At 45.1% G+C, this 72089-nt stretch overlaps 2 protein-coding genes across 9 annotated transcripts; both read right to left on the reverse strand.

Moving 5' to 3' along the window:
* Positions 1-36145: 36145 nt before the first annotated feature.
* LOC109742684 (uncharacterized) lies at positions 36146-44023 on the reverse strand. 7 transcript variants are annotated; one of them, XM_073502745.1, is made up of 11 exons: positions 43692-44008; positions 40189-42414; positions 39782-40099; positions 39610-39709; positions 39233-39521; positions 38526-38903; positions 38323-38436; positions 37946-38230; positions 37813-37875; positions 37666-37734; positions 36146-36547 (listed from the first exon to the last, which is right to left on the reverse strand). In XM_073502745.1, the coding sequence occupies exons 6-11, from the start codon at positions 38820-38822 to the stop codon at positions 36335-36337; spliced, it is 1041 nt and encodes a 346-aa protein (XP_073358846.1). In that variant the 5' UTR covers positions 38823-38903; positions 39233-39521; positions 39610-39709; positions 39782-40099; positions 40189-42414; positions 43692-44008; the 3' UTR covers positions 36146-36334. The 7 variants fall into 7 exon arrangements, with proteins under 7 accessions (XP_073358846.1, XP_073358844.1, XP_045085886.1 ...); XM_073502743.1 differs by having other exon boundaries at positions 37666-37715; positions 39786-40099; positions 43692-43999; XM_045229951.2 differs by having other exon boundaries at positions 37666-37715; positions 39786-40099; positions 40189-44010.
* Positions 44024-48987: 4964 nt separating this feature from the next.
* LOC109742667 (paired amphipathic helix protein Sin3-like 3) lies at positions 48988-55098 on the reverse strand. 2 transcript variants are annotated; one of them, XM_040392495.3, is made up of 16 exons: positions 54961-55098; positions 53059-53268; positions 52779-52986; positions 52571-52672; positions 52387-52461; positions 52250-52304; positions 51810-51967; positions 51578-51723; positions 51338-51444; positions 50983-51234; positions 50544-50845; positions 50073-50411; positions 49906-49967; positions 49668-49806; positions 49315-49475; positions 48988-49229 (listed from the first exon to the last, which is right to left on the reverse strand). In XM_040392495.3, the coding sequence occupies exons 2-16, from the start codon at positions 53220-53222 to the stop codon at positions 49157-49159; spliced, it is 2343 nt and encodes a 780-aa protein (XP_040248429.1). In that variant the 5' UTR covers positions 53223-53268; positions 54961-55098; the 3' UTR covers positions 48988-49156. The 2 variants fall into 2 exon arrangements, with proteins under 2 accessions (XP_040248429.1, XP_040248432.1); XM_040392498.3 differs by lacking the exons at positions 48988-49229; positions 49315-49475; positions 49906-49967 and having other exon boundaries at positions 49697-49806.
* Positions 55099-72089: the final 16991 nt, after the last annotated feature.

A 72089-nucleotide genomic window follows, 5' to 3' on the forward strand; every position in this document is an offset into this window, starting at 1 on the left:
CCTCTCTATACGTATATAGTACGTAGCGTCGACCAAGCACGGAGATAAGAGAGGACACTTCTCTCTATTAATTAGCTAGCTAACACAATATATGAAACACCTAAATTAACCCCCCAAAATCCCCAAACCCCCCCCCCCTTCAGAAAAAAAAACAAAAAGCCCAGCCCCTGAAATGCTGACGCGTGGATGTCTATTGGACCCGGTTAGTGCCACCAACCGGGACCAAAGGCCCTCCTGCCTGGGCTTGCCGCACCGGCCACGTGGAGGCCCATCTGTCCCGGTTCGTGTAAGAACCGGGACTAAAGGGCTAGGGCATTAGTTATGACCCTTTAGTTCCGGTTCAAAAACCGGGACAAAAGGCCCTTACCAACCGGAACAGATGACCCTTTTTCTACTAGTGATGCGGGGTCTGTTCTGGCCGCAAAATTGGCCCGAGCCCGCATACTCGCCGGAATTTTTACGGGTCGGGCGTTTTGCGGGGTCTGCTAGAGTTGCTCTAAGGAGCTTCAGCAGCCAACAGGCATGGTGGTTCGACAACCACAACCTTGCAAAGCCATCCCTGTGAGCCGACAACAATCTTTCAGGTTTGCCTCTCGCTCCCTACCCAGCCACTCTGCAGTGGATGTTATATTATTGAGGTTACTCCATGAACTGATAGGTTGCTGTAGTTACTCCCATGGATAATATGACCTTTGCACCGAACCATTTCTTTTACAAACTAGCTAGCTTTGTTCTAGCGTATGAAATTTTGGCAGCACGCTCCAGTGCCTACAAACTGTTCCGTCGGAATGCTATTGTAGTTTGTGCCATCATGAAATGTGTGAAGTTTGTAATGACTGGCGGAATGCTATTGTAGTTTGTGCCATCATGAAATGTGTGAAGTTTGTAATGACTGCAGATCTCACCAACGGTCATGGCTAATTTTTTTACTCTTGTTCAATTCATATTCTTAACTTAATTTCTAGATACTGGAAGATTGCTCCTCTGTCCTCTGCGTCGTTCTAGAATCTATATTGCCAAGAAATGTTTTTTTTCCTGTTGCTTGATATGGGATCCTATTTTCTTATACAACTGTCTGCCGGTTAAGTGCTTGGCTTTGCCATTGTTTCTCTTGGGATCACTCCGCATATCAGAATATTTTTACATGTTGTATTTATGCTCGATCTACATTGTAATTTGACATGTCATCCTTCCAGTCATGGCTGCTACTTCTGCCTGTCTCAAGCTTATATCCTTGAATTGATTTTTTTGGTTAAGTTTAACTGTATAATATTTTTTTTGCTGTTTCAGATAAGATCAGAATATCATTTTTGGATAAGCTGGAAGGGAGGTCCTTATGTAGAACTGCTTAACATCTGCTATTTCATCAGACTAATAAACAAAGGTTGAAATGACTGGTGTTTCTAGGAAAGGGATGTCCTTATCTGGAGCTGCTTAACACATCTGCTATTTCATTAGTCTAAAAATTATGGTAGCCCACTAGGGTTGTACCAATATTAGGTTATTTAGTGTACACTTTTTAATTTGTGGCTAATGACAATTTCATATTATTTGGGGAGTCGTGAATGCTATGAAATATAGATGGAGAGCTTTATTGAATATCATGTATTGTTCTTTCAGTATTAGAAGAGAACAAGTGCCGAAATTCAAAGTTCTGGAACACTTGTCATAGTGTCCTTGTTTTGTATCCTGTTTTTGGTAGTTGGGTATTGCATTTGCCATGTTGGTGTGTAGAATACACTAAACATTTACATGTCAGAGGGAATCACACATAAATATTGACCGGGAGCATCAATTTGTGAGTACCAGACATGGACATTCATCGTTTTATGTCATAAAATAAATTTTTCCTATATGCCACAATACGAGCAAAACAACTCTACCATATGGCGGCGAGTATTTCAAATATAGCCAGCTATCATACGAGTATATTGCTATGTTATTATACAGTTTATTTTATTTAAATAATTGCCTCTTAACTAGGATTAATGGAGAATATCTTTATGCGTTTGTACGTGCGTTGCACGTACATGCTTACTAGTACTACTAAGTTGGTGTTTGCAAAAGCGGTTTCACCATTATGCATTCTAATATTGTTATGGACACCTCAGTAAACTTGTTATATTTCATATGATACCATGGTTTGTTTAGCAATGTTTTTATAAGAACTAAGACTTGCTGCATATATATACTCTCGAAATATGACAATATATTTTACAATACTTGACCTAAAATACAAAAGATTTCTTTCCAAACAATATCATATACAAATACACGAGAAAAATGTGAAACTTTCCCTTAGGTGTGGTAACCTTTCACTTTGAAGCACGAGACTGTAAGATGGTTATAAAATGGTCCACTGATTTGAGTTATGTTGACGTGCACAAAAAGGAATAGGTAAAATAGTCCATGGACTTTTGTTATGTTGACGCGCATGCCAACAAATGAACCATCTACCACACTGCAATGTCTTCCGTAGATGCCACACGACCACCTTAACAACAGAGGAGAGGACATCCATTTCTTGGATGCCCCAAGAGCCATCTACCACACCGTCATGTCTTTCACTCCTAATGAAAACTAAGGGCATCTCCAACATGTACAGACCCTCGGAAAGCTCGCAAATGTTCTGGACGGACTTTGCCTTCCAGTCCAGTACCCCACCGGTCCGTGGACGGGTCCGGATATCAAAAACACAAACCGAACGTAAGGTAGGGGAGCTTTGCAGGCGTCCTGGCCGCACCACGTACGCATCTGACACACTTCTCCCACCTAAAAATCTCTTTGCCTAAAAAATCCTCTCCGCGTAAAGCGGCTGCACCGGGTTCATGCCAGTCAGTGACGCTCCAAAGCGGATGTGACTCTACGACATTGATGCCGGTCAGAGCGATCTAATGGGACGACCGGGCGATGCCACTTCAATGCCGATGTGGCGACCAAGAAGCCTAATTTGGACGGTGCACCGCATTGAAGTCGGCTTCCCGTCCGTTCACCTGGTAGCACCTATTTAAGCACGGCTCCGACGCCATCCACACCACACAACATCACTCCTCTCCACTCACACAGCCTCTCAGATCCTTTCTGCTCCAATGTCGTGCACACTACAACGCCAGCAAGCGACGGCTCCGTATCAGATATTGGCGACGGCGCCGCCGCTCTCTGGGGCCCTCGACCTCCACGGCGGCCGGCCATTACTAACAATTTTTTTCAATTTTTTTTCAAAAAATTTCAAACTCTTTTTTCATTCTTTTCTTAATCTCGGGTCACTATGGCTTAATCTCGGGTCAATATGCTTAACTTCGCAGTTCTATCCAACCCCGGCACCAGCTCACTTCACAGGCACTTGTTGATATATCTATCATATCAATTCTATTAAACCTTGTTGATGTCTAGGACTTTGTTCATGTTCATGAGTGTGATGAAATTTTGAAAAAATATTTCAAACTTCCCGGTCATATTACGTATCATATTTTGAAAAAAAAATCCAAAAAAAATTTGAAAACAATTTTTTTTTCTGTTACTAGTGGCGCACCTAGCAAATGGTGCGCCACTAGTAAGTTTGAATTTTTTTTTTCCATTTTCCTCCTCTAGATCTTAAAAGCCCCGTATCCACACACGGATCTGAAAGGTTCAGACCCGTTGACTAATAACCTCTCTCACAAGCGAGATAAGAACAAACCCCATGGGTGTTGAATTCATTACAATCACATAGTGATGTGAACTAGATTATTGACTCTAGTGCAAGTGGGAGACTGTTGGAAATATGCCCTAGAGGCAATAATAAAATGGTTATTATTGTATTTCCTTGTTCATGATAATTGTCTATTGTTCATGCTATAATTGTATTAACTGGAAACCGTAATACATGTGTGAATACATAGACCACAACATGTCCCTAGTAAGCCTCTAGTTGACTAGCTCGTTGATCAATAGATGGTTATGGTTTCCTGACCATGGACATTGGATGTCATTGATAACGGGATCACATCATTAGGAGAGTGATGTGATGGACAAGACCCAATCCTAAGCATAGCACAAGATCGTGTAGTTCGTTTGCTAAGAGCTTTTCTAATGTCAAGTATCATTTTCTTAGACCATGAGATTGTGCAACTCCCGGATACCGTAGGAATGCTTTGGGTGTACCAAATGTCACAACGTAACTGGGTGGCTATAAAGGTGCACTACAGGTATCTCCGAAAGTGTCTGTTGGGTTGGCACGAATCGAGACTGGGATTTGAGAGGTATCTCTGGGCCCACTCGGTAATGCATCATCATAATGAGCTCAATGTGACTAATGAGTTAGCCACGGGATCATGCGTTACGGAACGAGTAAAGAGACTTGCCGGTAACGAGATTGAACGAGGTATTGAGATACCGACGATCGAATCTCGGGCAAATAACATACCGATAGACAAAGGGAATTGTATACGGGGTTGATTGAATCCCCGACATTGTGGTTCATCCGATGAGATCATCATGGAACATGTGGGAGCCAATATGGGTATCCAGATCCCGCTATTTGTTATTGGCCGGAGAGGTGTCTCGGTCATGTCTGCATGGTTCCCGAACCCGTAGGGTCTACACACTTAAGGTTCGGTGACGCTAGAGTTGTTATGGGAAATAGTATGTGGTTACCGAAGGTTGTTCGGAGTCCCGGATGAGATCCCGGACGAGACGAGGAACTCCGGAATGATCCGGAGGTGAAGATCGATACATTGGACGAAGGGTATTGGAGTCCGTAATTGTTCTGGGAGTACCGGGTGACGACCAGCGTGACCGAAAGGTGTTTCGGAGGCCCCGACAAGCGTTGGGGGGCCTTATGGGCCAAGGGGAGGGGGCACACCAGCTCACTAAGGGGCTGTGCGCCCCTCCCAACCCCTCTCACGTAACCTGAAGAGGTGGGGGCGCCTCCCCTAGGGCAGCCACCCCTCCCGGCTTGGGGGGCAAGTTTCCTAGGGGTGGGGGCGCCCAAACCCATCTAGGGATTCCCCTGTGGCCGCCGCCCCTCCCCTAGGGAACCCTAGGGCGCCTCCTCCACCCCCTTCCCCCTATATATAGTGAGGGAGATAGAGGGCAGCCGCACCCCTTCGCTGGCGCAGCCCCTCCCTCCTCCAACTCTTCCTTCTCCTCTATAGAGCTTGGCGAAGCCCTGCAGGAATACCACAAACTCCACCACCACGCCGTCGTGCTGCCGGAGTCCTCCCTCAACTTCTCCTCACCCCTTGCTGGATCAAGAAGGAGGAGACGTCCCCGGGCTGTACGTGTGTTGAACGCGGAGGCGCCGTCCATTCGGCGCTAGATCGGATCTTCCGCGATTTGAATCGCCGCGAGTACGACTCCATCAACCGCGTTCTTGTAACGCTTCCGCTTAGCGATCTTCAAGGGTATGAAGATGCACTCCCTCTCTCTCGTTGCTAGCATCTCCTAGATTGATTTTGGTGACACGTAGGAAAATTTTGAATTATTGCTACGTTCCCCAACACTTGCCGCATGCGTGCAGAACCTATTTTGCTTTGTTTCACAATTCAGCTCCTGTTCTTGTCTGGTGATGCCATCATGCAAGCAGGCTGCTGTGTAGACCGTGCATGTGTGCTGTGTTCAGTTACAGCAGATAGAAAGTGGTTTAGTTTGGCTAAATTGATATGATGGGATTTGCTTCTATCTGTGTTCCATTGGAGTAGATAAGAAAGTAGTTTAGTTTGGCTAAATTGATTAGTTATAAAAAGTTGACGGGCTTCCCTTCGATCTTTAGGCCGTTTGATCCTTTGCTTTTCTATAATTTGGTTTGGGTGAATTTATTATCAATACAGATTTGATGGTCCTTTGTTTGAATATTTGGGTTTATCCGTTGATCTTTAGGTTCATTATCTATACAAAGGACCATCAAATCATATTATTAGCTGTAAAGTTGGCTAAATTGATTAGTTCTAATTTAGTTTGGGTGGTATTAGCTTTAAAAAATTGATGGCTGGTCCTTTACTTGAATCTTTATGTTTATCCGCTGCATCTCTATTGCAAGCTCACAGGTCTAGCTTCGGCCAAAGAAAGGACAGCAGCTTTGGTTAGCTTTAGGGAAAAAATGATTTCTAAACCATGTGCCTATAGAGAATAATTCCGTGTTTGTTTCATTAATTTTCAGGTTCTGTTATTGCGGCTAATCTGATTTGTTTACTTATCTTTGGAAATATTCAGCTGATGCGTTGTGCATTGGACTGCATTTATATTAGCGGTTGTGTTTTTGTTTGTCTTTTTTGTGATGTTTTAGCCTTTTAGGTGAGACCAGAGTATTTATAGTTGTGGCTAAGGTGCCCATGATACAAGCAAGTGACTCATGGTTCCATTCAAGTAATGGATAGATAGTAGTTGCTAATTATATTTTTACTGATTGCAAGCATAGTTATCCTATCGTTAATGTGGTTTTCTTATTATACACGTTCTTATCATTTGTATTCCCCCCTCTTAAGGCATTTCTTCTATCTACCACAGGTTGCTTTTGCCATTCTCATCGCCTGTTTAATCTTCGTCCCCTGCTCTGATGGTTCGGCCCCATCCCCTTTTGTTTTTCCTCCTTTTGTTTTTCTACATTATTTACTGCTCCTTGCTGTTTGCTGATGACCCACAAGTATAGGGGATCTATCGTAGTCCTTTCGATAAGTAAGAGTGTCGAACCCAACGAGGAGCAGAAGGAAATGATAAGCGGTTTTCAGCAAGGTATTCTCTGCAAGCACTGAAATTATAGGTAACAGATAGTTTTGTGATAAGATAATTGGTAACGAGCAACAAGTAACAAAAGTAAATAAAGTGCAGCAAGGTGGCCCAATCCTTTTTGTAGCAAAGGACGAGCCTGGACAAACTCTTATATAAAGGAAAACGCTCCCGAGGACACATGGGAATTATCGTCAAGCTAGTTTTCATCACATTCATATGATTCGCGTTCGGTACTTTGGTAATTTGATATGTGGGTGGACCGGTGCTTGGGTGTTGCCCTTACTTGGACAAGCATCCCACTTATGATTAACCCCTATTGCAAGCATCCGCAACTACAAAAGAAGTATTAAGGTAAACCTAGCCATAGCATGAAACATGTGGATCCAAATCAGCCCCTTACGAAGCAACGCATAAACTAGGGTTTAACACTAGTAAAAAAGGGCCTTTTGTCCCGGTTTATAAGGGCCTTTAGTCCCGGTTCTGGAACCGAGACTAAAGGGTCGTTACTAAAGCCGCCCCCTTTAGTCCCGGTTCTTACACGAACCGGGACTAAAGGCCGTCCACGTGGCCGCAGCCTGGAGCTCCACCTTTAGTCCCGGTTGCCAACCGGGACTAAAGGAAATTTTATGATTTTTTTTCAATTTTTTTTTGAATTTTTTTTTGATTTTCAAATTTCTGAATTATTTTAACCTCTAATCTCTAATCACCACCCCTCATCACTGCTCAATTTGACCTCTAATCTCTAATCACCCCTCATCATTCCAAATCATCTAACTTCCCGGACGGTCACCCATCCTCTCACTACTCCAGCCTGAGCACGCTTAACTTCCGGGTTCTATTCTCCCTCGTTTCCAAGTCTGCACTTGTTGTTTTCCTAACAATAGTAAAAACTGAAATTTGAGCATAACCTTTTTTCCTTTTAGAATTTGAGTATTCTAAAAATTTGCAAACAGGCTGTAGGCAGTCAAAATCGGATGCGGATTTTCGTGCTGAACATTTTGATATATTATACGTTTTTTTTCTGACATCGTATGCAAAAGTTATAGCCGTCTTACATTTTCCCTACACTTTTTGCAAAACATGTCCAAATTTAAGTTTTTAAATTTTCCTAACTAGTACATGTAGTAACATAACTACATCTGGAAGGATTTTAATTTTTGAAGTTTTTATCATTTTCTTTTGCTTTTTACAAAACTGAAAAGGCGATCCATGGGGGGGTGTAGAGTTTGAAAATGGGACCTTTAGTACCGGTTTGTGCCATGAACCGGTACTAATGCCTCAAACCCCATTAGTACCGGTTGGTGGCTCGAACCGGGACTAAAGGTCTAACCTTTAGTACCAGTTGGTGCCACGAACCGGTACTAATGGGCATCGCACCCTTTAGTCCCGGTTCGTGGCACCAACCGGGACTAAAGGTCCCATTTGAACCGGGACTAATGCCTTAGCCGCATGAACCGGGACCAATGCTCACATTAGTCCCGGTTCGTGACTGAACCGGGACTAATGTGAATATTGCCCTGTGACCAAAGCCCTGTTTTCTACTAGTGTAAGCTTCTGTCACTCTAGCAACCCATCATCTACTTATTACTTCTCAATGCCTTCCTCTAGGCCCAAATAATGGTGAAGTGTCATGTATTCGACGTTCACATAACACCACTAGAGGATAGACAACATACATCTCATCAAAATATCGAACGAATACCAAATTCACATGACTACTAATAGCAAGACTTCTCCCATGTCCTCAGGAACAAACGTAACTACTCACAAAGCATATTCATGTTCATAATCATAGGAGTATTAATATGCATAAAGGATCTGAACATATGATCTTCCACCAAATAAACCAACTAGCATCAACTACAAGGAGTAATCAACACTACTAGCAACCTACAGGTACCAATCCCAGACTTAGGGACAAGAACTGGATACAAGAAATGAACTAGGGTTTCAGAGGAGATGGTGCTGGTGAAGATGTTGATGGAGATTGCCCTCTCCCGATGAGAGGAGTGTTGATGATGACGATGGCGATGATTTCCCCCTCCCGGAGGGAAGTGTCCCCGGCAGAACAGCTTTGCCGGAGCCCTAGATTGGTTCCGCCAAGGTTCCACCTCGTGGCGGCGCAGTCTCGTCCCGAAAGCTTGCTTATGATTTTTCTTCGGACGAAAGACTTCATATACCAGAAGATAGGCATCGGAGAGCCAACAGGGGGCCCATGAGGCGGGGGGCGCGCCCAGGGGGGTAGGGCGCGCCCCCACCCTCGTGGACAGGTGGAGGCCCCCCTGACGTAGATTCTTCTTCCAGTATTTTTTATTATTTCCAAAAATAACTTTCGTGGAGTTTCAGGACTTTTGGATTTGTGCAGAATAGGTCTCTAATATTTGCTCCTTTTCCAGCCCAGAATTCCAGCTGCCGGCATTCTCCCTCCTTATATAAACCTTGTAAAATAAGATAGAATAGACATAAGTATTGTGACATAATATGTAATAACAGCCCATAATGCAATAAATATCGATATAAAAGCATGATGCAAAATGGACGTATCATTTGCTGACATGGTATTGCCTGCGTTCCATTTGTGTGTTCTGGTTGTTTATCCTTGGTATTGTATCTACATTCCTCTTTACTGGTTGGCTTCGCTTCCTTGTGCATGCGCAGATTAGGTTGGGGCCTTGTTCTACTATGTTTTCTGAATCCTTTGAATGCTGTTGTACAATGGGGATTGTCTTGTTCTCCTTCTACTAAGGGTTGTGGTCTGCGTATTAGCAATATGCCTCCGCGTCGTGCTGCGCCTGCGCCTCCCATGGTTCATGTGCCTGCGTTGGGGTTAGGCCTACATGGCGAGCTGCACCTCGCAGGGTTCCAGGGCCTGTATTGCCGGTTAGACCTCAAAGGCTTGCAGACCCTCCCAGGGTTCCTGTGCCTGTATTGCCTGTGTTGTTTGTGAGGCCGTCTCCTTTGGTCATCCGAAAGAGAAAATGTATGTTGCCTTTCCTTATGATCATGTGCTTACTTTAGGATCTTGTCTTCCCTGTGTTAAAGGTGGTTTCATTCGCCTGCTTATAGGGGATGGTTTCTTCCCACTTCTTCCTCCTGATGTTACTGCGCGGAACCGCAAAAGATGTAGGTTCTTATTGGATAGGCTGCGAGCCCATAACAAACGTGGTTAGTGCAAATGGACCTTTGTTTTCGTTACCGTTGGCCCTTTGCTTCTTCATCCTTCGTCGTATGAGCGTTCTGTTTCTCTTTTTAACACAGAGGATTTGCCTGGGTCTCCGCTTGTGTCTGGTTGGGTTGGTTTTCCACCTGAAGAGGTCAAAATATTAAAAGGTATAGTGCTATGTCCTTATCCGACATCGTGTTTACCCTCTGCCGCATCATCTTTCTCCTGATATGGGATGCCCTCCCTGTAGCATTCCATCGAAATAGATCGTACTATGGGGGTCCTGACTACAAGTGTGGTCGCTGCCATGCTGTCTTCTGGTGGCGCGACAGGGTCCAGTCACTGTCAGCTATTACAAAAAGGCGTGTTGTTTACAACCTGTGTTGTAAAGGAGGAAAAGTGTGCATCGCTCCGTTTAAGACACCCCCTCCCTTTTTAAATGACTTGCTTGACTACACCGGCCCTCCACAGAATCTACAGTTCATAAAAAAGATACGTCAATACAATTGTTTGTTTGCTTTCACTTCCATGGGAGCAAAAATTGACCGTTCAATAAATAATGGTGGGGGCCCAAACATTTTTAAGATTAATGGTCAGGTATGTCATCGCATAGGATCACTTCTACCAGAAAAAGGGGATACTCCAAAATATGCTGAATTATATATCTATGATACACAAAATGAGGTGGAAAATAGAATCAAGGCTTTAAACAATGATGATGAACACGAGAGTGGGCTTAGCAGGTCTATAGTTACAGGCCTTATGCATATGTTGGATGACAATAATTCATTCGTCAAGAAGTTCCGTATGGCTCGAGAAATTTTAGAAGAAAATAAGCATGTTGTTGTTTCAGTCCGCATAATAGCGCCCGGTGAAGATGACAGCCCACAGTTTAGTCTTCCTACAACCGATGAGCTTGCGGGTTTGTTGGTCGGTGAGTTAACAGTGGAGGCTCCTTGTCGGGACTTGATAGTGCATTGTCGAGGTCCAGGACTACAACGCATTTCTTCTTTAGAGCCTTCCTATATGCCTTTGCAATACCCCCTGCTTTTTCCATATGGTGAGCGTGGATTCCAGCTAGGTGTGCGTTACATTGGTGTTGATAGCAGTGATACGAGTAAAAGGATTAAGATGACCATGCAGGACTACTATTGCTTTTGCTCACACTATAAAGCTGAGCAACATAACCCATATTTGTGTTGTGGTTTGTTGTCTTCACAAGCTAGAGTTGATGCACGGGCTTGCATAGATGAATGTAGGTTGCGTTATCTTATAAAGGTTCAGGACGACATGCGAGCTGAAAAGCTCCAGCTTGTTGTTGATGCTGTTGGACTTGGTACGCTTGATGGAGCCGATGTTGGTAAGAAAAATATAATGCCATCATCTTATACTGGTGGGCGTCCCTATATGACTGAAAACTTCCACGATGCGGTAGCTGTTTCGCGTGTCCATGGCTCACCTGATATCTTCACAACCTTCACATGTAATCCAAAGTGGCCTGAAATAACTGAGAGCCTTGAACCTAGGCAAAAAACAGTTGATAGGGCTGATATTACCGTTCGAGTGTATCACATGAAGCTCCTTGAGTACCTTCGGAAGATCAGAATCGGGAAGGTGTTTGGGACTGTGGTTGCTGGTACTGTGCCCAGTGCCTTTTCTTCCCGTTTCTTCATTTTTCTTATCCATGTATCTTATTTTTCCTGTTTTTCATTTGCCCTCTTATTTTCCAGTTCTCCACACCGTGGAGTTCCAGAAGAGGGGTCTTCCACATGCACATATCCTTGTTTGGCAGAAGAAGGATGATGACCGGGTGGTCACACCAGCTTTGATAAATTCCTTTATTTCAGCTAAAATCCCTGATCCTGTTGAGGACCCACTGGGATATGCCCTTGTCGCAGAGTTCATGATGCATGGGCCCTGTGGCATTGATGGCCCCAAATGCCCTTGCATGAAAAAAGGAGTTTGTTCAAAAAAAAATCCAAAACCATTTCAGGATGAAACTTCCATTGATGAGAGTGGGTTCCCTTTATACAGGCGTCCTGATAATGGTAGATTTGTGATGAAAAACAACGTAAGGCTTGATAATAGACATGTTGTGCCATACAACATGAAACAACTTAAAAGATTCCAGGCCCATATTAATGTTGAATGGTGTAACAAGGCATATGTCATCAAGTACCTTTACAAATATGTTACCAAGGGTCCTGATAATTCAAAAACTTGGTTCCAAAGTGTAAGACAAAAAGGAGACAATGAGGTTGACGAAATCAAAGAATATAGAGAGTGTCGTTACATATGTGATCATAGTTCTGATTGGAGAGTTTATGGCTTTGAGATACATAGTAAAACACCTTCAGTCGAGAGGCTTCCTATCCATTTGCACAACATGCACATCATACGCTTTCGTACACAGTTTGCCCTCTCTTCGGTGGCTAATAACACTTGGTTGCAAAAAACCATGTTAACACAGTGGTTTGTTGCAAATAGGCAGCATCCTTCAGCTAGGCACTTAACTTACTGTGATTTCCCTACTAGGTGGTCCTGGATGGCTGATACTAAAACATGGGTAACTAGGACGCGGAGCGATAGAATTGGTAGGATTTATTATGTGCACCCTTCCACTGGAGAGTTGTTCTACTTTAGAATGCTATTGATGATTGTGAAGGGTGCGACGTGCTATGCTGATGTTAGGACTTATAATGGTATCGTCTATCCAACCTTTAAAGAGGCTTGTGCAGCTAGGGGTTTGCTTGGGGATGACATGGAATGGTACACTGCCTTTGATGAAGCTTTAAAATGGGGAATGGGAAACCAATTGCATCAGTTATTTGTCACCATGGTCGTTCATTGTGGCATTAATGATGAAAATGCTTTCTCTGAAAAATACTGTGCTTACCTAAGTGATGATATCCAGTATAGAATGCAGTCTGCTCGCCTGGGGTCTAATTATGTGGTTCCTCCTGTTACATTAAGAGATATGTTGCTTGATGAACTGGCTGCTCTGTTTTCTAAAAATGGTTCCTCTATTTTAGACTACAACTTGCCTGCAAAATCTACTTATGACGGTGTGCCGTTGCAAGGTGACATGGTTACTGATGCATTAGATGTTGATGTTGTTTCTCTACTTGCAAAAGCAGAGGCAATGTATCACAAGTTAAACAAAGACCAGTTATATGCTTATGAATCTATTCTTGAGCGAATTAGGTCAGACAAGCATGGTTTCTTCTTTGTGTCAGGTTATGGTGGCACCGGAAAAACTTTTCTTTGGAATGCTCTTGATGCTTACCTTAGAGGTCATGAGAGGGTGGTGCTGGCTGTTGCATCTTCAGGGGTTGCCGCTTTGCTTTTGCCAATGGGTAGAACAGCCCACTCTAGATTCAAAATACCGATTGACCTAGCCGATAATGGGACTTGTGATATTAAAAGGTCCACAATGTTGTCTAATTTGATTGAGTCAGCTTCACTTATTATATGGGATGAGGCTTTGATGTGCACCGGAAGTGCTTTGAGGCATTAGATCGATCCTTTCGCGATGTCCTGTCTGCCACTGATTCTTCCTTGGCTGACATTCCTTTTGGTGGTAAAGTGGTTGTTTTAGGTGGTGATCTTGACAGATTTTGCCGGTCATTGAGGGCGGTACCCGGGGTCAGATTGTAGGCGCTGCAGTCACAAACTCACCTTTGTGGAATTCTATAGAGGTCCTGCAGCTCACTCTTAACATGCGCCTAGCAGTGCAGACATCTGATCCTATCATGCAAGCTGAGGTTGCTGCTTTTGCACAATGGATTCTTAGCATAGGCGATGGTACAGCGCATGCTGTCACACGAGAAGGGGAATCGAGTCCATCTTGGATAACCATTCCTGATGAGCTTCTGATCCATGCAGTTGATAATAAAGTCGATGCTATTGTTCAAGCTGTGTATGTGGATTTGCTTGCTAGGTATTATGATCCTGCCTATGTGCGAGAGAGGGCTATTCTAACACCAACAAATGAGACGGCAGAAACAATAAATGACCACGTCCTTTCTTTACTGCCTTCAGTTTAGAGAGAATATTTAAGCTGCGATTCTCTGGGTAACGGTGCAGACAAGGGAAGTAAAATGGATGCTTTCTTTCCTGTTGAAGTTTTAAACAAAATTAAGATCAATAACTTCCCATACCATAGATTGGTTCTCAAAGTGGGTGTTCCAATTATGCTTCTTAGAAATTTAAGCCAATCAACTGGTCTATGCAATGGCACTCGCCTTATAGTCACAAAGCTAGCTAACAAGGTCATTGAAGCGGTTGTTATTACTGGTTCTAATGAAGGTGATGTCGTCTACATTCCAAGACTATGTTTAACATCCAAGCAGGCAAAATGGCCATTTACTTTGCATGGCCATCAGTTCCCAGTTAGAGTTTCATATGCCATGACCATCAACGAAAGTCAAGGCCAAACCCTTAGCAGTGTTGGTCTATACTTAAATGCACCTGTATTCACGCATGGCCAGCTTTATGTGGCGGTGTCGCGTGTGACCTCAAAAAAGGCTTTGAAAATACTGATTGAAAATGAAGATGGCACTACTGGTTCTCAGACCAGGAACATTGTGTTTCCTGAGATCTTCCAATCCATTTCTTAAAATCCATGCTGCTGGTATCTTTTATAATATGTACATTATTATATTTGTCATGTTCAGTGCATCCTACCAGTTTGTTCTTCCTATCTCAGATACTCATTAGATATGTGTGTGCAAGCTGTCAATAGTCTTTTGGCTCATATATATTATTGTCTCATATATGGATGCTCTTTCTAGGTTCTTAAGTTCCGTTTCTGCCTATGTTTTGCTGACTGCATTGGTTATATGCCTGTTCTATACCGATGCCATTTCTTTACCCTGGTCCTATGTAGCGGATATTGAGATCTACTACCTTTTTATTGCTCGCTGTGGAGATGCTTTTGGTCATTGTAGATGATTGCATGCTGAATAGAATTTGCTTTTAGGCTTCTGCGATTTGTTGTTTCTGTTTTGCCCATGTCTACAACAACATGCTTTCTTGGTCGCCTTTTGTACTTCACGTTTTCTGGGTATGCCACTTCTTTGATGAGTGTGTGCATCTCTCCTTTGTTGGATCATCCTATATTTTCTTGCTGAACATTTTTTTTGTTCTGCTTGCAGATGTCAAACACCAAGATTAGCTTGCTTTCTGAGTTACATGACAAAGAATTCAACTGGAATGTGTGTGTGCTCGTGTCTCGTCTGTGGCACTACCGTGGGGCAACTGATCATGGACCTATCATTCATACTGACCTTGTGGTGATTTATAAAGAGGTTGGTTTCAATACCATTATGTTATTTGGCTTAGTATGCTTCTGTTCTCATGCTTTCTTTGATTCGCCTGTAGTTACCTTGATTACAAATGCTTTGTAGGGAACCCACATGTACGCCCAGATACCTGCTGACGAATCACCCCGCTTGATGCAAGACCTAGAAGAGGGGAAGGTCTTTCTTTTCAGGAAGTTCCTGTGTAACCCATCAAGGCCGGCTTTCAAGGTTGTTGACAACCCTTTCATGATTCAGTGCACTCGATACACCACTGTTGTGGCTCAGGAAGATTTGGAGGATGCATATCCATATTGTACCTACAACCTTGTGCCCTTTCCGGAAATCCCAAAGCCAGGTGGCAAGGCCCCTTATTTCCTTGGTTCGTCCTCGTATCCACATCCTATCTATGCGTTGTGTTACTGTTGTTTTATTATTGTCTCATGCTTCTGGTTTGATTGCTTGCAGATGTGATTGGGCAAATCACAGCAGTGTCTGATGTCATCTCTGTGCAATCTATGTATCAGACGCAACCCTCGGACACAAGGACTATTGTTCTACAAGATCAGCTGTCAGTTTTCTGCCTACCTTTTCTTTCTTTGGAAGTTGGTGTGTTCAACAATCTACTTATGCATTTAGTGATCAATTGCAGTGGCAATGAAATGAAACTCACCCTTTGGGGTGCTCGTGCACGCGAATTCGAGGCTGAACAGGTTTATGCTGCAGGCGAAACAGGCGCTGTCATAGCCATCTTTGTAGGAGTGCTGCCAAAAATGTTACAAGGTTGTTATAACTTAGTGCCATGTAGCATCAGCTTTGATTCCTTTGTTTCCTGTTTCTATATCCTGGCTGATCCTATCTTTATATATTCTATTTTTAAGGTGTTAAATCATTGAGTGGTAGTTCTGCATGCCGTTGGTACATAGACGAAGATTTGCCGGACATTAACTCCTTCCGTACTAGGTCTTTGTTCTTTTCGATAGATTTTATTTGTTTATCTTGGCTCGTCCTGCGTTTTACTGGTCTTCCTTTGTTTTCCTTTGTAGCCTTGGAGAAGATATTGCTCCTATTGTTGTCTATACATCCATGAATCAAGGTCTGGATGCAACCCGTGTTCGTGAGGCTCCGGTTGAGCTAAATGTTCAGCAGCTCCTTCGTCTTGACCCGTTTGAAAACATGGTCTGTTTTTGCTCCTCTAGCTTTTCTGTTTCAGGATTAGTTCTCCATAAATTGTTATTGCTAATCCTATGTGTCCTTATTAATGCAGAACAAACCCTTCATTTGTACTGTCTCTATTGGGCGGTTGGGCTCTGACCAACGTTGGTGGTTTCTCTCATGTGAAGGCTGTCGTAAAACTGCTTATGTTAATGGACGCCAATTCCGTTGCTCAGACCGTACATGTGCTTCTATTGCGGCAGAACCGACGTACGTTTTCCGCCCACATTTATTGTCTAGTTATGCCATAGGAATAATGAATTAGTATACTGGTCACTGAGGTCACTTTGTTAGGTTCGCTACCCAACTGGTCTACTGATATTGGCTTGTGTTAGTTTGCTTGCCAATTAATTTTATCTTTTGTTCTCCCTGTAAAGAAATATAAGCGCGTTGAAATCACTGCTTTGGTGATCTAAACGGCCTTATGTTCCTTTACAAATGGAGTATTAGGCATTAGAAATTGCCCATCACTTTTTGCTGGGCGTGTGGTTGACATGTTTTTATTAGCAGCGTCAGTGGGGTGCCCTATAATGCATGTTCAAACTCATTACATTCTATTTGCTAGGTACTGTATCTGCACCTTTGCAAATGATGGCACGGCTGAAGCTGAGATCATGTTCTTTGAGAAAGTTGCTAGGGCGGCAGTAGGGAAACCGCTCTTGACCTTGCTCAGTCAGAGATACCCTGGGTATTCAGAAGTACATGAATTCGCACAGATGGCAGTATCTGACCAAGGAGCTCCTGTGGAGGTTTCTCGCATGGTAACAAAGAAATATCGCCTGGTGGTTACTATCTTACGCAAGAGCATTGCACCTACAAGCCACCAGCTCTCCTTCCAGGTTAGTAGGATTGAGCATACCTTCAAACCTGAACTTGGTCCATTGGGCTTTGGTCATGGTGCTGGAACTTCCGGACCATCATCGTCTGGTGGGAGCTCAGTTGGAGGTTCCCTTGCCATACAATCTTCATCATCGCTTCCACTGAACACACCTTCATCAAAGGATGTGCATGGTTCTGGAGGCACTGCTTTAACCCAGTCGGCTATGGACGAGGTATGCTCATTGTTGTTGTGTTGGATAACTGCTCCTCTTTTATTTGGCTGACCATTACATGAAAACAGCTCAACACTCCTATTGCTGCGATGAAAGGCAAAAGTGCTTCCCTTTCTCCAACAGGGTCAGTACATTGTTCTTCTTGCCCCAGTTACACGTTTCTTGTGTGCATTGTTAGTAACACAAATTCTGTTTTCCTGTTCCGGTACAGGAAATCACCATGCCCCAAAAGTTCTAGGCGTAAGCTCCCGTTTGTCTCCCCGGTGAAGGGCAATGAAAATGACAAAATTCAAGGCATAGTTGATCCTCCTCTCAACACTACAGATGTGATCATCACTGAGGTTACAACCACTGTTAGTATTTCTATTGGATCTAGCTTCCTCTTTGTTTTTTCTGTTTGTTTCCTCTTGCACAGTTCCTAATGGTCAACTACGCCCTGTCACAGGGATCTAAACTAACAGATGTTGATGCTGATGCTCCTACCACTGCACCTGCTAAGACCATGGAAACTGCGGTTACTGAGCCACATAAGCTTAAGAGGTAAGCCCTCTCTATGCAATCAATCATAAAACACTATTATCTACCTGTACAAGCTGGAAATCATAAAGAATTTAGCACTGGAGAACCCCATACAATAAAGCTTCTGTTACTATAGCAATTGCAGTTTTGATGCTTAGGTTTCTTTATTTTACTTGTTGGATTTCTGCTTCTGTTTATATAGCATATGAATATGTGTTTCTGATGCAATCCTTTTGCTGGAAACTTGCTGATATTAGGGCTGCTGCTACTGCTGCAAAGGCCGTTTCATCAAAAAAGCTAAAGTAGTGCCTGATTCACGCTTTGGGATGAGCGTGCGTGTCTCGTACGTCCATTCCTGCAACCCATGGTCCCTTTGCTGGTTTGTTCGTGCCTTCCTTTTGGTTATTTTGCCACTGCCATGCTTTACATTGTGTTGTCTTTTACATAATAAAAAACCAGAACTGTTGTTATTTTTTTAGAAAATTGGTTAGTGTTTGATACATGTAGTTGCTTCATTGATTTATCATTGCCTTCTGCCTTTCATATGAACTGATACATTTGTTCATGTCCACGCCAATGTTATTAATTTATTTTAGAAAATTAGTTAGTGTTTCCATGATGCATGTAGTACCTTCATTGATTTAGCCTTGCCTTCTGCCTTTCATATCCACTGATATATTTGTTCATGTCTACGCCTTCTATCAATAACTGATGGACTGCGTATATAATGGCCTTTATTATGATGGCAATTTAAACCTTATAAACTTGTCGATGCCTTGTCTTACGGAATGTCATGTCTTTTTCATCAGGTTGTTTTGTATATAGAAGCTCGCCACTTTAGCCCTCGCTGCTTTGGCCCTTGCTACTAAAGCCTCCGCTCGCAAGGAGAAGTGAAGACTGGTTCGCCGTTGCTGTCTTCAGGCACCTGTCTTTGCACCCTTTTGAACACGCTGCTACTACGTTTCTAGCGTGTTTGCAAACCCAGTCTTTGGCGCTCAGAGCCATGTCAAAGTTCTGTTGATACACTTCCCTATTTAAGATCGGAACTAAGCTACTTTCATGTCTGTAAATATCGTTGTTGGCCTTTCCTGCTATCCCCTGCCTCCTCAATGACTATTTCTATCCATTGTAAATATACGTTCGGCCATGCTACCTAATGTATCTATTACTACCAGTGCAATGTTAGTTGTTCTGAAGATTATGTCTGTATGCACCTGCTTGTCCCGAAGATTTGCCCACTTATGGTTGTGCCTTCTTGCCAATGGTTATACCCATAACAGATCACTTGCCTTTTTATCCAGCTTCTCTATTCAGGTTACTGAGAGATGTCTTTTCTACATACAACTTCACTGAAGATAATGATCCTAGGTCTAGCTATTGTCAACCTTTCCATGGCAAATGTTGTGTTGTTTCCTATGCAAATGCACTGTGTTAACTTTTGCCTCTGCTTAGTTTTCATCCCCTTCTTAGGTAACTGGTTTTTGCACTGTTGTATACCTGCTGCAATGTATCATGTAGATGCACGCTAATTAGAACTGGGTTGTTCCTTTTAGCTTTCTTTCAATTCCAATGGGAATTAGGAATTAAGAATTCACCTCAGTATTAAGTACAGAGAAAATAGATTATTTTCCACAAGTTATCATAACAGTTTTCATTTAAGTTTTCGATGCCTTCACATGATTTAAGTTTCAGTAGGACCATCATTTTTCTTCCAGTATAACCATAAAATATTTGTTAAGTGTTCCTTGACCCAAACCTAAGATAAGTATGTAAAACCGAGAACTTCTGGTCCCATTCTGTCATGGTCACGGGTTACTCCCAAAAAACCTTTTCACTTACAACTTATCACAGTATATGTACAACATGCTGCTGCTATAATATTTCTTTGGGCAACCTGTCCACACGAAAGCACATCCTGATATTACAATGAAGAGGCTGGGATGGGGAATATCTTTGCTTAATGCTTGAACAACTATTACACTACTACCTTAAATGAATAGTTTCCTCAGCATGCTTGACAAGTTAGCCTAACAAAATTAATAAATTACATTCTTTCTTACCTATAGTGAACACATGACAGCAACTAATCTAAGTTACTCTTTATTTGTATCGTCAGATTTCCGTGATGGCACCTGTTCGTATACCAGCGAAGGCCCTTTTCGATGATATGCTAGAGTAACTTGAGCTGCCAAAAGCAATCTACTCAACGCATAAGGCAAGAACCATTGGCCTAGAAGCAACAGTTGAGTTCTATCCATCTGCACATCGTTTGACCAATGGGACCAATAAAAAAAACTTTTCCATTTATGTATCTGGAACAATGGAAGAGGCTGAAGATCGCCTTGCGACTGAAGCTCTTAAATACATGGGATATTGTCATAACAAAGTACTGCAGGACTTCAACTATGATAAGTTGCAGTTTGTTCAGCAGAAGAATAAATCACTGATGCATGAACTAAAAGAAAAAAGATGGCATAATAGAATATGTAAGTGATGGCTGGAGCAACAGTTTGGGCAGTGAACACACGACGGTTACCGAGCTTCACAATATACTGGAGACTAATTTCAGCCCTGGGTCAACACATGCAGACAACGGTATAAATCATGCCTTACATCGCGTGAAACATGCTGCCGAGAACCTTGATGATGCAGCCTTACAAGCTGAGGATTCTCTCCAGAAAATAAACAAATATACCTGGAGTTTAGATGATGAGTTCATTGAACCAAAAGACTACATCTCCTACTTACTCACTACTAACATCACTTCTAACTGGTTTCTTGCGCCATCAGCGCAACCGGGTCATCTAGTGGAGAGAAATAGCGAGGCATCAAGAGAGCCAACCAGCAAGTTATACGCTGAGAAAAAAAGAATCCAGGGTCCTAGGCTGGGAAATGACTATTATACATAGTACATGCATCACATCGATCATCGAGCTTATCATCCTGTAAGGCCTCGAGGTTTTCCTCCCTTCCAAGTGTCCGAAGCCCTAGAAGAAGCAGGTGCGGCCATCAGAAACACGCAGTAGCCTCCCACCAACACACCCGGCGCCGTCGAGAAGGATCTTGTTTCTTGTGGGGGGTCAAGTGTAGTATGCCTGGAGTTCGTAGTGCCCACTAGACATCATTGGCAAGTTATAGAAGTCTTTCTCTCTTCTGAGATATCATTGGTCAGTGCAGCGAGGGGCAACCATCATTTCTATTGCTCTGTAAAGAAAAGATAGGTCAAGGGTCTTGCTCCACCCAATGGAGATAAAGCACGGGGATCCGTTAAGGGCGTATTGAATCGATAAGAAGCACTTGAATTCTAGTGGGCCCGGCTACCCAACACTAGCCCCGGATCATTTATGTATTATCAATTGATAGTAGGGGCAGGCAGGGGAAACTCTTTATATCAGTTAAGTAAACTACTGATTGTATTGTGGGTTGGGATCCTACTTCTATAGCAAAGTAAAGAAGTGTGGAATGCGCTATCTCAAAGTAAAGAAGTGTGGCTTGATAGATAAGTTGCACAAACCTTTGAGCTCGATACGATATAGTCTAGCGATTAGTTCATAGACGGGAAGCTCCATTCTCCCATTGTTCGGGACTCTCATTGTTCTGTTCAGAAAGTAGTCGGCATCTTCCTTTATTCAATTAGCAAGGCAGTGCTGGTTGATTTCATCATTTCTAGGTATACCCTCTCCCTTTTCTACGAAGGTTTGCTGCTCCGCCTGCACCAGTGAATTATTCTATTCTTCTCCCTTGGTTCAGTCTGTGGGGAAATCAGAATTCACCATTAAATCATGTGGATCAGCTCCCTTACATAATAATATTTCACTGTATCAGCTACGAGGGGAAAATCTGAAAGACAGAGGATAGAGAGTGAGAGAAAGAGTGTGAGACTTGCGCCGCTCTCCATTTCGAGGGGATTTCGATGATTCTGGGGTGATTGAACTATTTCTTTACCTGTTCAATTTCTAACGAATCAAGATATTCTCTTGTTCCGGTATAAATAGTAGCTATCTGCTCTTCCACTGGGAGAGGATTTGCCTGGGATTATTTAAGCAATTCCCTTAATCGTCGACCCGTTGCCAATTGATTCTAACTTGTTTTATCGAGAGCAGAGGCGAATTGTGCAAAGGCTTGTAACTCTGCGAATTGAGCTAGTTCCAATTTTGATTTGCCAGCTACTTGTTTCATGGCTTTAATTTGAGCCGCGGATCCTACTCTGGAAACAGAAATACCCACATTAATAGCGGGTCGAATTCCGTCATTGGATAGATCCGCAGATAAGAATATTTGTCCATCTGTAATGGAGATTACATTAGTAGAAATATAGGCAGAAACATCTCCAGATTGAGTCTCTGCAGTCTGGTGACTGTCTCAAGCAAGACCCCACCTCACACAAGATGTAGTAATTTCCATGTGTGCAAAGAAAAGGAAAAGGCGTGGACGCTCAAAAACCATAATAATAACAAGGTTAATAATTGTCGACAATATAGTGCGTAGTACATGCACAAATGCAGTCAAATAATTCTCTCTTCCTACCTTCCATCTCCGGAATAATTCTAGAACAAGAAGTCTATCTATGTACTAGTACAAAGCTAGCGTTGTTGGGTAGATGAGATCCGACGTACTCTTCTCTTCTTCTTCTCACCTCCTTTGCGTCATCATCGGCTACTCCGCTCCCAGCCCCCCAGTGGGGCGGAGAGGCCAACATAAACGAGTGCTCCTACCCCGGCTACACCGCCGGCGACGGCAGTAAAAGCAGCATCCACGCACCTCCTCTTCCTGCGTACATCGTAGCACGATCACCACACGTTTGCCATCAGTATCTATATAGACGTGCGCCACTCGATCGATCACGGATGCATGCACTGGAAATTAAATTGAATTTAACAAGAGAGATCATCGACGAGAAGATTGGTTAACGAGCTACTCACCACCTGGCGACGCGTCGCCCAATGGTTGTGGTGGACATGGTCTGCCGTTGCAGGGTGATCAAACCATTGGAGGAGTCGCGGCCGGCGGTGCCCGGGAGGCGACACGACGCCTGCAGTGTCGCCGGGCTTCGCAGCGTCGCGAGGACGACGGTGGACCGGAGCGCCGCTGCCGCCATGAAGCTTCTTCTTCGGTCGGACCGTACGTGTCGGAGAGATCCAACACGTCTGACTCGGGGTTGCTCGCTCGAGAGGACACGGCGGGCACGTTGGGGTAGACGATCTCTCGTGGCTATCTAGGACAGTGGCCTGTTTGGCGCGTGGACACCTTGGATCTAGGAAGAAATTAGAGCATCTCTAGCAGATCCCTTGAAGCAACTCCAACGGGCCGACCCGAACGAACGACGCTTCTGTCTGTTTTTTGTCCGTTTGGGTCGGCCGCCCGCCCGGCGTCCGCCCACTTTTAGATTTGGATCGGCAGTGCGCCCAACGCGCCGACCCATTTCATGACCACGCGCGCTGTAGATCATGCCAGCGGCCATTGTCGTCGTCCTGGTTTTGGCGCTCCAGCGCGCGGGGGAAATCGGCCTAGCGCGCGCTGGTTTTGGCGCTCCAGCGCGCGGGAAAGGTTCGCGTGCGCGCCGCGGCCGGCGCTCGTTATAAGAAGGCGCTTCCTTCAAACTCTGTCCGCCGCCCACTCGTCTCGCCCCCTCTCACTAGCCTCGCCGCCTCTGCGCCACCGTGTCGATTCGCCGCCTGGGCGCTTCGGATTTTCGCGGAGTCCGCGAGCGCCGCTCCGGCGCCTTCTCCTCCGAAATCTAGTTTGGCGAGAAACGCCTCATCCTCGGCACCTTCGACACCGCAGAGGAGACGGCCTGCGCGCATGACGCAGCGGCGTGGCGCCTCCTGAGGCCTCGTCGGGAGATGGATTTTCCCAACGTGTCGAGCCAGCGGGCACAGGATCTCGCGCCTCTCCCGCGGATTTTCACCGACGAGGATCGTCGTGCCCACCGGAGGCGGCAGCGTCTCCTCGCCATCGCCGAGATGGACGTGGAAGCCATGATGGTGTGGCGCGAATGCTTCCCACGGGATATCGTCGACGAGCGCCAGTTCTACAAGTAAAGGAGGACGGAGAGGGAGGCGAGGAGGACGGAGCGAGCTGCCTATCGGGAGGACAAGCGTGCGCAGAAGCAGGCCGCTCAATTGAAACTGGAGCTACGAGAAACGTCGGCGTGGTACTTCGAGGACGAGCAGTATGCTGACGCCTACATTCAGACGTCGGAGGAGGACATTAACGAGTTAGAGTCGGAAAGCGACGAGTAGTTGGTCTTCTCTTTTATATGTGTACGCTAGAACTATCTATGTATCCTTTTTCTATCGGAAAAAATGGCCGGCGGCGTCGGCGACGAAGCAGGCGGGCGAGGGTGTGTTGTTGGTTGTGGAGAGGCCAATGTGCCACCGACCAGCGGGCACGGGGAGGAGAGGGGGCGAGCGCGCGCGTCCGTCTTGTGTCCGCGCCGACGCAAATCCGACTCAAAAATGGGCCGGGAATGGGTCGGCAGGCGGACGAAAGCGGACGCGCGTCCGTTTGGGTCGGCGCGTTGGGCCAACTTTTCTGTCCGCGCCGACCCAAACGGACGGCGGCGGACGAAATGGGTCGCCCCATTGGAGTTGCTCTTGTATCGCGAACCCTTATAGTACAATTAAAGTTTGTGAATGCGGGGTCTGTTCAGCCGCAGCCCGCGTCAAGCCGCAAAACAGATGGTTTTTTCTGAATTTGACACATGTGTCATATATTATACAGAATTATGAATTCAATCCAATGTAAAATATAAATATTATGATACAACAATCATCCCAATTATAATAATTATTCAAATCACCGAATCAAACTAATAATTTGATACAAGAATTGTCCCGAATACAACAATGATACAAATCACACATGAATTAAATGAAATGAATGTAAAAATGCCAGGTTTTACCGCCATGCCTTTGCCAATGATGCTCAATGAGATCCTTCTGAAGCTGATGGTGGGTGTTTGCATCTTCAATCTGTCGGTATGTCTGAAGGAATGCTTGTATGCAGTCAGATTATGTAGCTGGCTTCACATGGCTACCGATATTGTCGTAGAAGAACTTCAAGTTCATGTCCCTCTCATCTTCGATGATCATGTTGTGAAGAATCACCCAACATGCATGTCATGATGTTGTTCAAGGTTCGCTTGACCCAAAAACGAGCAGAACCACAAACAATGACAAACCTAGATTGTAAAACCCCAAAAGGCTCTTTCAATATCTTTTCGGCAACCTTTTGTACCTTTGTAAATTCATATGCTTCCTGGTCTTGAGCTTTTTGATGCTCTTGACAAATGTACACCAAGAAGGGTAAATACCATCTGCAAGATAATACCCCTTTGTGTACTCATGCCCATTCACCGTGTAGAAGCATCACCACTAGCAAGTCTCGCAAACTAATGGGACTGTTGCAACACATAAATATCATTGAGAGTACCCGCCATACCAAAAAAACAATGCCAAATCCATAAATCCTCAGATGTTATGGCCTCTAGCACAATATTGCATAACGAGACTTGCCACAATACTGCCCGTGTCATGCATTCAGACAGTTTTTCCAAGTCGAATGCATGCAATCAACGCTTCCAAGCATGCCGGGCCAACCACGCCTCTCATTTGCTTCCATCAACATTTTCGTGTCTTCCTCGTTGGGTGCATGAAGATAGACAGGACCAAAGACGCGGATTATCACTTTGGCACAACTACACACTGACTCAATCGTAGTATCTTCGCCAATGCGAAGATATTCGTCGGCATAGTCAGCCGGAATGCCATATGCAATCACCTGCATAGCTGCCAAGATTTTTTGGTATTCATTAAAGCCCAACAAGCCCTCGGCATGTCTCTTTGAGTAAAAAACCCAAGAATTGGCCTTGCAAGCTTGCATTGTTTTTACGAAGAGGGATCGGCGCATTCGATACCTTCTCCGGAAGAGGTGCGGCGGATACGTAGGATTGTTTGCGAAGTATTCTTGCATCAACATCATGTTCCCGAGATGGCAGATGCGAGAGATGCAAAGACGGCCGACGTTCGATCCTCGCCGTCTCTTTCGGTTCGGATCCTCGAGCTCCTTCACGGCGAGAACTGCCACTACCATCTGTTGCCTTTTTCTCTCGAGCAGCGACTCTACGACCTCGTCGTCGGACGAGGACGAATCCTCGAGCAAAAATTCCTCGCAAGGGCTCAAATCCATATACAAATCAACTCGAGCTTGCATAAACGGAAATTCATCTAAAAATCATTCGCTAAGTCGAACTAGAACGGGGCAAAAAGGGGGACTCACCGCCCGCGGTCGATCCGGGGTGGCGGCGACCGAGGGGCGGCTCGGCTCGGCGAATCTGGGGCGGGCGGCGACACGGCGGCGATCGATCCAGGTCGTGTGGTGGCCCGGCGGCGTGATTCTGTCGGCAGATATGGCCAGAATCGAAAGCGGCGGGCGGGTGGCGACGGTGCCAAGTGGCTGCGGGGTGGGGTGGGGAATGCGTGCGCTGAAATGTCCCTCCCGTCAACGCTTTCGCGAGATACAGGGCGCCGACATGGCGGGGGTAGGGAGGAGGTGGAACTGTGTTTCCGCGGGTTGGAGGGGGCAATTTACCACACCCCTAAAAAAATTAAGGGTCGGACGCGTTTACCCTTTCTGTTCGGGCCATTTTCTACGCCAAACTGTAAATTGATGATTATTTTGTGGGTCCGCTCGATATAAAGAGTCTGCTAGGCAAGGCTGGTAGGTGAGTGCCCCTGCGCACTTATCCCTTCAGTTTTTGTGCTTTGGTTTCACACAACGACGAATCCAAAGAAAGTGGGGGCTAGGTTGCCATGCGAGTTTCTCAAATCCTTTCGGATTCTAAAGAAAAATATTAAATATCTTTAAATCTACATGAAAAGAATGAATGTACTTAGCCTCTTTCCAACTTGCTCAGAACCATTATAGTTCTGTGAGAAATTTGTATTCGACTGCTAATTTTGAAAATTTGTATATCATTCTAAAAATCATGAATGTCCAACTTGCTCAAAACCATTCTAGTTTGGTGAGAATTTTGTATTCGTCTGTTAATTTTGAAAATTTATATATCATTCTAGAAATCATGAGTGTACAACCACACTACCTTCCTGATGCATTGTCCCGCGAATATAACCATTTTTATAATAATAACTGATAATCAATTCTACTTCGACTACAACTTAACAGAAGTATAAATTTGACCATGCATCACACCACCACAATTTACAGAAGTATTGTCTTTGCTTCCCGACCGCTACTATAAAGATTTGGGCAGCGACCAGTGGTGCTACAGAGGCATGAAGGAGGAAGATCGTGAGCGAATGAAACACGGTTTGAGTGCCCATACTCAGCAGAAACCTGTACGGGTGGTCAGGGAGGTTGGGGAGGCATGGAAGCGAGGCCACAGACCTCGGCGGCGATCGCCGGAGCTAGAGGCCACGGGAGCGTTGCTCATCGATATGTGGCTTGAATACAAGGCAGCGGAAGCTTAGGAAGCGTAGCAGGGAGCTGAGGGGGCGGAAGGAAGAGGAGGAACTTGCCAGAGCAGCAGATCGAGGAGCCATATCGGAGCACTAGAGTTTGGGAAGACAAGAGGGCACTGATGATTGGTTGTTATTCGTGTCGACTCCTCCTATAGGAAGGGTAAATAGCGACGTGGTTGAGCTAACTAACATGGTGGCTGCCCTAGGGTTGTCGTTGTTCGTGAGAACAAGGGATGACGCTGGCAGTGTTGAGCTCTTGTTGTGAGCAAAGAAACTATAGACTGGTAGAGGCTCTAGGTTAGACAAAAAAAATGGCATCAGATGGACGGATTAGCTCGTGCGTGCGTGGGGGCGAGATCTGACTTTTGAATCGTTGTTGCGTCTATTTTCCGTTCTTATTTATTTCTCTATACACCGACAAGTGGGACTCATATGTCATAGGGAGATAGACAAGCAGGGTGTGGCCTACTGGCACATTGCTGGCTCGCCAAGTCAGCACATTTAATGGCTATGGTCGGCGAATGCATTATATTGCACAGTTAGCCAATTGTGTGCACCAGAAATCTGTATTCTACAAGTTCAGACGCTAATTAAAGCGAACATGCAAATCAAGTATTTTTATTTTTTTGAGAAATCTCGTTGGGGGGTCGGTCGTGGACGGCCTGTTTGTTGAGCAGACCTGGCCTTATGGCATACGGGCCCATGGTAGTCCACGTACAATAATTGGCCTCTATCTGTTGAGTATGCTTGACCTCAAAAAATAAAAAAACTGTGGAGTATGCCAATGTTACACCTTTTACCAATCCACCAGTGCTAATTTTGTTACTAATCAGCCATGTTTTTATCATACATTTTTCATAACAAAATTTAAGATCTGTGTGGCTCTATTGGCGGACAGGGAAGTTCATGAATCAACGAGTGAAAAAAAATGTATTCACATTTTCCTGTGACATAGTACTTTTTAGAAGAAAAGAAAACTTCCCCAAACATTCCGCGTCACCTGACCATTTAAATGGAGTGGCAAAAAAGCTACTCTTTTTTGTGGGCCCAAAATCAGTACACTTGCATTGTAGTACATATATCGATATTTCCTTTGTATGGAGTTTTTGGTACATATGTCCAAAAAGAAACAAGAAAAGAACTATACAAATCTATTAACCCTGATCTACAAATGGCCATAAGCTCTTACATGCAGCTCTATGAAGGAGAAGCTCCAGCTCAACTTTGAACTCCCTTATAGGCAGTTACATAAATTGGGTTGTTGATGTCTAAAAATGCATGCACATCTTCTATTCTTAAATAGTTGCAACCCAGTATCTAATTTTTCTCTTCATGCAGCAATGCTACATCATCAAGTCATGCATGTAGTCATGAGTTACTTTTGCATTAATTTATTCATGCAAAGCATGGCACCTCATCAACTCATGCATGCATGTTTTTTTATGAACTTAGTCATGCATAATACTCTTACATTGTTTTAGTTTATTTAGCACTTCATTTTTAACAAGATTCTCGCAGCAATCGTGTGGGGGCATCATCTAGTTCCATATAATGCAGTAACCTATCATGATCAACTCCATAAAAAAAAGGGCCGCCTCAAAGAACGCTTTAAGTTGTGATCCATTTTGTGGCAAAGGATAAAATGTTGAAGCTGAGAGAAGGACATAGGCAAGCCCATTAATCTTGAGCAAATTTATAGCTAAAGAAGAGATGTTCTTAGGTTTCAAAGCATGGTTCCACACATAATGCAAGCATGGTCTCAAGGGAAAAAATATTTTCTCTGCAGCATTACCCTCACGTTCAACCGATCAGAAAGTAACAGCCAGAAAAACAACTTGTGCTTCTTTTGACAACAGGTCTCCAAAATCCATGAGAAGGCCCGATGAAGCTGAGTAGAATCACAAGACTAATGGTATGCCCTAGAGACCGAGAAGGTACCCCACCATGGGTCATTCCGGACATTCGTAGTAGTGGTTAACTGAGGGTCGTCAAGCTTGGTATAAAGAGTGCGTAGATGATTGAATGCTTCCACAAAAAGAGGCGGATTGAAATGCACCGACAAAGGCCTTTGTCTGATGTGACTCATAAATATTTTAGAGTTTCTAACAAAGGAGAAAATATGAGGTAGACCCCATGTAAAGGATATCCATCCCGTTCATCTATCCGAAGTTTAATTGTTGCTCCAGAGTGAAGATTACATGTGTCAAATCATTTGTATTCTGGTAGAAATTTTAGACAATGTTGCCACAAAAATTAGCAATCTGATTGTATGGCAGGGGGTAACTGATGGTGATAATGTTGGGGAACGTAGCAGAAATTCAAAATTTTCTTCCCATCACCAAGATCAATCTATGGAGTTTACTAGCAACGAGAGGGAAGGAGTGCATCTACATACCCTTGTAGATCGCGAGCGGAAGCGTTCAAGAGAACGGGGTTGATGGAGTCGTACTCGTCGTGATCCAAATCACCGATGATCCTAGCGCCGAACGGACGGCACCTCCGCGTTCAACACACGTACGGAGCAGCGACGTCTCCTCCTTCTTGATCCAGCAAGGGGGAAGGAGAGGTTGATGGAGATCCAGCAGCACGACGGCGTGGTAGTGGAAGTAGCGGGATTCCAACAGGGCTTCGCCAAGCGCTGCGGGAGGAGGAAGATGTGTCACGGGAGGGAGAGGGAGGCGCCAGGGCTTGGGTATTGCTGCCCTCCCTCCCCCCACTATATATAGGGCCAAGGGAGAGGGGGGGCGCAGCCTTGGCCCTTCCTCCAAGGAAGGGTGCGGCCAGGGAGGAGTCCATCCTCCCCAAGGCACCTCGGAGGTGCCTTCCCCCTTTAGGACTCTCCCTTTCCCTTATCTCTTGGCGCATGGGCCTCTTGGGGCTGGTGCCCTTGGCCCATATAGGCCAAGGCGCACACCCCTACAGCCCATGTGGCTCCCCCGGGGCTGGTGGACCCCCTTGGTGGACCCCCGGACCCCTTTCGGCACTCCCGGTACAATACCGATAATGCGCGGAACCTTTCCGGCGACCAAAATAAGACTTCCCATATATAAATCTTTACCTCCGGACCATTCCGGAACTCCTCGTGACGTCCGGGATCTCATCCGGGACTCCGAACAACTTTCGGGTTACCGCATACTAATATCTCTATAACCCTAGCGTCACCGAACCTTAAGTGTGTAGACCCTACGGGTTTGGGAGACATGCAGACATGACCGAGACGTTCTCCGGCCAATAACCAACAGCGGGATCTGGATACCCATGTTGGCTCCCACATGTTCCACGATGATCTCATCGGATGAACCACGATGTCGGGGATTCAATCAATCCCGTATACAATTCCCTTTGTCAATCGGTATGTTACTTGCCCGAGATTCGATCGTTGGTATCCCGATACCTTGTTCAATCTCGTTACCGGCAAGTCTCTTTACTCGTTCCGTAACACATCATCCCGTGATCAACTCCTTGGTCACATTGTGCACATTATGATGATGTCCTACCGAGTGGGCCCAGAGATACCTCTCCGTTTACACGGAGTGACAAATCCCAGTCTCGATTCGTGCCAACCCAACAGACACTTTCGGAGATACCTGTAGTGCACCTTTATAGCCACCCAGTTACGTTGTGACGTTTGGTACACCCAAAGCATTCCTACGGTATCCGGGAGTTGCACAATCTCATGGTCTAAGGAAATGATACTTGACATTAGAAAAGCTCTTAGCAAACGAACTACACGATCTTGTGCTAGGCTTAGGATTGGGTCTTGTCCATCACATCATTCTCCTAATGATGTGATCCCGTTATCAACGACATCCAATGTCCATGGTCAGGAAACCGTAACCATCTATTGATCAACGAGCTAGTCAACTAGAGGCTTACTAGGGACATGGTGTTGTCTATGTATCCACACATGTATCTGAGTTTCCTATCAATACAATTCTAGCATGGATAATAAACGATTATCATGAACAAGGAAATATAATAATAACCAATTTATTATTGCCTCTAAGGCATATTTCCAATAGATAATAGGCTTTCAGATTATCTTCACCCATGGAAATTCATCAACATTGAAGAAATTATGAAGGTGTTTTAGCAGAAGCCGTTTGTTTTCCAAAGTTAGTTGGGTAAATCCATGGCCTCCAAATTCTTTAGGTTTACAAGGAGTGGGTTTTTCTTCGTAAGAGCATTGCCTCTTCATGGACAATGTCTTCTATTCTTATCAATTTTCTGAATCACACCTTCGTGAATGAAGACGAAGCTTAGATATATAATCCACCAATTGAAGTTTTCCATCATAGGTAATAAAATCTACACAACTCTACAATTAATCTCTTTTCAGCTGTTTGTACGAAGGGTAAAAGATGATTCATCTTAGGTCTAATGAGACCAGGGCAGACCAAAGTAGGTGAAAGGGAAGCTTCCAGCCAGACATTGGAGTACTTCTGTTAGTGCAACGACATTCTCCTCTCACACATTAATAGGAAAAAGATTTGATCTACTACAATTAATCTTCAGATGCGTACTTACTCATGGTGGATGAAAATTTTCTGAGACCATGACCAATGTACGTTATCCGAGACCATGGTGGAACTTTGTTTGAAGGGTTGTTCCCCCGTCGAGTGCTTGCTCGACAGGACCTGGATGTGAACTACTTGGTTTAGGGTTTAGGCGGAAGGGGGCGTCCGGTGGGGCCCAGTCCAGAGAGTAGAAGGAACCCTATAGAAGGATAAGGGAGAGCCATGGGATGGTAGGCTTGGACTGGACGACGGCTTCAACCTAGGCTTGACATTGGCTAGGATAGGCTAGTTCATCTTCCCTTTCCTCTGTTCTCCATCTTCCTCTTGATTCCCCCATTGTAAACAAATTGTAATCTTAGAATCCATGTCAGTTGAGTGAACTGGTAGAGAGACCCTCACAACATTCCCTTCTTGTGGTGAGCTGCAACTACCATGACGCAACGTTGGGGCCCTTGTTCCATGTTTTGTAGAGAGAAAGGATTGTGCCCCAATGTATCAATATTTGGATTATAAAAGGTGTATGTTTATAGGCACACATATAGTACTAGGTTGCTCCGATTGCCATGCCACTTGGATCCCACCGTCGGTGCTTTAATTCAGGCACCCTCATGCTTCCACACAGATAGTTTCAAGCATGGTGGCGATAGTGGACCTCTCCCAACCGAGTATGGCAATGTTATGCTTTTCACATATCCGCCATCCATGAGCATAATTAAGGAGGATAGCCCCCTCTTCGGTGGAATGGGCTAGTTTGTGAGAATTCAAGTCTAAATTGGAGTTAAGATTAAACTCCTAACAAATGTGTCTTTACAAAACCGAACATGCGCATTGCTCTTTTTTTTGGGAAAAAACTTCTAATCTATTCATCATCTATCAAGGCAGTATAATGAACGCCAAAAGTAACTAAAAATCATATCCAAATTCATAGGCCATGTAGCGACGACTGCAAGCACTGAAGCGAGCCGAAAGGCGCCGCCGCCATCAAGCAGAGTCGAAGAACTGTGGTTAGGCCTCATAGGATCAGCGCACGAAAACATCAACCGTCGCAGCTGAAGATAATTGCTGATCGAAGCGATCCAACCCACAGAGCACGGGTGACGGGCCTACACTATGGTTCTTTTGACCCTTCTTTTTGCAGAAACTTTTAATAACATGCTGCCCCACAAAGATCAGTGAAACATCGAGCGAAAAACTTTCATCTCAAGGTGGAGTGGCTACACTGTGTATTCCCATTTCACATGACCATTATTTTTTGAGAAACAAAGAACTTTTGAGAATTCCGAGGACTTGACTATTTGGATGGTAAAAAAAGATAAAGGGCAGACAAAAAGGCCGGAGGTTGAGTCAAAGATGGAAGAGCGTGCCATGCATGCATGCAAGCCAAAGCCGCTCGCTCCAGCTTTCCTTCACATGAATCAAAGCTACGTACGTATTGGTAGCTGGCGCGGTCAGTCAAACCAAACCCCGAACATCCCGCGCTCGCGCACCCCGATAAGTTCGACCACTCCATCCTCTGCTGCTCACTCGCACTCAACAACCTGGACTGCTTCCTCTCCCCGATCACATCTCCAGACCACCGGATCGCGCGCGCGCCGCCAGGTACCGAGCGCCGGCCATGGCGGTGCATGGCGGGTACACGGAGCACTTCGTGGGCAGGGTGTCCAGCCTGGCCCGCCGCGTCTCCCGCGCCACCCGCCGCCTCCTCCGCCACCGCCTCCGCTACGGCGTCAGCGCCTCCTCCTCCTCCTCCTCCTCATCGCGCAGGAAGACGCGACCCGTCGTCGACCCCGCCGGCAGCGGCGGCGGCGGCGTCGCCGAATCGCGGCGGCAGCCGGCGGGCGGCGTTGTGCCGGCGGCGGACGGCAAGGGAGACGTCGCCGACGCCGACGCCGAGAACGAAGAGGACGACGGCATCTGGCGGCGCGCGATCCTGATGGGGGGCCGGTGCCAGCCGCTGGACTTCGCGGGGGCGATCCACTACGACAGCTTCGGCCGCCGCCTGGCGCGCCCGCCCTCGGCGGCGCCGCGCTGCGCGTCGTCGCTGTCGTGCCGCTCCTCCGACAGCCTCGCCACCTACCTCGAGACCACCGAGGTGTGATCCATGGACGGGGCTGCACGCCGTCGATCTGCTTCTTCTTCTTCTTCTTCCGTCGTTCGATTGCTGCTCCGGCCCGCCCGAATCATAAGAGAGAGATGTGTGGCGATCGCGCGTTGCTAGCTACAATAGATTCATTAGCAGTAATTCGGTCTTTCTCTGGCTAGGTTTTTTGTTGATTAATTTGCACATAATGAGTAGAACGATTCTTTCTCGTTCCAATATTTTTTTGACGCGATTGTTTCCGGGCTTATAATTAATGAGTAACAGAAGCACCCGCGTGCGATTTGTTCCTGTCTTCTTCTTCTATTTGTTTCAGTAGAACACACAGTGAATGGCGCAACTTCGATCTACTCGTGTAAAAATCTTGTTGCGCTCTTCTTTTGTTGATCAGTTGGATCACCCGCTTTTTTCTCGGTGCGATGGGTGATGCTCTTGGCAATGTATAGATTTCACCTGTGTTGTCCATTCAAGTTCAACCAACAATGCATGACGGTGAAGTTCTTATACTCCAACTTCAAGAACACACTGCACGCACGGGGAGGCTAGAAAAAAAAAACTTCAACACTGCCCCTTGGATGATACACCATCGATGAGACTTTGCGCCACGGTTGCGGATGAGCGCGTCGGGTTAGGGCTCGAAGCGTTTGTGTTCATGGAACCAAGAGTGAATGTTGGCCTACAATGTTGTGCCCTTTTGCTCTGTGTCATAGATCGGATCGGTGGTAGTGGCCAACCATGCATCACACAACAACTCGTCCTCCCGTATGTTGAAGCTTTCTACTCTTACCCTCTTCTTCAGATCGATAACAAATTCATCCAGATCATCGTCGCCACCGCTCTCCTCCTGCTCTTGTTGTCTCGTAACCCAATCCTACTGTTGTGTGTCCACACCTGGCTGGCCGGACTGGGTGTAGCCCTGTTGCGTGCCCTGCTGGGTGTATGTACTGGACTGGGTGTACGTGTCGGCCTGGGTGGGACCATAGTCATCCACCTGCATGTCCTTGTAGCAACCTCATCCTCCACCTTCGTCACGAATGATCTCAAACATCTCCCTACCTGTGTCGTCGTACAACCGCCTTTGCGTGCTTTAGGCATACCAGCGAACAACATGCGGGCAACCATCTACTCTATGCCTGGCACCCGCGTCCAAACAAGCTGTTGCAATGAACAGTCTGAGAAAAGCAGCAGTGTCGCGTTGACGTTAATGATGTAAGGCACTTGCCCAGCAGCAGATGTAGGGGACTGCCTACCGAGCATCTTGGCGGCGTATTAGTATGGAGCCTTGTAATACTCCAGCCATGGTGGCGTCTGCAGGTGAGCGACAACTGTGGGGGCTCTACGTCCCAGGCTCCGCCCTCCACCACGTGTTCACCCGCACGTCCACCACCACGACCACCACCTCCGCCAATGTCGACCTTCTGCTTCTTGACACTACTAGATATTTCATTATAACCGAGGGTCCAATCACCGTCGGATATTTTTGATCACCGTCAACTATTACTAAAACCGACGGTACACCGTCGGCCATCTCCCGTCGGCCTTGCTTCATCGGCCATTACAGTAATGGTCGACGGTATAGTCGAGTAATATTATCACCTACGGTAGTAAGCCGACGGTGAGCCGTCGGGCATGTTATTGTGACATGCTGGCTCATTTTAGCCCGACGACATTTATAGCCGACGGTTCCTCGTCGGGCATTTACTCTCCGACGGTTATTGCTTCCCGTCGGTTTTCAAAATAGTCGACGGTACATTTGTCCCGCTGGACTTAGTTATGACCATGAGGAGAACCAAACCGTCAGCTCGTTAGATGGTCGACAATGTATACGGCCTTTCAGGAAACCTGTTAGCCGAGGGTGAGCGAACACCGCCAGGAAACCTGTTAGTCAAGGGTGAGCAAACACCGTCAATTTATAAATTCACCAACAGTCTGAAGTCCCCATCGGCGTTCTGTATAACCGAGACATATTTTCCACCATAGGTCATTACTCACCCCTCATATATTTCTTTCACCAATGGGTGTTTCATTCCATAGCAATAATTCAGAATATTGGCATTCCAACAAATGCATCTCATACACAAGCACAAGGTATTGAGTTGCATCCAAATTGCATTAACCATAATTATCAAATGTCGAATGCAGAACAAAATAGTAACTGAGATTGGCCACATTGTGCATAAGATAAATTGTCAACTAAGACAAATTTGTCCATAAGATAATAAAGTGTTTCAAATATCTAACATAACTACATTTTGGCATGACTTGAATATCATTAGACTTTTATAGCCAATCATCATCATCGCCATCGCCACCGCCATAGCCATAGTCATCCTCATCTCCATAGTCATCATATTCCCCATGGCCATAGTGATCATAGTGCTCATCACCATACAGATCACCCTCGCCATAGTTATCATATCCCCCATTGCCATAGTAGTCATCCTCATCATCATTTCCATGACTCGTACTGCCTCCAGTCCTGCTTCCCATTCCCTAAGTAATGACAAGACTAGTTGTCAATATAATGTAGCTGAAATTTAAGTGACCTACAGGGATCAAACTTAATTGTTCTAATTGACAGGTTATCTGCTAGCTGCTATATAACAGTATGATTATCTAGCATTATGATGCTTATTCACCTTTCGATCCTTCACATGAAATTTTCAGAGGAAACATGAATCAGCAGGAACACATATTCCATACAAATTTTCCAATCACTGTGCATATCTATTTGCGACCCCACTATCAACGGTGTTTACATTTCGCAGTCACATGACAAAGCCGAACGAGTGAACTAACAGACCACTATTGGCTAGTTTGGGCATATAGTAAACTAATTAAGAATGGCATGTACAAAAAGCATAAACTAGCAGCATGTGCCCCAAGGTCAAATAATATTTGCATGTATATGTATTATAATTGAAATGCATATGTACAGAGGCTTTACCGAACATGGTTCAACAATGCTTAGATAAAGGAAGAGTATCCGTAAGAAAAATATTCTGGATGGTTAGCCTAAATTCTTTCATGTCTAATAATTCGTTCCCTGCGACCTGAATAAATTATACATGAAGTACAAATAAATTATTGTTCATACTATCATATTTTTCCTATTAATGATTTTTGAATTAACATGGTTCAGTTTATCTAGTTTTGCACATAAGAAATGATAGCAAATTTAGATATGCAAGCAAACAAGGCATATGTACAGAGAAACAAGCAAACAAGGCATATGTACAGAGAAACAAGCATCACAACTGTAGGCTATCAAGTGTGGTCTTCACTGCATGTTTTCTCATAGATGTGCAGATAAACTTGTTCTATCAACCATCAAGTATTTACATGCAGCATCAGTCATTTCTCTTGGGTGATATAATCGTTTAGAGGAATGCGCCAATGTAGTTAACCATGCATTTCTTTTCTAAATCTGTAATTAAAATATATGAAGGATCTGCATCTGTTGCTACTTTCCATGACCAAAAATCCTGCACCTGACTTGCACACACAAATTCTTTCTTGATGTGCTAATACATATGCAAAGACAAACACATAAATGGTGGAACAAGGAGAGGTCATCCCCAGACTTGCGAGCATGACGACAATGAACTAACCTTTTCGGTTTGGTGTTGAGGCACATCACCTCGTCCCCTTTGAAATCCACCTTCAGAATATGATGGAGACTATGTATCATACACAAAAGAAACATTACTTAATGGTTCAATTGCTGAAAGCCTACCATTGAGATGGGTATAACTTACCAAGTCATCTGCTGCTGATTGCATTATGCCATCAAAGTCGACTCCCCCTTTCTCAGCCAAAGACTACAAACATCAGCATGTCAGCACAAACCTATTCACTCAAACTCCAATTTACAAGAGAAGACAAGATTACCTGAACAACAAGCTCAATGCCTCGAAGACGCTTGATCTCCTGCTTCAAATGTTTGTTTTCTCTTTCTAGACGCTCCTCCTTAGCAGACTGCACCGGCTGTGAGGCCATCGCCCTTTTAGACTTAAACTTCGCCTTCTCTGCTTTGCTAAACAACTCATTAGCAATTCCCAGCCTGCCATGTGGCATTCTGCCTGATGCTTCATAGATGATCTGTCCATCTAAATCCGGGTGCTCCTCTTCCCAATTTTCTCCATGGGCATTTTTCATTGCCTTATCAAAATCCTCCTTTTCAAATTAAAAATTAATGGTAAACTGCTGTGTTATGCACATAGTTCTCATGATGATTATAATGAACTAAGTTGCAATATTTTACTGACCCAATGATCAGCAGTTCTTTGACTGCATATCTGCTCTTCATCAGTCCCTCGATGCAATTTGTGCGTGTGAAGCCAAGCACCAGAAATTCCAGGGTCTTTCCCGGTTTTGAGTTTCTGCATTTCAAGAGCTTGACACATCATCCAATGTAAATGAAACTTCCTTATTAAACAGTAAGCAGAAAGATGTTTGATGAAAATAGTACCAGAAATTGACGCGTGGCGACAACATTTCTAGCACCACTGCAATGGAAGACAGTGTTCCCATTAGCAAGTCTGTTCCTCTTGTTGGTTAAAGATAACCCTCTAAATCCAGTACTAGTCCAGTGCTCACATAGTAGACGCCAACCAACGTCTGTTCCAAAGTCAACTCTCTTTGCAGAAATTAAAGCTTCCTTAGTTGGCCAGCGGTTACCATCCTCATCCTCTTTTGTTAGTTCTGTAGGCAATTGTCCCTTCTTCTTTAATATTTTTATGGCTGCCGCCTTTTCCTCATGTAGCATCTGCTTCACTTTCCTAGTTAAGTTCTCCTCCAAAACACCATCTGCCTTCTCTTGCTCCGATGGGTCGCACTTGAAACGCCACTGCCATAAACCATCCCAAAATATGTTTTGTTAGTTACTAGTGCATTTGTGGAAGTGAGCATATGCACAATCATCAAACCTTCCAACACTTCATAGATAAACCAAGTAGTTTTGTCATGGTTGTGGACAAAATAAAGAATTTTAACTACCACCCATCCACCAGTTTTAGACTTCTTATGTCTAAATATAATATGTTCACCTCTGTTTCAAAATTCTAAGTACTAGAAAAACTGATTCAAAATTCTCAAAGAATTTATATATATATATATATGTGTGTGTGTGTGTGTGTGTGTGTGTGTGTGTGTGTGTGCGTGCGTGCATATACTTACCCAAAATTCTTCCACTATTTTGGAAGCTGCTGTTCTTACTTCTGGACCAGGGGACCACTTGTAGTCCTCCCAACACAATACCGGTTTCTGATCATTTTTTGGACCAATTGGCGGTGGATGACAAACAAACCCCTGTGTTCACCGTTTTCAACCTTCTACGTTTTTTTTCAGATATCTCTGATCTAAAGCGAAAGCCATTCACATCATAGGAGCTATAGGAATAGGCTCTAGAGCTGCATCCATTAGCTAAATTCCACAAGTCCTCATCAGAATTAGGATCTTCTTTGCACTACAATGAAATGAAAAGAAAAACTCGGATTATGAAACATAGTAGTAGTTGAATGGAGAGGATATAATGCTAATTAAGATGTGCTTACAGCAATCTCGAACCATTCCACAAATTCGGATGCCATCATTTCATCAAGGCCCTCCGATGTCAAGTTTGGATGACTTGCATATTTTTCATCTTCAAATGTTCTGCAAATCCGCGTATGATTATAAACATCTTGCACACTTCAATTCTAAAATTACAAATTATTCATCACTTACTCACGAAATCTATCAACAGCAGAGCAGTTAGTCAAAATGTACAGCCTTGCTGCATTCAACTCGTCACGCGATAGTTCTCGGGCAATAGGCCTCCCATGTAGGTTTCCTACATGCTGAAACACATCTAAGGTGCAACCATCATTCTGCACGCGTGTTCCTCCATTATTATATCGAGGATTCTTCTTCCATATAGTGCGAACGCGATCACTAAAGTAAAGAGAAACACAATTCGTGATCTCCTGCACGATACAAGCTTCAACGATTGAACCCTCCACTCTTGCCTTGTTTCGCACTTTTAAACGAAGATAGTGCATTGCCCTATAACAAAATATTAGAAGTTTCAGCAATAAAGGAAATAAATATATCAAAACACAATGTACAAATCAATGTTATATAGTCTAACATACCTCTCAAAAACATACATCCAACGATATGCCACAGGGCCGCCAACCCTTGCCTCATATGGAAGATGCACTATCAGGTGTTGCATTACATTGAAGAAGCCTGGTGGGAACATTTTCTCAAGCTTGCATAATAGAACAGGAACCTCCTCCTCAAGTTCACGCATCCGTTTTGGAGCAATTTCTTTGGCACACAATTGCCGATAAAAAAAACTTAACTCTGCTATGACCTTCCATTCAGGTTCTGGGATGAAGCCTCGTAGGGCAACTGGCAGGAGGCGCTCCATGATGATGTGGTGGTCATGGCTTTTTAGCCCAATGAATTTGTTTTTACTCAAGTTGACAGTTTTACTCAAATTAGCAGCAAACCCATCAGAAAACTTCACTTCTTTAAACCACTTAAGGATGGTCATTCTATCTTCCTTGCTGACACAATATTTCGCTCTAGGTTTCTTCCACACACCCCTTGAATTCTTGTTCAGGTGTAGCTTTGGTCAATCACAATACAAAGCAACATCAAGGCGTGCTTTGTTGTTATCCTTAGTTTTCTCAGGAATATCAAGGCATGTGTTTAGTAAAGCCTCAGATACATTTTTCTCATTGTGCATTACATCAATGTTATGGCGAAGCAGCAACTTCCGAAAATACTCTAGCTGCCACAAACCACTTATAGCTATCCAATTGTGCTCCTTCCCAAACCCCTCAAATTTACTCTTGCCAGTTTCATCATGGACAAGACTTTGGAGTTCTTCATACACCTCTTCTCCGGACAAGGGCTTTGGTGGAGGATCTAAAACTGTTTTTTTCTTGCGAAAACATTTCACACTCCTACGAAATGCATGGTCAGTGGGAAGGAATCTCCTATGGCAATCAAACCAGCATGGCTTTCTCCCATTCTTCAATGAGAATGTCTTTATGTCAGATCCACATATAGGGCAAGCAAGCTTTCCATGAGTGCTCTAGCATGCTACTAATCCATAAGCTGGAAAGTCATGAATAGTCCAAAGCAAACCTGCCTTCAAGGTGAAATTTTGCTTTCGATAACTATCATAAGTTTCTACACCATTTCTCCACAAATCATCAAGTTCGTCAACTAGAGGCTGCATAAAAACGTTTAGGTTCTTTCCTGGATGATCTGGACCGGGAATAACTAGTGCAAGGATCAGGTTACTCTGCTTCATGCACATTTCTGGTGGAAGATTATAAGGTACAACAAATACTGGCCAACATGAGTAGGAGGCTGCTTTAATTTCAAAAGGTGTGAAGCCGTCAGTCGCTAGACATAGCCTTATATTCCTTACTTCCTCAGCAAATTTTTTAAATTCCTTATTAAATTCCTTCCAAGCTTCACCATGAGAAGGGTGAACCATTACTTCATCGCTGTTATGAGGCCTTGCGTGATAGTCCATGTGCTTGGCAGTGCTTTGTGACATGTACAACCGTTGTAGCCTAGGAGTAATTGGGAGATAGCGCAAAACTTTTCTTGGTATCTTCGTAGATTTATTTCCTGCGGTTGTTTCCTCATATCTAGGTTCTTTGCAGATAGTGCATTTTTCTTTATTTTCATTCTCTTTATAATAAATCATACAATTATTGGGGCATGCATAAATTTTGACGTAAGGCATTGCTAGACTATGCACAAGCTTCATGGACCTATGGAAGTTTGCTGGGAGATCTTTTGCAGCATCGTCCCCAACAATGTCATGTATGAGAGTCATCATCTCATTGTAACAAGCTTCTGACAGATTATGTTGTGTTTTAATAGTCATTAGCCTTCCTACAATGGATAGACGTGATTGTGTGGTCTTCTCATGCAAACGTTTGTCGGCTTCCATCAACATTTCATAGAATTATTTGGCAGATTTTGTTGGCTCATCACCTTTAGAAACTCCTTCAGCAACAATTGCATCAACTAGCATGTCATTCATTCTATCTCCATCCCCCACGTTATCATGCTCTACATTTTCAGGTGCATCAGACTCCCCGTGGCTAGTCCATCTCTCATATCCTAACATGAACCCATTGCTGCACAAGTGTGTGGTCATGACATCCCTTGTCCACTTATGACCGCAAAAGCACTTGCTGCAAGGACAATGGGATTTCCCATCTACAGCAGCATCGGGCAATGAGAATGCATGATCTAGGAAATTATCTACTCCATGTTGCCAAGCATCACTGATCAACTTCCCTCGTCTCTCTTTGTACATCCAACTACGGTCGACATCTACATTGCTACAAAAATGTAGAATGGAAGTAGGAGGTATAGTATAAGCATTGGATTTAATCATGAACATAAAGTGTGATATATATTAATTATATAGTAACAATGAGAAAATCAATCAAACAATTCTATATTTGGCCTACATTGGCCATAACTAACAAGATGGTCATTAGGAGCTCTATCCAAACAAGCTAACTAATGTGCAAGTTTATTAATACCTATTTCAACTTTCTGAACCAGAAACTGAGGGAACTCTTCAGGTTATTCATGGCCATCAGAAGCACATACTCGTTGGACATAAGTTGCTATTGTAGTAAACACATAAAACATAACCTTTTTGTGAGCATACCAGCTGAATCCTAGATTTAAGGTTCTACAAATATTCTCTCCGTTTCTTACATAATTAGTTCCCGGCTAACATGGTTTAGAAAGAAAAGAAAGGAAACAAGATCAACTCGTACAACAAGAAAACTTGCCAAACTAAAATTATGAACCGCCAACAAACCAATACTGATGGATCGTGCAGAAAAGAAATTGCAATGTACAAATAATGGACAATCAGCACAATCACGCGAGACAGAAAAGAAGAGAAGTACTCAAGGGGGTGTGACAGAGACGAGGAGAGAGGGGAATGGGGAGGGAGAAGAGAATGATACCGTGGCGCCCCACTGTGATCGCTGCGTGCCGATTGATCGGCCATCGCAGAGGAAGCAGAGGATTTCCTGACCACCCGCCGGAGTGGAAGCAGAGGGACGCCGGGCACCCCTCAAGCTAGATTGGTTTGGAGAACGAGGACGTGTTTGTTTTCAAAGAGGACCAGGAGACTATGGCGGTTAGTTTAGGACCTGATTTGGTGCGTGGTGCGCCGGCGCGCGAGAAATTTTTGGTGGCCGCGCCAAGAAATCAGCGCCAGATCGCCAAATAATTCGGTAACAGGAGTCCACGGCTGCGAGGTGGGCACTAACCACTACGCGAGAAACGTGAAAAAAAAAAAGATAACCACGAGGCCTCCTCAACGGATTGAACGGACTCAATTATATTATCCCACGAAAACCACGATACATATCAGGGTTCGAGTAGCAGTAAAACATGAGCATATCTCATTATCTCTACATCACATAATCGTGTCAATGTTGCGACAAATTGTCTCTGGTGTACGTCCTGATTAACTAATTAACCAAACAACTCAGTCTCCACACTCAATTGTCTCCACACTCAATTGTGTCAAAATTTCCTCAATTTCAGTTTCAAAAAAAATATCCCAAATTGCCTACTGTAGTGTACTGACCTGAAGAGATTGGGCGTGGTTAGCTCGTGGCCCGCCCAGACGGTGTCGAAGAAGTCGCCGTGCTTGCAGGAGGCAGGGTCGGACTGGATGCGGCGGCGAGGTAGTGGAGGTAGCTCCGGGGCCGCCAGCCCTCGTTCGTCTTCTCCGACAGTGCGGGCTCTCCCCACCCAACCCCCGCTTCCCCATCCAGCTCATGGCGACACGGGAACCTGCTGCTGCTGCTTGCCGCTTGACTTTGGGGTCAAATCTGAGACGAGAGTGGAGGACGGTGGCAAGTCAGGTGACACATCTAGGCGGCGACCGGCGTTGAGAGAGAGGTGAATGTGAGCCGCAGGACTGAGGGGATATAAGCGGCGGGGCTGGTCAACGGCGCTTTCAGAAGGTCTAGTATAGATAACATTTGAGGAGGTATATGTCACAACTTGTCTGATGTCCACTTGGTATAGCACGCTAGGCTAGCTTGTTTGGTCTTGGGTTCGAACCATGCGGTGCACTTAATTTTTGCACACGCGTTATTAATTAATTATTAGTACGTATGAAATCATATAGGAGTACAATAACTTTTAACTTTTATTTTTTGAGCCATTTGTTTTTTAAAATCCTATTTTTATTCTTAGATTTCTCACAGTTCGTTTGGCACATACACGATTCCTTTTTTTTTTGACATGGCACATACACGATTCTTGGTATGATCATAATACGTTTTTTTTTTGCGAAAAATGGCCATAATACCTTGGATGATCCATTGGTGTGTTGTATTTGGTTCCGCCGCGCATCGGTTTTTTTTCTTTTGCATGGTAATACGTGTCTCATTCATATCATAAAGATCAAAGTACAAGCCACGTAAAGATCGACATGACAAAACTGAAAAGATAGCAAAACATCTCTGAGCTAGACACCGACGCTCCGTCACCTGCCCCCAGCACGACCACAACAGCTACCGAAAAGAAGAACGACAGATCACCTCCTCACCCAAACTCGACGCGGCTCCATCGCTGATATGCAGCTTTGTGGACCTCCAAGGTGGCTCACCAAAACTGAAGTCATTGTCGTTGAACGAATCAGATCTGGGCAACACCCCCGGGCACTCTATCAAACTCAAGGTCTGGCACCCCACCACGACTAAGACACCGAAGGAGGAAACCACACTTTCCATCCATCAACCACGAACCCAGCACATGTTCCGTCTTCCAGATGTCGTCGATGCAATCCACAATCTACATCCGCTCCTGAACTACGTACCTCCCAAGCTCTGCACCGATGTTCGGGTAGACGCCGGCCCGAGGACACATGCCCACCACGAGGATGCCGCCGCCACACCGTCCTTGCTTGAAAAGGCTGGTTTTCAAAACCACCCCCAACGATAGGGCCGATCGACTTGTTGGGGAAGGATCTGAAGACGATGAGCAACCTAGAAACAAAGCTGCTTTAGCCTAAAACTATCCGCGCGCGCGCGCGCACACACACACACACACATGGATCCAGCAACCCCCCTAGCACCGACGATCGAGGTCGTCGGCGGAGGGGAGCCGCCGAAGGACGGTGACGATCGAAGGAACTCTCCTTGGGAGAGACGCTGGCGAGATCGCCCTTTTTCTTCCCGAGGAAGAAAGAATGACCACCGCTTAATGGTTGATTTGTTGTGTTTGTGGTGTCTGATAAGGATTGTACGTAAAGAATCATATGTATATATATAGTGACTCTTTTTTTAGTTTTGAAATACGGAACACGGGCTTGTATGTCACGATAGTACTAGTACTTCATGACCAGCCATACGTGTTTACTAAGAACCTAAAATGGTGATGAAAAATACGAACGGGTTTATATTGTACGAACATAGCCTCATCGATGCAGGGGACGGCAGCACTTTGAAACGGTAATGCCTCTGTGGCTCCATGTGGCAGACTCTTTGTAGAAAGGGTGATGCCTCCCTTTTACTTTCTTGGTTGGGAGGAAAAAGAATGGTCGCACTGCTTCGGACAAAAAGGATCATATGTACGTATAGGATCGTATGCATAGCATTCCACTTTCTTAATTTTAAAATACAACACTCATCCTCGTTATAATTCAAGATGTTATTAATACTTCACGACACATTTACATTTAATTAATAATATACATGAAGGTCGGGGTCCTTCTAGACAAAGTTGCATTTATTAGAAAAACTAAAGATTCGTTCAAGGCAAGTTACAGAAGTACATGACCAAGAAATTAGCAAACTAGTACTTTTGTAAGTGCAATTTTTGTAAACATCATATTTGTATTATCCTCTACCAATTTTTAAGCATCCTATATATTAATTGTGAAAAAGAACATAATGCACTCGCTTACAATAGCAATGCAAGATGTTAGTTCTTGGAATCTTCTTATACTGAATTATCTCGAATATAATATCGGTCATTCTACATATGTTGTCCATTGAAACATATCATCGAGAGGGAAAGTCAAACGCCGGTTATCACTATACACCGTCGGGTATTTTCTCAAATAACCAAGAGGCACATATCTACCGCCGGCCATGTCCTCTCATAGGTGAGAGTTTCGTTTTCACCTTCGGCTATTAAATTTCACCGTCGGGCATTACATGTAATCCCCGTGGGTGTGGCAAAAACCATCGGGCATTACATGTAATCCCCGAGGGTGTACCAAAAATCGTCGGGCATTACAATTAACCGTCGGGCATTACATGTAATCCCCGTGGGTGTAGGGAAACCCGTCGGGTATTACATGTAACCCCCGTGGGTGTAGGGAAACCCGTCGAGCATTACATGTAATCCCCGTGGGTGTAAGGAAACCCGCCGGGCATTACATGTAATCCCCGTGGGTGTAGGAAAAACCGTCGGGCTTTATGATGAACCGTCGGGCATTAAGTTGGATATCCGATGGGTGAATTTTCACCGTCGGGCATTCTAGTATACCGTCGGGTATTAGTGGTAATACTCGTGAGTTGACAGTAACCGTCGGCCATTATAACTACCGTCGGCTATTACTGTAATACCCGACGGTCCGTCGGCTATTAGATTTCACCGTTGGAAATATGGGGATTTCTAGTAGTGTGAGCGGCACTGCCTTTGCGGCCTTCGCTTTGAGGAGGAGATTTTGCCGTGTCTCTGAGTTGATCTTCCGGGCAAACGTGATCGTCGAATCCTCCACCACTGCCGTCTTTGACAGCTTCTCATGCGGGTCCATGCGTCGGCCTCGGTGAAAAAGCGAGATAATTGGGTGGAGAGAAGCGGGATAGAAGAGAAGAGTGGGGGATTTTGCTGCAGAAAACAGTGCAACCAACTACAAAAGCACGGGCTTTTAGTTTTGGGTGGGAAATCAACTCTGCTTTCTACTGATGCTCATTTAGGTAGATTTCCTTTTCCTTTGTGTCTTCTTAAGGATAGATAAATAAATTTATTATTTATAAGGATATGGATCTATTAGGATGAAAAAGAATAGCTTCATGTATTGGCGAGATGTGTGACTTTTCTGTTTATTCCCCAATAGAGGAGTATTCAAATATCTAAATGCAGCTACAATACTTCTATGATTCGAGGTGCTCCAACATGCTTTTCACTCCTCTAAAGTTACCAAGCAACTAGATGTTCTATGATTGACAACAAACCTTAATTATACTTGTATCAAACTAAACATTAATTCAACAGAAGCTTATTTATCATGAATTGTATGAGTGGGATTGAAAATGCAACTATATTGACCTATGATTACACACAGTTATTTAGACATACATACCAGTATTTCTTGATCTTAGTCGGTCTTGACGAACTCGTTTACACTTCACCTGTGAGTTGTCTCAAAATGTCGCAAAAGGCATTGCTGAGGGTAACGACATCGCAAAGGAAGATGTTTTAAATGTCTCTTAAGGCATTGTTGAGGTTAACGACATCACAAAGGGAGATATTTTGAATGTCACAAATATTTTTTGACGCAATTGCGTATCTACAATGAATGTATGAGATGTTCGTGTGTTATGTGAACATCAAAGTGTGTGTGCAACGTGAATAAAATGGATGTGCAATGAATGTATGAAATGTATATGTGTATGCAATGGCATATGAAGATTTATATGTTCATGTGTATGAGTGTGTTGCAGTGCGTCTGGGGCTACCAAAGCCACTACCACTCATCACTGACTATCCATAGTGACACGGCGGGCCAGTATTGACCCTCCTATGGGCCAACTTTCGATAGTCGTCACTGATGGGTAAGATTACCGTCATAACAATCACTAACGGGTCCTCTCATTTCCTCCCCTAACACTAGGCGGCTACGGCAAACTCTCTCCTCCAGGCTTCATCGGGGAGCCCGTGGATGCGCCTCTCGTCTGGCTGCCGCTCTGGTGGCCGGGAGGGGAATCCCGGTGCTTCTGCTCCTCTTGGTAGTTCAGATTAGGGTTTTTTAGTCCTCGCAGGTGCGGCACTCGAGCGGAGGACGACGCTTCTTTTTCGAGTTTTTCTTCCGGGCTTCGACCCTCCACAAGTTCGTCCATCTGGACGTAGTCGACGGAGTTCCGACATAGATTCCCGCCGTCTCGTTGAGGCGGTGAGGTTAAGGTTTTTCATAATGTGACAAGATTTAATGTTAGGTGCTTCAGATCTATGCAAGGGTTTAAGGGTGACAACTACAGCTCCAGGGAGCTCGTCCTTAGGGCCACGTGCACAAAATCAAGCCGGCTCTGATAGGGGAGCAGTGGCAGCAACGCGTCGGCGGCTCGTTTCGGCGGGAGTAGTGGTTGTTCGGTGGTCATAGAATCTCGATGTAATTTTTATTATGTTTGAGATGCTTTGTACTGCTGGTGTACTTTTATAATAGGTCTGATCCTTTTCACAGAAAAAAAAACACTAATGGGATGTTAGAGCTGTATCAGATGACCGGCTTTTGCTTCTTTCGCACAAGGACTGCTACATGCCTGACGTGATGTTATGGTTGTACAAGAATTGTACAGCTTAAACCTGTCCTTAGCACAACAAACCTGGATAGCCGTCGGATGAAAAACCATAACCTCACCGCCTCAACAGTGGATGGGAGTGTGGGCTAGTATCACCCAATCCCAATAATTACGCGATGCAAAAACACACACACACAATTTAACTGCGCCTACTGATTTTTTTATAGTTCTTTGCGCTTATCAAAGTCAATTATCATTTTTATTTTTCAATTAAATTCAACAGACTAGAGTAGTTTTTGTAGCAAACAGAATCATCAATTGCATACCTTGAATAGTTTTTTGCACAAAAAGAAGGTAAATTATCATTTCTATTTTCTAACTAAATTTATGGTACTAGGGTAATTTCTCATAACAAACAAAATAATGTTTCTCTATTTAATTGTAATGATACTTCGAATAATCACATCTAGCATGTTACATTACACCAAGGTATAACATTCAATAAAACACTTTAACTCTATAATCCTGGAATAAAACAGTTTTATCCCCGCAAAGGAAAAAGGTATAACATTCAGTGATGAGTTTCAGTCACTCCTCCAAGCTGACAGGAACCCGTTGCACTGTTCTCCAACTTGCGTTTTTTCCTAGGAAAACATGCATAGTGTTAGTCTAATGAAAACGAGCTAAAAGCAGTACCGAGTAATATAGTCCATTTTAGGTGATCATTACCGTCTCTCAAAATGGCGTGGGAGTTTTACGGTATCATCAAGAGCTCTCTCCTGCTCCTCTCGATCATGCTTTGGCAATTCATTGGGTAGAATTGGCCTTTGTAAGTTCTCAAGGAATTGAACGATTGAGTTGTCTGGATCCTTGGAAGAAATTATGCACAGCTGCAAGTAAGCAGAAGTAACTGGATTATCAGTTATGCATGCCTAACTATCTCACACGAATAAGCAGTGTTAACTACACGTAATTAACTAATTACAATGATCAAGCGCTAAACGAATTCACAATGATCTAGGTATGAAGAAAAATAGGTAGGTCAGAATTCCCGGTCACTACCCCATACGGATATAGATTACCTGCTTGATAACTTGGTTTATCACTGTATCCAGAGTAAAAAGTTCAAAAGACATTGGCCCAAGATATTTCAGGCAGAAGTCCTCAAAATTGGAATTATCAATAACGCGATAATGCAGCTTGGTGAGTTTCTCCTTAAATCTGCACCATTCAGTGAAGAAGCTATGGTTTTAAAACAAACTCTTACATGGTGAAAAAATGAGCAATTCTGTTGAGATAGATGTGCATCCTAAACATTACTCTGCATATAGGTTGTCACTGGTGCATAAATATCTCGCATTCTGTAGTCTGTTATATAAAATCTGCCATACAAAAAAAAATTTGCAGGAACATATGTAGTTTGCTTAAATGAAACTATATTCCTTTGACTTCCAACCAAAAAATAAAGCAGAGAGTAAGATGAATACCTGGTAGAGCCTGCGAAGCACAACGAGGAAACAACAAGTTCCTCCTTTCACACCACGCGGTTTAGCAGATGTTTGCCTTGATTCATGCTGCTTTTCATGTTTGTCCCCATGGTCACGAGTACTAGGTTCGGAAGAATCGATTATGCGGCAACGAGAGCTCAACCCATCTCTAACAGAAGCAGCAACATCACAACTTACTGGTTCTTTTCCGGCACCACGCATGACATCCGACACAATGGTTTCTCGATCGGGTATGAACTCGCCTTCCTCAATGTCTGCACCAGAACCATCGTGTGAAGAGCTAAAGTCTTTGGAATTTTTGCTTACGAATTCACCTCTCTGAAATAAAAATTGACAGGGTGCAGGTTAGTGTTACTGAACATGGATACTAAACAAATCATGTTATTGCATAATCAAAATTTGGGACACAATTCTGAGGAACAGAATATTATGTCTTATGTGTATGATTACCTTGGACGATAGAGGAAGATTATTGTCAGTGAAAGCATCAGGATTGTTATTTAGAATATCTTTTCTGGTGCCGCAATGTTCACAAGCTTTTTCAGGAGCTACAGTTTCCTCTGATGAAGGCTGTGCACAGTGAGCAGAAAGAAATGGATGTACTATTTTTGTCCAAGTCACCATCTGCTTCTCTTCAGAAGCGCATGCAGAGGAGATTATGCTGCTTATGTCCCTGTGTATGTCAGGATTAGCATATTGATCTTCAGCCTTTGGCTTCATTGCATTGATTTCTTTGGCTTCAGCCAGCAAAGCTGCACGGGAAATATGTATGAAAATAAGACTAACAAGACAAAAAAAGAAGATGGAAAAACTTTCTTGAGTAGATGAAGCAGTGCCTAATGCTGGTTATAAGTGCCATTATATTTGAGGCGGAGAAAGTTGAAACTACCTTTCCGGCTCATTCTCTTTGCATCCAGTTGTTTGAAAGAGGGGCCGCGATGATCAAGTGCTCTGTAGTAATTTTTTGCCATAACTTCTGAGCGAGTCTTACGCAAACGCAATCGTGCCTCCTGTAGTTCTACTATGCTGTGATTCAAACGAGAAAGTATAACAGGGAGAGCAGCACTAGCATTGTCGGTATCCAACAGAGCTTCAAGAAATTCCTCACCATATAGTCTTATGATGCATCTCCTATGTAGAGCTTTGTACAGTTAAAAACAAACAAAAAAGGAATAGTTAGTTAGCTGAACGTACAAAGAGGCCGACTCAAAGTTTTGTTTCCGGTGACGGTGACCCATTCTTACGAGTTAGTTGTTCCTTAATCTTCACATCGCTGCCAGCACGATGTTGGAGATTCGCAATGAAGTCCGCAGTCACACTAAACCACTGCAGGAGCATGTCACTCTCAAACCTGAAGAAAGAACACAGCAGTGAAACATCTTCAAAACAACAGGGCACTATGAAAATAATCGGTTATTCGCTGATATATTTCTGAATAAAACAAACACTGAACGATAATGAACAAATTAGCAACTGGTGCATACATGTCTTCTTCGCAAAGCAACATTTTTGCTTCATATTCATTTGCAGCTTTATGGTTAGGGCTTTCCTCCTCAGATACAGGACAAATCAAAGCATCGTTGAGAATAGACCTTCCCAGTTCGGTCCGGTAACTCAATTGAGGTATACACTGCGATCGAGAACAAGTATGATTTGGATTAGTTCTGCCAGTAGTAATTTACATGAGAAACTCATGGGTTTGTAGGGATTATTTACATTATCTGGCAGCAGGTAATAGCTAGGAGTGCAATGTCTTTTGAGTTCCTTGGGTTCCAATTTTGGGGGCAATTCATCAATTCTTGAGGTAGTCCATGCTGGCAAGGGTTTAACCTTGTCTTCCTCGTCCTCTTCAGTGTGAGGCGACACTCCATTACCTACGAGACATTAGTATATCTCTTAAGTTACCGATCCTGCTGCAGAACTGCAGTTTGCTATTTCATCTTGGAAGATCAGACATGGCAGTGGCGATATTGATGTGTTGGTCAATAGCAAGGATTCAATTAAACAGAATAGGTTGAATCACGGACTGCAAATAGCATTTTGGGGAGTAATTAATAAGAAAAGGGCATAAATAATTGCATCTAGTTATCATAGGTGAATGCTGAAATAAAGAACCTAGGGACTGTTTGCGTTCAGGGCAGGAGGGGCGGAAAAACCTTCTTTCATATGGACACCATCCAAGCTGTGATTATCATTTTCTTTAACTAAGGCCTGCAAAGGAGAATCAATGAGGTGACCATGTCACATGAGTAAATAACAAACTGAATCATGTCACCTTGATGAGAAAGGGTACCTTCAGGTCTGCCGGGAGAAAATTATCTATAAACTCTTCCAACAGCTCAGGGCAGTTACGCATGCATCTCTCCACCTACGCAGACAAGGAATTATGAATCAAAAACGCTGGTCTTTTCCAATCTTCTACAGAGAAATTACTGAATGATTACTTAATGCACAGTTTCTGAAGAAATAATAAGTACATTACTGTAAACTTCTCGAGGGGTCATGGTCCTGTCCCTGCAAAAATCTTGCATGGTTTGTAAAAAAGCAGCATAATCATCGTCGCTGATGTTAGGACATGTCTGCAGTCATAAGTTAGTCGAAGATCATATTAGCAACCAGAGGCGAACAGAAGGAGCAACCATGAGATTTTTTTTTTTTGAAAGAACATGAGATTTTATTCACCACCTTCACTCTGGAAAGAAAATCCATTGGTTTCTGCATCAGGGGGTTGACAGCAACGGCATCGACATTGCCATTGCCGTCGAAGGGGCTACGGCCTTCGGTAAAGTTCAAGAAGCTCTGTTTAACTGTAGGACAGCCCTGGAATAGCTTCAAGGCCGTCTCTATGCAGTTTTCAGGGCAGATATTCCTTATTTCACCATCAGGGTCGGCACTGCAGTTGGGAATTCTGTGAATATGATCAACAAGTTATTTAATACCGACTAATTATTCAGAACATACATACCGTTTTTTCCAAATGCCGGTCATGGTCTTGACAAACTCGTGGTACACGTCACCGGGGAGGTTCTCTCTAGCAAATAGCAAGCATTGCATAGTCTCCAGCATGTACTCTTTTTCCCCCCCTTTGTATCCAAAATTGTCGTCGTCAGCTTCATTGGGAGACGCCATTTTCTTTCACTGCTGCTAGCTCTGACGGTCAGTCCTGCAACAACACCTGCACGTCACAAACGAAAATGTGTCAATTAATGGCATGTCTGAATTCTGAGACTACCAAAATCTATATATTGCCGCATTTCCCCCTTTTTAGGGTGTTTCGCAATTATATTCCTATGCACACAAACATCTTGTGTAGTGGCGTAGACAGTATATAAAAGGGAAATAAAAGAGGAAGTGCTATTTTTTTAAGTTGATTTTTGATATTATCTGATACGATTGTAAAATGTGCAACTATCCAAAACCTCATTTTCCACTAATCAACGCCCACGATCGTCGACTTAGAAGACTCGCGGTCGCCGCAACTGCTAAAATGTGCAACAACTTAATTTCCACTAATGAACGCGCATAATCTTTGGCTTGAAAATAAGGGAAGTGTCTCTAAAACATCTAGAGGTACTCGCATGAGCACCAGCACATCATATATTGGCCAAAGAATCCAGAAAAAGGAATCAACTATGAAAGAGATGGGAATTGCAAACATGAAAGGTAAGAAAACCCATTGCAGCACGTGCCTACGGCAAGGGTTGCTGCGGATTCGAATCAATCAGCCTGCTCGCGTCCACGGGATAAGCTGGCGTAACCTAATACGATGTAATCAGCCCTGCAAACTAATAAGCAAACAACAACACCTGCATGTCACAAACGAAAATGCGTCAATTAATGTCATGTCTGAATTCTGAGACTACCAAAATCCATATATTGCCGCATTCCCCCTTTTTAGGGTGTTTCACAATTATATTCCTATGAACGCAAACATCTCATGTGGTGGCATAGACAGTTTATAAAAAGGGAAATAAAAGAGAAAGTGCTATTTTCAAGTTGACTTTGATATTATCCGACACGATTGTAAAATGGCGACTATCCAAAACCTCAATTTCCACTAATCAATGCGCACGATCGTCGACTTAGAGGACTCGCGGTCGCCGCAAGTGCTAAATGCGCAACTAGCCAAAACCTGAATTTCCACTAATCAATGCGCACGATCGTCGACTTAGAAGACTCGCAGCCGCCGCAAGTGCTAAATGCGCGACTAGCCAAAACCTGAATTTCCACTAATCAATGCCCACGATCATCGACTTAGAAGACTCGCGGCCGCCGCAAGTGTTAAATGCGCGACTAGCCAAAACCTCAATTTTCACTAATCAATGCCCACGATTGTCGACTTAGAAGACTCGCGGTCGCCGCAAGTGCTGAAATGGGCAACAACTTAATTTCCACTAACCAACGCGCATGATCTTTGGCTTGAAAATAGGGATGAATCGCTAAAACATCATGTATTGGCCAAAGAATTCCGGAAAAAGGAATCCACTATGAAAGGGATGGGAATTGCAAACAGGAAATGGAATTAAAGCCGTTGCAGCACGCGCGTGCGTACGGCAAGGGTTGCTGCGGATTCGAATGAATCGGCCTGCTCTCTTCCCGCAGGACAAGCCGGCGTGACCTAACACGATGTAATCAAGCAAGCAATCAACAGGCCGGCGGCGCCCGGAAGAGCGCAAAACCCCACCGCAAGTGCCGCCGGCGGCACTGGTGTCCCGGCCGGCGCCAGATCCCGGTGGGCGAGAGCGTATGGATCGGTCCGGCCGCTGGAAGTCGGCTGATCTCCGTCGTGATTTTCATCCAGCAATTAATACAACAGGTGATTGAGGGTGGGTGGGATCGGGATCGATCGGAGTCGGTGGGCACGTACCGACGGGCGTGGTGGGTCGGGATCGAGCGAGGACGAAGGGAAGCTTCCGAGGGCGAGGACACGACGCGGCGGAGGGAATGGGGCGCCGGGAGAGGGAGGGAGAAAGGGGGTTTGAGCGCGCCGCGGGGTGGGGTTTGGGGTCAGATAGGGTCGGGTCGGGTCGGGTCGGGGTGACCTTGGCGTTAAATTGCACGAAAGTATCACAATTGGGGCATTGGAAGCAGATTGGTATCAAGATTGGTAATTTTTACGTATCAGTACCAAGATTGGGGCTAGCCGTTGCAAAAAAGACTAAAAGCTCGTTTTGTACGTATTGACACTAAAGCTGACCGATTGGGCCCGCCCGTCAGGCGCCACGCTGGCCAGTGCGCGCGTCGCCTGCGCTAGCTGCGCGCTGACTCGGACGAGGCCGGCCCGTTGGTGCGACCGAGCCAGACCCCGACCCCGCTCTGCCCTGTTCCTTTTCCTCGCACCTCGCCGGCGGCTGCCTCCCCGCCCGCCCCGCCGCCGCCGCACCATGCCGCCGTAGCCATGGATCGAACTGCTTAGGCGCTGTCACCTCCCTCCTCTCCCCCGCGGCTGCTGTGCCCTCCTCTCCCCCGCGGCCGCTGTGCCCTCCTCTCCCCCGCGGCTGCTGTGCCCTAGGCGACGATGGCCTCGGCGACTCCGGCAGGCGGCGATGGCCTGGGCGATGCGAGCGGCGGCGACCTCCCCCGCTTCGATGGCAGTGGCGGCTACTCCAGCTCGGAGTACAGTAGCAGAGGCTGCGGATGGCGCGAATTTGGGTGGACAACCCTAGCACCGCCCATCACTGGACTCATGGCTTTGGTGGTGTTCTGTAAGTGCTCCACTGTTCCATTCTTGCTCCATTCTTGCTCACTGAAATTGGGGATTAGGGTTAGAGTTTACTGCCTGCATGTTTAGCACTCTAATTGCTAGGCCTAACTAGAGCAGAGTAGTATAGTGGATTACATGAGTCCTAACTAGAGCAGAGTAGCATTATGTGTTACCTAACTGGAGCAGAGCAGAGCAGCATCAGTGGATTATATTGTTATTTCTTAGTCCAAATTGTCAGAGCAGCATTAGGTGTTACCTAGCTAGGGTAAATAAAAGCTTTGCTTATATGTTAACTTAAACAAAGCTCTGTTTATATGTTAACTTGTGTATATGTTAACTTAAACGAAACTCTGTTTATATGTTAACTTGTTTATATGTTAACTGAAACAAATCTTTGTTTATATGTTAACTTGTTTATATGTTAACTGAAACAAATCTTTGTTTATATGTTAGACAATATGTTAAGTAAAATTGTTTATTAACCAATTTTGTCTGTTATTTCATTTTGCAGTTTGTATGATGACATTTTGGATGTTAGGTTCTTTTTTTATGCTTCAGAAATGTTAGAGCTAAAGCTCTGCAGTTCAGATGTAACATACCTGAATATGATTGCAGTGATGGAAACCCAAGGATTTACTGAATATGATCTGCTGTTTCACATTGAGAATCCAAATTTAGGGGAGAAAGGATTGGAGATGGTAGAGAGTAATGCTGAGTTGCAATTAGTAAAGAGGCAGGTTGAGGAGTGTAAGGTTTTAAATTTGCTAGTGAGGGCATGTCCACCTCCTTGCAGCAAGTTTGAGAGGCAAGAATTATCCACTGTTGTGTATGAAGAGCCTGTGTTATATGATCTCAGTGAGCCACCCATCTATGCTGTTGATGAAGATGGAGTTGCCTTTGAATGTCAGAGTAGCAGCTGCAGTTTAGTAGCTCATGGTACTGGTGTTTGCACACAAGAGAGCAAGAATGTAAAAGGAAAACTGAAAGCTGTTTTGGAAATAGAAGAAGAAGAGGGATATGATGGCAGTGGTGGTTCTGATTGTGAAGGTGAAGATGACAGTGATGTAAACCCTTTTTATATGGGTGATGCTGATGACATAGAGATGGATGAGGGAAAGAAACAGAGAGAGTATGATGAAGTAGAAGAGGAAGAAACAGATCATGAAGAATCTGAGGAGGAAGAAATGGTGCATTACTCTGGTGACACAGAGGTTGAGGAACCTTTTGAAATGGATGAAGATGACAAGGTTGTTTCACAGGATGAAGAAACTGTAATTGTACATGAAGAGAAGAAGAAGAAGAAACAGAAGCTTCCAGTTAGGAAAGGGCCTACAACAAGGACACATTCAAGTGTAGTTCAAGAGGAGGAACCTGATTTCCAACCTTCATCTGATGAAGAAGAGAAAGGATTGTTGAAGGAGGCTGATGATGATGGTTATGAGCCATTGTCATTTGTGCTGCCAAAGAAAAGGAAGAGCAGGGCAAAGCAGAGGCCTCCTAGAAAATGGTACAATGAGAAAATGGAGGCACCACATGAGCAATTATGTCTACAGATGTGTTTCAAGGATCAACATCAATTCAGAGAGGCTTTGTTGAACTTACACATCACTCAAGGCAGAAACTTCAAATATCATAGGAACTCAGATCAAAGAATAATTTTAGAATGCAACCAAAAACATTGCAACTTCTTTATGGTGGCAGCAGTTATCAAAGGTGAAACTACTTTTGTAATTAAGAAGATGAGAATTAAGCACACTTGCCCTATTAGTACAGAGACAACAAGGGTAAGTGCCAAGTGGCTTGCACAGAAGTATGAGTCACTGTTCAGATCTGATCTAACAACTGGCATTCAGACTTTGATTGATGCCTGCATGGAGAAGTATGGTGTGGATGTGCCCAAGTCAATGGCATATAGGGCAAAGAACCTAGCTATTGATGCTGTGCTAGGAGACCACAAGAAGCAATACCCTAGGTTGAAAGACTATGCTCAGACAGTGATGGATACAAACCCTGGGAGTAGAGTAGTAGTCACTACTGTAACTCCAACACCCACTGAAAAAATCCCCCATCCAGGTCCAAGATTCCATGCTATGTTCTATTGCATCAATGGAGCAAGGGAGGGGTTTCTCAAGGGGTGCAGACCATTCATTGGTTAGTTTGTTCACCTTGTGCATTAGTTACATATTGTTTCATCTTGAAATGCATTTGAATGTTTTTAATACTGAATTTGCTTGCTCAGGTGTTGATGGGTGCTTCATTAAGTTAACTACTGGTGCTCAACTACTTGCTGCCACTGGTAGAGATGGCAACAACAATATATACCCACTAGCATTTGGTATTGTTGGGCAAGAGGACACACCTAACTGGTGTTGGTTTCTACACCAACTTAAAATCTGCCTAGGAGGAGAAGTGGGAAGGTTTGGTCCATATACAATAATGTCAGATAGACAAAAGGTATGTGCTTGCATCTTATGTCATTGTTCCTATATGGTTGTTTTGTGCTAGATAGTAGCTTAGCTAGTTTAATTGTGTGTCCTAGGGCCTACTAAATGCAGTGAATGATGTCTTTCCTAAGTGCAACCAAAGGTTCTGCCTTAGGCATATCTATGCAAACTTCCAAAATGCTGGGTTTAGGGGGGAAGATCTGAAAAAGTGTATGGATAATGCTGCCTATGCATATAGTGAACACAAATTTAACATTGCAATGAATGAACTTAGAGCTGAGTGTGAGCAAGCTTGGGAGTGGCTTTGTCAAATACCCAAGAAAACATGGGCAAGGCATGCATTTGACACAAACTGCAAGACTGACCTTGTAGTTAACAATTTATCTGAGGTGTTCAACAAGTATGTCCTAGATGTTAGGAAGAAACCAATTAGGACAATGTGTGATGGAATAAAGGATAAGCAGATGGTGAGGTGGCATAGGAATAGGGAGAGTGGAAAGAAAGCTAGATGGGACATAACACCCCATTATAGTGAGAAGCTAGAGGTTGAGAAGGAGAGGGCCAAATATTGCAAACCAATTCAAGCTGGTGTGGACTTGTGGCAAGTTACAAGTGGGCAGCAAACCCATGCTGTTAACTTGCAAATGCACACATGTGGGTGCAGAAAATGGGACCTAAGTGGCATCCCATGTAACCATGCCATCTCAGCAATAAACAAGGCCAAAAGAAAACCAGAGGATTATGTCAGCAAGTTCTTCAAGAAAGAAATTTATCTGGCAGCTTATGAACCAATGATCTATCCAGTTCCTGGTGAGCATGACTGGACAAGGACCCCTGGTCCAGACATTGACCCACCTGCATTTAAAGTGAAGAGAGGAAGAAAGAAAGAGAAGAGGATCAAGGGGAAATTTGAAGTTCCAAAGCCTAAGGAGACATCAAGAATGGGGACTATAACATGTGGCAATTGTGGACTGCAAGGACATAGGTACACAAGCTGCAACAAGCAGTTGAAGCCTGAGCTGGCTTTGAGGAAGAACAAACATGTGGTAATCCTCTAATAAGTAGTAACAGGTTTTCCTTCTTGTACATTCTATTTTTTTAAGTACTAACTCATTTTCCTTCTTTGTTTATGCAAGCCTCTTGCAAGGAATTCCAATGCTGGTGCTGCTGCTACTACACAAGCATCAAGAACTTCTCATCCAACTCCTACAACAACACCAACAGCTAGAATAGGAGCTGGGAGAGGAGCTGGGAGAGGAGCTGGGAGAGGGGCTGCAGCTGCAGCTGCTGGGAGTGGTGCTGCTAGAGGTGCTGGTAGAGGTGCTGCACCAGGTGCTGGGAGAGGTGCTGGGAGAGGGAGAGGTACATTCTCTGCCCAAGGCAATCTGGTCCCTCCACATCTACTGCTCCCTCTACATCTACTGCTACTCCACCTTCTGGTGGTAGAAACAGAGGATGGAGAGCCTACTTCTATGCAAGTGGTAACCACTAAATGGCACATGTGCCATGTAATGTTCAAAACTAGATACTTCATGTGTGTTCTTGCATCCTATGGTACAATGTAATCTTGCTGGTGCTCTCAGTGTACTTTGCTGGTGCTCTTATTGTACTTTGCTGGTGTACTTTAAGAATCAATGCCATATATGGCTTTTGTTCATGTGGGTGGATGGATTTATTTATTAGTTAATGCCATTTCTGGAGTTGGCTTTTGTTCATGTGGATGGATGTGATCTTGCTATTTATTAGTTAATCAATGCCTGGAATGGACTATGTTCATGTGGATGGTTCTTTTTATATCTTTTTATGATTGATATGTTCATGACAATGGTGCATACTATTGGATAGAGTAACTCTGTTGCTGGATATATTGCTGGATATATTGTTGTATACATTGTTGGATATGTTGTTAAGGTCTAGGCTCTAGGGTGGCTCGGGGTCAACGAAAACACCTAAAGGCATCAACTAGGGTCTAGGGTGGCTCGGGGTCGACAAAAACACCTAAACCTATCAATTAGGGTTTTGGTGGCTCGGGGTCGACGGAACCACCTAAACCTATCATCTAGGGTCTAGGGTGGCTCGGGGTCGACGGAACCACCTAAAGGCATCAACTAGGGTTTTGGTGGCTCGGGGTCGACGGAACCACCTAAAGGCATCATTTAGGGTCTAGGGTGGCTCGGGGTCGACGGAACCACCTAAAGGCATCAACTAGGGTTTTGGTGGCTCGGGGTCGACGGAACCACCTAAAGGCATCAACTAGGGTCTAGGGTGGCTCGGGGTCGACGGAACCACCTAAAGGCATCAACTAGGCTCTAGGGTGGCTCGGGGTCGACGGAACCACCTAAACCTATCAATTAGGGTTTTGGTGGCTCGGGGTCGACGGAACCACCTAAACCTATCAACTAGGCTCTAGGGTGGCTCGGGGTCGACGGAACCACCTAAACCTATCAATTAGGGTTTTGGTGGCTCGGGGTCGACGGAACCACCTAAACCTATCAACTAGGCTCTAGGGTGGCTCGGGGTCGACGGAACCACCTAAAGGCATCATTTAGGGTCTAGGGTGGCTCGGGGTCGACGAAACCACTACTAGGAAAAGGCCTACTAACGGCGCACCTAATTTGGCTATTAATGGCGCATTAGTGGTGCGCCATTAGTAGCACGCCATTAGTATATTTTACTAATGGCGCACCACTGGTGCGCCATTAGTATCTAGTATACTAATGGCGCACCCCAGATGCGCCATTAGTATATACAACACTGCGCCATTAGTATGCCTCCCAGGGGGCCATCTATACCCAGGTGCTTTGGCATACTAATGGCGCACAACAACTGGATGCGCCATTAGTAACTTCGGCATACTAATGGCGCACTGTTTAGTGATGCGCCATTAGTATCCTCTGGCATACTAATGGCGCACTATGATGTGATGCGCCATTAGTATGTATATTAGGTTTTTTTTATTTTTTTATTTTCTGTTTTTTGCACAGGTTACAAAATGTATAATTGGACAAAATATAGACAGCACACATCAACAACAGATTCATCGAATACAATAGAAGATTAGTCTATGAATACAATTCATCATTTTAGTCTCCGAATACAATTCATCATATAAGTCTCCGAATTGAAAAGACCGAACAAAGATAGAACATTATATTACAAGTCTCGAGACCGCGAGTTTGTCTTCACATTACAAGTTGATATCGATCATCTAAACTACCATCACATAGAAGAGAACTGCGGTCATCACGATGAGCATCATCACGATGAAACTCGTCTTCATCCGGTTCCTCCAACGCTCCCTCCCCTCTCCCGCTAGATAGCGGGCGTATCTAGATTCGGCCTCGGCCCTAGTGGCGTACCCTTTGTAACTGTTACCGCTGAATCGGTGAACCTGTCTCCGACACTCCTCCCAGTCGTCGTAGACTCCGGGAACCTTACCCTTGTACACGACATACCACGGCATCGCTATGCAGTAGCCAAACGAAACGTTAGTACCAATTCACAGACAATACATAAGCAATATATAAGTATGCAACAGAACGATCGGAAGAGAAAAGCAAGACATTAATAGCATCGATTGCATCTAAGTTGAAGGACTCTCGAAACCAAAGAGACATACTACAAGTTCATTAAAGTTTAATTACAACATGAGCCAATCGATGTTTCAGAACTAGACACAGCATCACTGCTTTCGACTCGACTCAAGGGACCGGAGCGTGGATGAAGCCGCTGTCTATCATGGGAGTCATGAAACAACGGGCGTTGTCAGCCTGCATTTGTAGGATTGTGTCGATGTCACTGTTGGACGGTTGATATCTGAGGTAGAACTGCCCCGAGGTACGAAAGACATCTTGATGGATGATTTCCGCAAACTCCGACTGGATGCGAAAGAATTCTTGTCTGATGTCCGCGTCCTGGATTGCCGACACGCTCGCGGCCCAATCTTTGAGTCTACTCGGTAGCAGTAGTTGATGATGGTCCCGTACGATCGTCCGCATGTGATGGATGGCATAGTAGGCACCCTTCTGACCGCCAGGCGGCTGCTTGACGCAGCAGAACGTCGTATTGTGGGAGAACACGTGCTTGCCGTACTTACGAATAGGCCTGGTGAAGGTGCCTCCAGATTTGACGTAGCCGGGGAGAACATCATCAAGAACCTTCTTGACATTAGTGTAGTCTACGTTGGACTGACGGTCCGGGTCGAAATACGTGGCCATGGAATATTTGGGGCTTAGGAGGATGAGCGTGCAATGTGTGTCACTGCAGAAAACACGGAATGTTAAAAGAAAAACGATCGAAATCTAAGAATTCATATGTTACGGGGCGGTTGAGGGGAGGACTTACTCGGGAAAGTAAGGCACGAGGAAGTTGTCCTTATCTTGGTTTGCCAGAATGACGCCTTCGAGGTAAGAACTCGCGACTTGCCGGTCCCCAGCGCTGCCCAAGATCTTGGCACGCATGTAGAAGGGGTCGACTATCACGATGTCCAGGGTCTTGTCGCGAATGATCCGCATCTCCATACTCAGCGAAAATAGCCGAACGAAGGTGTAGTGCAGCGGATGAAGGTTCAACATAGCGTGGATGTCATCAAACCGCAGGACGATCGTACCCCCGATGGAGTTATCCACAAAGCCCTTGCCCTCTGGCACCTTGGCCGCGAAAACCGGGTATGCCACATCCTTCTCTCGGAGACGCCGCTTCTCCAAAGAAAGAACACTGTCATGCAGACTCCGCATAGCACCGGTTGCAGCATCGAGCATATTTCTCGGTAGCATCGGCCTACCCGCCACATGCACCCTCCTCGAGATATCCGCAGTTGAAGGTGGCCTGTCCTGAGCACGGATCGTACTCGGTGCCGGCTGGCCCGCACCCTTGTTAGTCTTTCTTTTGCGTGCCTTCTTCTTGATCTCCTGTAATGGGACCGAGTTCTGCTCACAGACCGCCTTCTTGAGTGTGTTGGGGCTGATCATATTTCGCACCTCGCCTATCTAAGGCTCGGTGAAGTCGGCAGCTGGAGGCGTCTCCTGAGAGATGAACTGCAGACGACGCCTGTTGCAACTTGGCTTCTCCGCGGTACCAGCTAGATCGCACACGTCTTTTGTTGGGTTGGGTCTTGAGAAGGAGGCCCCATGAAGTCGCCACCGTCCCCATGATCGGCAAAGTACTGATTGACGTTGGCAAATGTATCGTCGTCGTTCTGATCCTGTGCCATATGCATGTTTGGATCCAGTGGCATAGGGATGTCCGGCACCGTTGTGGCGGTCTTGCCATGGGGCCGACTTGGCGCCGGCACGACTGGCGGTGTTGTCTTTGGGGTGGTGTCCCCCGCCCCCAAACGAATCTGGCTCTTCGGCCAAAGTAGGGGCCAGCTCAGGTAGGCGCTGAGGTTCATCACGTCATCATCGTCGGCCCCGATGGGTCGAATCGGAGGTAACACCTCGTCGCAGCCTGGCAGCACCCGAACCAGTTGAACCCTAAACAAGTTGGGTGGCATCTGGGTACCGTGGAACAAGGGGTAGCCCGGTTGAACGATTTTGCCCTTGGCGACATCGACCAACTCGTTGTTCACGAAGTGCAGGAGAGTGCACGGAACGTCGGCGGCACCCTGCGAAAACATGTAGGGCGTTAGGGATGCCCAGTCAAAGGCAAGGAGATGAAGTCCTCGGCCGAGAGAGGCTTAATTAGTTACCGTGATGATGGCGTCGAGCTCGGCTAATGTCGAGGCACCGCCAACGGCGGGCGTGCAGTTGACGGCGGGGCCGCTTGCTGCAGAGGTGCCGGCCGGCGTACACCCGGGTGCATTAAGCTCCCGTGCCGGCGTCGGAGACACCAATGCCGGCTCCGCCGGAGACACCAATGGCCCCGCCATCGCGTTCTGCGAGTTGCTGGCCGTGAAGCTAGGAATCGGGGGCGGCCCCTGTTGGCCGCCCGCAATCCACGCACTAATCCCCTGGATCAAGGTAGGCACAATGGCGGTGATCGTCGCTCCGAGTTGTTGTTGCACTTGCTCTTGGACAATCTCCGGAATCCGCGCCACCTGTGCCCTGAGTTCTTGAACCTCGCGCGCCTGGCTTTCCGAGCTGGTCTTTTTCTCCTTTCGCCCAGCAGTGTTATAGTATGACGACCATTTTGTCGACAAGCCTTTGCCGGCCACACGACCAGCTGACATCGGCTTACTGAGCTTATCCTTGTTCTTCATTACATTCAACGCCCTATTTAGAGTGGTGTCCCAAGGGTTGCTCTTAGTCGACCCCGCGCTACTGCTTTCAGTCGCCTGCGGAAGGAATGTGAACCATTTAGAAATTTGGCTTCATTAATTAGAATGCAACCATATGGAGCTAATTACGCGGGGGTGTATTCCTTACCAGAACAAGCTCAAGCGCCCTGGTCTTCGGATCCGTGGTAAGCTCCTTTGTTTTCGGGTCCTTCTTGTACCGGGCCCTGACAAAGTTCCTGGTCTGCTTGTCACCGTATTTATCGAAGAGGGGCGGTAGGCCTTGCTCGGCATGGTCCGCCTCCTCCTTGTCCCATATAGGCTCCGCCACTCTGTAACCGCCGGGACCGAGTGTGTGTTCCCCTAATTTCAGCTCCCGCATTTCTTTCCCCCACTTACTTGATTCGGAGTTTGCGGTGCTCGAGCAATTGATCTTGAAGTTGTTGTAGTCATCTTCGGTGATCGAAGGATTTTTCTCCTTGATCTTCTCATAACTCTCACCTTTCTCGATCATTCTCTTCACATTGCTTTTCCAAGTAGACAGGGCCTTGCTCATCTTCGTGAGGGCAGCATTGTTCACTTTATTCCCTTTGAGGCTTGTGTTTTCAAATTCAGTGGGGAACTTGTATCGTTCATGCAGCTTCGTGAAGAGGAGGTTGCGCAAATTCCCTCGGTCAGGATGCCTCAGGTTCTCAGTGTTGATCGAGACGGTGCTCCGGAGAATGCACTCGAGCTGAAGCGAGTACCCCTTGACTATTCGTTCGGGCGCCGTTGGATTCCCGTCGGAGTCCACTTCAGTAACTTCCTCCTTGAGGGTGCGGAGCACGGTCGGGCGCCGGTCCTTCCGTTGCCTCTTCGGTTGGCTGCCATCTGTGCGTGCGCCGCCATCATCAGTGGTGGCATCCTCGGCGGCACCATCAGTGGTGGCATCAGTGGGGTCATCCTCGGCGGTACCATCAGTGGTCTCAGGATCGGTGGGGAAGGCGGCGTCCTCATACAAGTGAGGTTGTTCCTCCATCTCCTGGGACAGCTTCCAGAATGGCTTGTCGACGCCCGAACCCCCGGCCTCATCGTTGTTGGCCATGTTTCTCTCTAAATAGGAACAAAGTTTGGTCAAAAAGTTGGTTATTGTCAAGGAACAAGATCATGGTCTCATCATTTAGGGTTTGTCGACACCGAGGCATCCTAAAAGCTAAGCTTTTATCATTGAGGGTTTTTCGACGCCGAGGCACCCTAAAAGCCTAAGCTTTCATCATTTCGGTTTTTATCGACACCGAGGCACCCTAAAAGCCATGCATTAGTCGCAAGTACGCCGGGGCACTTGATCCTACTTAATTAACTACTAAGATACCCCGGCCCATGCATTAGTCACAAGTACCCCATATGTCCTATTTTTAGCAAAGTCATGCTAAAATTCACGGAAAATTTCAGCATGACCTTTGCTGAAAATAGGACATATGGAGTACCCGAATTTGCCGGAACGGAAGTTAATCGACATTCCGGCAAACTCAAGGGCCTCTCGGGTGGACAAGGCAAAAAAGGCCTCCATCACAACATGGAAAATACATTGGCATGTGAAGAATTGATACATCTTCTTGACCATCTACTACAATTGATACATCCTATCAAGAATGGTACACATCACCATATATTGCAAAGATGTACTAGTCAGCAGCAATTTTAACAAGATGTACTGGACAGCAGCAAATTGAGCAAAAAAATGTACTGGACAGCAGTATATACAGGGGGAGAGGAAGAGGGGTTGGTACCTTGGGAGAGGAGGGTGTGCTTGGCTCTGCCGCCGTGCCTGAGTAGCAAGCACCTACGCCCCTGCCTTGTTCCACTTGTATCCTGCAGATCGAGAGAGGATGAGATGAATCAGATCAGTTGCTCATGCTTTTTACAAATTGTAGCTACTTTTTTTATACCTAAACAAAATTGCCCTAGCTATATTTGCTACTGTTTTTATACCTAATTTTTTGCTACTGTTTTTTTAATTTGCTACTGCTTTTTTTTATTTGCTACTGTTTTTATACCTAAACAAAATTTCCCTAGCTATATTTGCTACTCTTTTTTTATTTGCTACTGTTTTTATACCTAATTTTTTTGCTACTGTTTTTAAAATTGCTACTATTCTTTTAAAATTGCTACTGTTTTTTATACCTAAACAAAATTACCCTAGCTATATTTGCTACTGTTTTTATACCTAATTTTTTTGGTACTGTTTTTTTAAATTGCTACTGTTTTTGCTACTACCTAATTTCCTAAAAGATTTCTAACTTTGCTAACTGTGCTAGATTTGCCCTAAAATTTATGCACAAAAACACAGAGAAGGCATTAGGCATTACACAAAAACACAGAGAACTGCTATAATTTACGACAGGCTTTTGGTTTCTGGAACCATTTCATGCCCAAGTGATCTGATCCTTGTACTTTTGCTACAATGATACAGTGATACAAGTAGAATATGAAGGCATTAGGCATTACAACAAAAGGAACAGAGCTGCTATATTTACAACATGCTTTGTATTATTTTATATGGGAAAATTTTGTTTTTGCCACTAGATTTTGTCAAATTTTCTTATGCCACTCTAGATTTTGACATCTCGCTTTTGCCACTCTTAGTTTGTGACAATTATCACAATTGCCATTCTGTTAGGTTAATGGATGTTTTGACCAAACGGAGTAGGGAAAAGACCATATTGCCCTATGTTATTTGTTTTGCTTTTGACACTCCAGTTTTCGCCAAATATTGCTTTTGCCACTAGAGTAACATCTAATGTTACACAGTATTTTAGCATGACCTATTTGAAAATCTGACATCACACATCTTATGTTAAAAAGTTTGGCATGACCTAATTGGAAATATGTCATAGATAATTACACAATATTTTCACACAAGTCTTGACAGTTAATGGCATCATTACCAGCAACATAGTTCATAATATCAGGAAATTAGTTCATAGGAGTACACATCCATCATCTAAACTTAACAACAAGGTTCACATGTAGTTGCATCAACTAAACTGCAAGGTTCACATATGCATACTGACCACCCAAAAGCAACATGTAGCTGCATCAACTAAACAACAAGGTTCACATATGCATATGGACTACCCAAAAGCAAGGCCTTTACAAGTCTACATAGTACAATGCAATAGCTTAACAAGAGTGCCACTAGGCTGCTATGCTAACTACTACAAGACTTGTGCTTGATGTAGTGCTGCTGCTACAACAAGTGCACCACAAACAAGCAGCAGCAGCAAGAAAATTAAAATTTGGGCTGCTGTTATGTGGTCGTTGGAGGTGCACCACAATGCAGTAGTATGTAGTCTTGATGGCCAGCATCCAGAATTAACAATCGCTTGATGGGTGCAGACACGCATACCATTCCAAAATTGTATGAGCACAAAAGAGGACAGATTATTTTAAGAAGACCAATAGCATCACCATCTACTGATATAACACGTGAAGTTCTACTCATATTGTATCAGCTTAACAATTAGTCATGCAAAGGATCCAAAAAAACTTGCACGTCAGAAACCTAAAGAAGATGATCCAACTCACAGGTACGTATCAATAGGCATGCAGGTTCACTTAGACTTGGTTGACAATATAAATCCAAACTATAAAAAAAACATGCAACGGTCCTATGGATCCAAATATAAACGTAATTATTAGTGAAGGTCACCTAGATGACAGCAGTGGTAACATGAAGTGCAGGTCACCTAGACCTGATTGAGACTTCGAGGAATCTTGACAATGTAAATCCAAACTTAAATTATTAGTCAAGCAAAGTTCCTATGTATCCAAATAAACTTGCACATCAGAGAGCTACAGGAACAATATGATTAAGTCTTGCACATCCAAACTTGATGACAGCAGTGGTAACATGAAGAAACAGAACAAAAATGTAGTTTTGAGTAACAAAACAACCCTAAAATTTACAAAGGGGAAGGAGGAGGCCGGAGGGGGAGGGAGAGGTGGGGGCAGTACCTGAGGAGGCGGAGGAGGCCGGAGGGGACAAGGAGGAGGTCGGAGCGGCGCGGCGGTGGCGCGGACGAGGAGGAGGGCAAGGACGAGGACGACGGGGCGGCGGCGTCGGGAGAGGAGAGGGGAAGGGGATCGAGGGCGACGTCGAGGGGCGAGGAGGAGGTCGGGGCAGCGGCGTCGGGAGAGGAGAGGGGAAGGGGCAGCGGCGTCGGGGCGTCGGGGCGGAGACGAGGACGACGGGGCGGCGTCGAGGCGGCGGGGCAGCGGCATCGGGAGAGGAGAGGGGAAGGGGATCGAGGGCGAGGGCGAGGGAGAGAGAGGGGATAGGTTTGGGCCGGGGATAGGCGAGGGCGAGGGCACAATACTAATGGCGCACCACCCCTCGGTGCGCCATAAGTACATCCATACTAATGGCGCACCTCACCCTGGTGCGCCATTAGTATTTTTTTTTATTTCTGCTCGAGCCAACAGGTTATCTTCCACCTGACCTGGTCCACACCAAGTTCCCTCTACTAGCTCGACTGGTTAGCAACCAGTTCTCACACCAGGAGGTCCTGGGTTCAATTCCCAGGCTCCACAATTTTTTTTATGCATTTAAAATGTTGTTTGATATTTATTTGTGTTTAAATATGTTCAAACTTGTTTAAATCATAACAGTAATATTTTTTTAAGACAGTAATAATTATTTAAAAATATCATCAAACAGTAATGCCGGTGGAGCGGGGGAGGGTGCGGGGGGTGCGGGGGGCCGGTGGACCGGGGGGTGCTCGGCGGCGAGGGGGACCGGATCTGGCGAGGTGGGATAGCGATCGAGATGGAGGGGGATCGAGATCGAGTGTCCATGAAATTTAAAAATATTCATGATAGTTCAAAAAGTGCCCATGAAATACAATCGAGAAATGAAGGCTACGATTTAAATACAATCGATCTTAGCTAGCTATCTGTTCACAATCTTCTTGCCCTTCTTTTTCGCAAATGGAGTTCTTCTGTGGAACGGACGTCCTTTAGGTAGGGTGGTCCTGCTTCTTCTTGTGGTGTATGCTGCTACTTCATCATCGTCGTCATGTTCGATTCTCGGGTCGCCGTAATTGTCGAAGTCTTGCTCATTGGCTACTCCATCCATTCCGATGATCTTCCTTTTGCCTCTCCTCACGACAAAACGACTGGGCTTTGACGGGTCGGTAATGAAGAAGCATTGGTCCACTTGGGAAGCCAGTACCCATGGCTCATTTTTCGCGGTGACGTTTGCGCCTGCGGTCTTGGATTTGGCTTCGGGTATAACCATGGTGGTGAAATACCGGTCTTCTTTTAGGACGCTCTTGGACCATCTGACACGGAACATCGGGACCTTCTCTCCAGCGTAGCTCAGCTCCCAGATCTCCTCGATCCTTCCGTAGTATCTGTCCTTGTCGTTACCGGTGTAGGATTCCATCGTTACCCCGGAGTTCTGATAACCATCGCTCTTCATGTCCTTGGCCTCGGTGTAGAATGTGTAGCCGTTGATATCGTACGCCTCAGGTCATCAGGTTGTGCTCGGCGCCCTGTGACAAGGCGAATATGAGTTGTTCTTCCGCGGAAGAATCCTCATGTAAAGGGTACGACAGAAGCTTCTGCTTGAACCAACGCGTGAAACATGAGTTGTGCTCTTTGAGTATATCTTCGTCCGTCCTCTGTTGGCCTCGGTCATTGTACGTCTTCTTAATAAAGGTTTTGTGCTCTACCACCCAAGGATCGACCACGTCTATGTGTTGTAGCGCGACTAGGTTTGCTCTTTCAAAGTCGGCGAGTCGACCCTCGAAGTCGACATGCATTTCGCGGCGACCCTCACGGTGACCCCATCCAGCGAGCCTGCCGAGGTGCCTGTTGACGGGCAGACCAACGGGGTTCTCGATGCCTAGATAATTCGTGCAGTAGGAGATGCACTCTTCGGTCAGAAAGCCCCTGGCTATGCTTCCCTCTGGACGTGACATGTTGCGAACGTATCCTTTGATGACACCATTCATCCTTTCGAACGGCATCATGCTGTGCAGGAATGTCGACCCGAGTTGGATGATATCGTCCACGATATGGACCAGCAGATGCACCATAACGTCGAAGAATGCGGGTGGGAAGTACATCTCAAGCTCGCATAGTATCACCACGATCTCTTCCTGTAGCCTTCTGAGTTGCCTCACGCCAACAGACTTCCGAGAGATGACGTCAAAAAAGTTGCATAGGCCAAATAGCGTTTCACGGACGTGCGCGTCCATGATCCCACGGATTGCAACTGGAAGTATCTGCGTCATCAGCACGTGACAGTCGTGAGACTTCATCCCGCTGAACTTCAGCTTCGCTAGGTCTAGGTATCTGCTTATCTTCCCCGCGTAACCGTAAGGAAGTTTTACTCCTATGAGGCAGGTGAAAAACTGCTCGATCTCCTCCTGACTTAGAGTGAAGCATGCGGGAGGGTAGTCATTTCCGGTCTTCTTGGCCTTTTTGCCTTTGCGACGACTTTGCGTGTCCTGCTTCGCCTCATCATCATCATCATCATCATCATCATATATAGCGTGAAGCTCCTGCCTGATGCCCATTGATTTCAAGTCTGCCCTTGCTTTCGGCCCATCTTTGGTCCTCTCTGGCATGTTGAGCAGGGTACCAAGCAGACTCTCGCACACGTTCTTCGTGATATGCATGACATCAAGGTTGTGAGGCACACGGTGGATCTTCCAGTACGGCAAGTCCCAGAAAACAGACCTCGTTTTCCATACCTTCAGCAGCGGCTCTGGCGCCTTTCGCTTCTTTCCCGGCTCTGGCGCCTTTTGCTTCTTTCCCGGCAGTGGGCAGTCTTTCCAATTTTTCAACAGCTCGTCTATTTCCTCGCCGCTCCTCGTACGCGGGCGTCCTCGGGGTTCGGTTTCACCATCGAATAGATCCTTGCGTTTTCTCCACGGGTCATCGTCGCGAAGCCACCTTCGATGTCCCATGAACACGGTTTTCGAAGACCCGGGATCTCTATCTAGCTGGCGATACGTTGTGTCATCCATGCACCTGACGCATCCAGAAAATCCGTGGACCACCTGCCCCGCGACATATCCGTAACCGAGATAGTCGTGCACCGTCGTGAGCAGCGCGGCTCTCATAGGGAAATATTCTTTCTCTGCGGCGTCCCACGTATTGGCTGGCATTTTCCACATCGTGTCAAGCTCCTCTTTCAGCAGCCCCAGATACAGATTGATGTCGTTCCCTGGTTGTTTCGGTCCTTCGATTAGCATACTCATGTGAATGTACTTCCTCTTCATGCACAACCAGGGGGGAAGGTTGTACATCCACACAAACACAGGCCAGTGCTATGTGTGATTCTCTGGCTGCCAAACGGATTGACTCCATTGGTGCTCGCGCCCAGCACGATGCTCCTTGGATCGTTCCCAAATTCTAGGTCTTCGAAGTTCAACGCTTTCCACTGGCTCGCATCCTTAGGGTGACTCAGCATCTTGTCTTTTTATCTATCTCCGGATCATTTGCGTCATCTTCTCGCTTCTTCTCCTCCCTATCCGTGTGCCAACGCAGGAGCTTTGCTACCTTAGGGTCCGCGAAATACCGCTGCAGACGAGGAGTGATCGGAAAGTACCACACCACTTTTCGAGGAGCTTTCTTCCTCTTCT

The sequence above is a fragment of the Aegilops tauschii genome, chromosome 1 (assembly GCF_002575655.3).
Source record: "Aegilops tauschii subsp. strangulata cultivar AL8/78 chromosome 1, Aet v6.0, whole genome shotgun sequence".
Classification (NCBI taxonomy): Eukaryota; Viridiplantae; Streptophyta; class Magnoliopsida; order Poales; family Poaceae; genus Aegilops; species Aegilops tauschii.

Bases quoted from the DNA above. Each gene is read 5' to 3' on its own strand.
- LOC109742684 (XM_020301780.4), bottom strand. From the start codon at position 43,886: ATGAGCTGGATGGGGAAGCGGGGGTTGGGTGGGGAGAGCCCGCACTGT. The intron at 38,231-38,322 runs GTCAGTAAAATA...TAATTTGAAAAG, and splicing joins AAAGAACTGCTGATCATTGG to GAGGATTTTGATAAGGCAAT. The intron at 37,876-37,945 runs GTAATCTTGTCT...TGATGTTTGTAG, and splicing joins GCATTGAGCTTGTTGTTCAG to TCTTTGGCTGAGAAAGGGGG.
- LOC109742667 (XM_040392495.3), bottom strand. From the start codon at position 53,222: ATGGCGTCTCCCAATGAAGCTGACGACGACAATTTTGGATACAAAGGG. The intron at 51,445-51,577 runs GTATGCACCAGT...TTCTTTCTTCAG, and splicing joins TTGCTTTGCGAAGAAGACAT to GTTTGAGAGTGACATGCTCC. The intron at 49,807-49,905 runs GTAATGTTTAGG...TGAATGGTGCAG, and splicing joins AGTGACAACCTATATGCAGA to ATTTAAGGAGAAACTCACCA.